This window comes from Capra hircus, chromosome 5, assembly GCF_001704415.2.
Source record: "Capra hircus breed San Clemente chromosome 5, ASM170441v1, whole genome shotgun sequence".
NCBI classification, from domain to species: domain Eukaryota; kingdom Metazoa; phylum Chordata; class Mammalia; order Artiodactyla; family Bovidae; genus Capra; species Capra hircus.
The window spans coordinates 30,555,241-30,616,068 of NC_030812.1; the positions used below are offsets into that span (position 1 = coordinate 30,555,241).

Here is a 60,828-nt window from a genome sequence, read left to right on the forward strand (position 1 = left end):
TGGTGGCAAGAGAAGGCAGGAAGCCCTACCTGCTGCAGTCTTAACCAGGGTCCTCTGCTCCAGGTGCCTGTTTCAGGAATGGTGGCTACACTCACTCTGGCCACACACTGCTCCTCTGTCCCCCACTCCCAGCCCACGACTCAGTCCAGACCAGGCAGAACAAGGTTTCCCCAGGACCACTGTCTTTACTGTGTCCCTATTCCCTTCCGCCCCGCCCCATCCTCAGCCATCTTTTCCCTCCTAATTCTTAGTCTAGTTCAGGTAGCTTTTGTTTCTTTCTCTTCCTGTATAGCCCTTTACACACACACACACACACACACACACACACACACACACACACACGCGCGCGCGCCGCGCGCGCGCATTCACTGGTCCTCTTTTTCCATCTCTTGCTTCCACACCGTCCCATTCCCTAGATCATTCCCTATATACTACCCACCTCTCAGCATCTTCTTATTTTAACCATAGCTCAATGCTACTTCCTCTAGGAAGTTTCCCAAGAAAATTCTCCTTTTTCCTTTTGTTTCTGCTTCTAATTGCTCACCAGACTCACACAACACTCAGCTCTCAGGAAGAGGAGCAGAAGAGCCCAAGAAAGAGAAAAGCTGCAGGAATAGACCTGGCCTTCACAGCTAATCTTTGGTTTTCTCCTACGGAATATAACGCTTTCACAGAATATCAACATCAAGCAAGACCACCCAATGACCGTAACAGATCAAGAACAAGACCTCGCTGTAGTCACATCCAAACACAGACAAAACAAGAAATTGTCCAAGCCATAAACATGAACAAACATCCCCCTGTGAGTGGCTGCTGCTCCTTTACCGATCACAGCATTAGTCTTGCTTCATTCTTATTTACTAAGGTACCACTGTGGATTAGAATGGAGAAGGTGGGGACTTCCCTGGCGGTCCAGAGGTTAAGACTCTGTGCTTCCACTGCAGGGGGTATGAGTTAGGTCCCTGGTTGGGGAACTAAGATCCTTCATGCCAGTGCGGCACAGCCAAAAAAAATAGAACCACCCCCCCCAAAAAAAAGGTACCCAATTGTAGAATCCTCCAGCTTCCTGACAACCTCTAACCCAGGGCAACCTTGCCTCCCTGCTGCTACTGCTGCTGCTGCTAAGTCGCTTCAGTCGTGTCCGACTCCATAGACGGCAGCCCACCAGGCTCCCCCGTCCCTGGGATTCTCCAGGCAAGAACACTGGAGTGGGTTGCCATTTCCTTCTCCAATGCATGAAAGTGAAAAGTGATAGTGAAGTCGCTCAGTAGTGTCCGACTCTTCGCGACCCCACGGACTGCAGCCCACCAGGCTCCTCCGTCCATTGGATTTTCCAGGCAAGAGTACTGGAGTGGGGTGCCATCACCTTCTCCGCTGCTTCCCTGACCTCTCCCCAAATCTGCAAATTTAAGTCCAAATCCTAAGCCTTTTCCTGGATGCCCCACAGTTGGTGTGTGTTGTTCTCCTTGATGAAATGAGTTCACAAACCCCATTTTGTTTGACTACAAGTGTCTGCTGGTAGTCTTTGGCTGGAGGGCATTGACAATCAAGAAAAAACATACAAGTACACTTGTGCGTATTTTTTAAAACTCTGAACTCCTACGTTTTGGTTTTTAAGTGTATTTTATGATATTTTAGTACCACATTCCCTTTCCTAATTATGTTCTCAGGCAAACTGCCCCACCCCCTGAATCATCTGCTTCAGCTGGTTACATGATTCTTCAGTCCTTGGGCGAGCTGAGCATTTTCCTGCATCTCTCCTCTCCAGTCTTTTTTTTTTTTAATAATGTTTGTCTGTTTATGTATTTGACTATCTTGGGTCTTAGTTGCAGCTCTCTGTAGCACTTGCTTCAATAGTAACAGCGCTCTGGTTTAATTGCTTCACAGCATATGGGTATGTTCATTTCCAGAGCAGGGATCGAACCCATGTCCCCTGCATGGTCAGGAGGATTCTTAACCACTGGACCAGGGAATTCTTGCCGTCTCCAATCTTGCATTAAAATTGAAGCCCAGGAGAAACCACTCTCTTAAATGAGGCTTCCAAGATCACCCAACCAGATCTGACCTCTCCCTTCTCGGCACTCCTACAGCACTTGTTTCAGTTACCCGCCAGGCTCTTGTTTTATCTCTTCCTCATAAGCTGTAAACTCCATGAAGATGGGGACTGAGTCTTAAAATCTTGTTTAGCACTCTAGTGACTGCTCCAGCTAAAAGGCCCCGTCAAAGGGTCAGGTGTTCCCATGGCTAGGAGCCAGGGATCCCTGAGATCATGAAAAGTTATGGTTTAGAACTGAGAAGTGGGGCGCCTGAGTCATATTAAGGAGGGGTGAGTGGGCCTTGCCTTCCAGACTCCTGGGGGACACAGGTGGCAGTGTCCCTGGGAGCTCTTTGTAAGGATCCCTGGGGCAGAGAAAGTCCTGGGTTTGTGTACTCTGTGCTAAGAGTCAGAGTGGATTTGAATTTGCTACCACCCTCAACATCTTGGTGTATTACGTCACTGTCCTAGATAAGGACCTTATCACAGTAATCAGAGTCAAAAAAGATAGGACAGCCCTGAGCTTTGAAGGTGTGGTACACACACACTCACACACACACACACACACAAACACATACACATACACTCATGCACATGATATCCAGGCTAGTGGCTTTTAAATTGTGTTCCCTGGAGTTTGTCCCCTAGGACAAACTGGGGGGCTGAGTGAGTCCCATCCCAAGTCCCTAATTCTGATTTAACCACAGAAGTTTTGCTTTTCATCTTTTTGTGTTTGGGAATACTGCATGAGCTGTAATTTGTAAAAGTGTTTAATACATGTTAACAACACCTTGGAGATGCAATCAGCAAAATCCAGAATATGGAAGACACTGTAGAATAAACAACGTGGTTTCTGCATCAGGTAAACTATAGGGAAGAAAAGGAAATGGAACCTATGAAATAAAAGATGCTTAAGAGCCATATCAGTGAAATTCAGCGAGTGGGCTTTGTTCAGATTCCAGTGATTTAGTTAACTAAATCAATGAATGACACAATTGGGGAAATTTTAGCACTGACTGACTATTTGGTGATTTTTAAGGAGTTATTTATTTTTGGTGGGGATAATGGGATTTTGATTATGCTAATGAAGAATCTTTTTATTTTTCAGATAAGTACTGAAACCTCTATGGATTAAATGATATGACATCCAAATTTGCCTTACAATTGTCCAGTGAGGAGGTGTACTGGGGGAGAAGCTGGGTGGGGGTATAGATGAAGTAGGATTGTGTGGATGATTGTTGAAGCTGGGTGATGGTTACAAATCGGTTCATTGTGTTTTTCTATTTCTTTAAATATTTGAACATCTCCACACAATAAGTTTTTTTTTTAAGAAAAAAAAAACAAGTTAAAGGAGATTGTAAAGAAAATTTGAAATTATAAACTTATTTATTTTTTAAGTAACCGCTTTGGACTTCCCTGGTGGCTCAGTGGTAAAGAATCTACCTGCCAATGCAGGAGGCATGCGTTCCATCCCCGGTCCGGGAAGATCCTGCATGCCGAGCAGCAGCTGAGCCCGTGACCACAACTACTGAGCCTGTGCTCTAGAGCCCGTGCTCCGAAATGAGGGAAGCCACTGCAAGAAGAAGCCTGCTCACCGCAACTAGAGAGTAGCCTGCACAGCAACAGAGACCCAGCCCCAAATAAATAAATAAATAAAATGTCAGGAAAAGTACCAGCTTTATCAAGATATAAGTCACATACCATACAACTCACCAATTTAAACAAGTCAGTGGTTTTCAGTATATTCACAGAGTTGTACAACCATCACCACAATCAAATTTAGAAGAGTTTGTCACCTCAAAAAGAAACCTCGCACCTATTAGCAGACATTCTACATTCCCCCACAACCCTTACAGCCCTAATCTCCTTTCTGTGTCTTTGGATTTGTTTTGGATGCTTCATACAAGTGAAATCATATAATATATGGCCTTTTGTGACTAGCTCCTTTTACCTTAGGATAATGTTTTCAAGTATAACCTAATTTTTCCTGGTCTTATAGGAGGGCTTCCTTGGTGGTTCAGTGGTAAAGAATCTGCCTGCCAATGCAGGAGACCTGGATTTGAGTCTTGGGTCAGGAAGATCCCCTGGAGAAGGGAATGGCAACCCACTCCAGTATTCTTGCCTGGAGAGTTCCACGGACAGAGGAGCCTGGCAGGCTACAGTCCACATGGTTGCAAAGAATCAGCCTCATAGGAAAATACAACCTTATACATTTATTACTCTGGTTTTGGATTTTTAAAGAAAGATACACGGAAGAGGTTTAAACAAACTTGGGGGAGGTAGTCTAACTGCTGAAAAAAAAAAAAAAAGGCTAAAAACCCCTTCGTTAGTCCAAACCCCTCACCTTATGTTCAAGGAACTAGGGGCCCAGAGAGACTAACCCAAACACACATAGCTTGTTAAGGACAGAGCTGGTCCAACATCCAGACCAGCTGAGTTTTGGTTCCATCTTCCTTTCATGTTGCCACACTGCCTTCTGAACACACCTCCCTCCCCACATTTCCCACCATAATTCATAAACACGTGACCCACAAAATATCTTCGGAGACACATCTTGACAAGGTGAAGGGACCTAGAGAAGAAGTCTGGAGAGCTCTCCCTTCTGCTCAACGTCAGTTTTACTTCAGTCCTGATCCCCAGGAGGCCCCATGATGGGGGCTGCTCTGTCTCACAGCTCAGGCTTTCTGCTTTCCTCCCCTGAAATGCAACCACTCAGGGAAGCAGTGTTAGCACCAGTTCCCAGAATTTCTATCTCAGTGGACCTCAGGAGTGGCAATCTTGTTAGAAGTTAGAGGAAGTTGTTTGCATAGCAAGAACAGTTTTTACTTATTTGAATACTATTTGGAGTGCCTCGGGAGGGGGTGCGTGTAGGGGGAGGCTGGGAGAGAACATGGGGAGAGAGGGCTAAAGCCTTTGGGGCTGCCATTGGAGGGAACCCAGTTAAGGGTTAAGAGGCTGTATGGGAACCACACTGGTGCTTCCAGAACTGAGTTCGGATGACATGGAGGGAGGGAGACATCGGGAAAAAGTCATGCTGAGGGAGAGGACTCCAGGCTGAGGCAGTCTGTGATCTTACAGCTGTTCCTGGAACACTCCCAAAACATGTTTATGGGGAGCTCAGAGAGGCTGTCAGGCTGCTGCAAAAGGGCAGAAAGAGGACAAATTCTATAGACAGAACATTATCTTAGGGCTGAGGATGAGACCTGGGGAATGGTAGGGGAAAGAAGCTTCCAGAGGGCCTGCCTGGGAGAGGAGGGTAACCAGCCAATGGTATCATCTGGTAACTGACTTTCTACCGTGGAGATTCCCTGAAGTGATCCCTGATCCCTGGAAGGGGGGCCTTAGGGCAGAGGACAGTGCAGGACTTAGTCCCAGGACCCTCAGCCAGGCAACTTGGATTAGACGCAGGAGACCTAGGTTTAATCCCTAGGTGGGGAAGATCCCCTGGAGAAGGGAATACTACCAACCCCAGTATTCTTACCTGGAGAATTCCATGGACAGAAGAGCCTGTCTGGCTACAGTCCGTGGAGTCCAGGAGGTCCCAGAGAGTTGGACACGACTGATTGACCAACACTGTTGGGGCTTCCCAGGTGGTACTAGTGATAAAGAACCTGCCTGCCAATGCAGGAGACATAAGAGATGCAGGTTCAATCCCTGGATCAGGAAGATCCCCTAGAGGAAGGCATGGCAGCCCACTCCAGTATTCTTGCCTGGAGAATGCTATGGACAGAGGAGTCTGGTGGGCTACAGTCCATAGTATTGCAGAGTCAGACACTGAAGACTGAAGCTACTTAGCATGCACGCACGTTGGTTAGGCCACATTCTCAAAATACTCTCCATTCTCCTGTCTATAGAGGGTGTTGGCAATCCTGTCCCTTTGGGACCAGGGAAGATTTTAAACATCCTATGTAACAGGGAACACACTGCCCTCCCCTGCCCCAGTGGGGCAGCAGTGATGGCAAGTCAGAGTAAAGCTCCAAGGGAATAGGGCTCAGGCTGTGCTCCAGAGGCGCTGGGCTTCCCAAGGTGAAGGGACCCAGAGAAGTCTGGAGTGCTCTGCTTTTGCCCAGGGTCAGTCTCACTTCAATCCCTGATCCCCCAGGAGGCCTCATCTAGACTGTTTTGGTTCTTGAATAATCAGTAGGTTATTCAAGCTGGTTCTGTCTAGTGGAGAGGCGGTAACATGAAGGGCTCTGAGGGCCAAGGGCTGGCAGCCAGTTACGCAGCTCATCTCAACCTCATTTTGCCCTTCAGCTTCCGAATCCCAAAGTCCCAGGCCCATTCTTCCAGTCTGGACTTCAACCAGCTGACACACGCAGTACAGCAGCGTCAGTAGGTGTCAACCTGAAACTGGACCTGTGCCTGATTCATCCAGGAAGCTGAACCCAAGAGGCAGAACAAACACCCCTAAAGCAGCTCCTGCCAGGCCTGGGGTGAGAGGTCATCTGGCCAAACAGACAGCAACTTTGTTTGTTTTGCCCTCTTCATGCCCCTCCCCACTTGCCAGACTCCCTCATTCCTTTCTCTGTGCCCATCTCTGGGTCAGAAGCTCTGTGGGTTTTTTCCAGATGACGAAAGAAGGTTGCTTAATTTATGTACTTTTTAGTGAAGGTGATTTCTGAGGAAGAGACTTGGGTGTTGAAAGGGGTCCAACCGAGTTAATAAGGGGGTCCAGCAGGAGATTCTGTGAAAAGAATCCAGAAGTGGGAAGTGATCCGAGTGGGGATTAGATGGAACGAGGGGGCCAGAGATTTCTGGGACCACCCCTTCCCCAAGGAAGCGCCACCAGGCTGCAATTTAGGCAAGCCCTGTTCTGGAAGAACTCCAGCTTGACTTCACTATCCACATTCTTGGCTAGCCTGTTGTTTTTGACACTAATTGGTGGACACTCAAGACCATTAAAGTTTGGTTCATTTTCCCCCACCCCAACCTCATACAAACGCAGAACAACGTGGGAATTCCCTTTCAGAGGAAGCAAGAAACGGTGCAGCTTTAAGAGAAAGGGAAGGGAAGAAGAGGGTTCTGACTCAGATCCTCCTGCCATTGGCTGCTAGAGGGGATCCCACTTCAGGGATTGGCTGTGACAGAGTCCGCCTTCTCTTGTGATTGGCTCAGCCATGGCAATATAAGGTGGCCGTACTGGCCTCTTTCTCAGTTGGAGAGAGGCAGGGAATCCGGCTGGGTAGTGTGCTGAGACGCACCTGGCGTAACCCTCTCCTTTCTGAATCCGAGTCCAGGTCCCGCGGAGGCTGCAGCCATGAAGGAGAGACGGGCCCCCCAGCCAGTCGTGGCCAGATGTAAGCTCGTTCTGGTGGGAGATGTGCAGTGTGGGAAGACAGCAATGTTACAGGTGTTGGCCAAGGACTGCTATCCCGAGGTGAGTTGCTAGCCTGCCCGCTGGCCACCTTTCCTCTTTGACCGCCTGCTGCTGCGGGTAGATTCCCACCTGCCCAGGGGAGCTGTTTCATCCCACCCCACCCCTCCCCATCCTCAGCCGCTTTCTGGCTGGAGGACCGCCCTGCCTTAGCTTCCCCTGAGACCTGTTCCACTTCTGCCGCCCAGCTGGCTCCTCCTCACCTCTTCACCCATAGGTCCCTGATCAAATCCCCTCCTACCTCTCTTCATCCTGGAGTCTGCTCTTGGGAGAGGGAACTGGAGGCATTTGAGAGTCAGGGGTTTCTTCTTGACGTAATACCTGCCGTCCCTTCACCCATTCTATGCGCTTGTCCCCAGGAGAGAAAAAGAGCTAGAATTGATTTGTGGCTCAGATTTGTAGACAGGCAAATCTGGGGACAAGAGGAATCCGTGTGTCTGTGTGTGTGTGTGTGTGTGTCTGTGGTGTCTCCCTGACCGTCTAGGATATGGGGAGATTGTCCCTGGCAGGAAGTCTTTTACATTTCTCACTTTGATGGAGCAAAGTGCCTGAGCCTCTACACTCCTCTCTCCTGTCCCACGTGGTCCCTCCTGCCCCAGGTATCCTCTCCTTTCCTGCCACGTTAGTGTCTCACTAGGGTGAGTGGCTTCTTGTGTAGCCAGCACTAACTGGAGGGTTCTGAAGGTTGGTACGTCCAAGGTGTGAACAGTTCCTCTCTTTTCACAGACGTATGTGCCCACTGTGTTTGAGAATTACACAGCCTGCTTGGAGACAGAGGAACAGAGAGTGGAGCTCAGTCTCTGGGACACTTCAGGTAAGACTGCTGGCCCCAAGTGCCCCTTTCCCACCCGCACTGGTCTGTTGCAGTCGCTGTCTCTTAGAAATTGTTTTTCTCTCTGACGGGGGGAAGGAGTATGGTGCTTGCCTGGAGACTGAAAGAGAGAGACCTGAAGATTCTTTGGGGGGTGGGGTGGGGCTTGGCTAACTCAGTTGGCTCATCCAGGGGTGGAGAATGGATGAACCCCAGAAGCTATCACTTCTCTTGGTCTGGCTCCATCCTTTGGAGAGCTGGAATGGGGAGGGGAATGGACCCCAGAAGACTACTGAAGGAGGCAGTTAGGGCTTCTGCATTTCCACATTCTGCCACCCAACACACGCACTCACAGCCTTTACTGCCTCAGAGCAAAGCCAAATAAAAGGCAGGAGGCAGTGGTGGCTGTGGCAGGGAGACAAGTCTGTTTTGGGGGAAATGTTGCTCCTGACTCAGTTTTCTCTTCTGCATTTCATCTCTGGCCACTGCTGCCTGCCTGCCTGCCGCAGCTCAGCCCCACTGTCATGCCTCTGCGGCTGAGGGATGAAGCGATGCATCGTCAGTGTTTTGGAGGGTGGGGGCTCAAATGGGTCATGGTCATGTTGTACATAGCAGGGGGCTGTTGGCTCTGACTAGGCTGAGGTAGAAGATGCTCTATCTTTCTGGAACGTGAAAAGCAATGTTTTAAGTCTCTCATCCCTAAATCTTCAGTGCTAGGCTATCCTTTGCTTTTCACTCTGACCCCCTTTCCATTATCTCTTTACCCCAGCCCTTTTAAAATAGACTGAGCTCAGAATCATAATTAAAGGCTGAAAGCCAGAAATATGAGAAAGAAAATAAAATCCATTTCTCTTCAAAAATGCTGAGTTTAAAGAGGAACTATAAATCACTAGGGGTTTCCTGTTACATATAAATATGCCATCCTACTCCTCCAAAGATCTATTATTCCCATCATCCAATTTTGAGGATTGGAAAGACTGGAGGTAGGATATGGGTAATCAGAAAATGAGACATCCCCCTTGCTCCCCACTCCCCAAAACAGGAAAGAAATTCCTCCACCTGGTGTGCTTCCCTCTGTTGCAGTTCCAGGGGTTGGGAGCCAGCATTCTGATTATCCGGACTGTGCTACGCTGGCTGGATTGAGCTGGAATGCAGCTCGGCTGCATGATATATGGGTTTTCATCTGCTGTACTCTGCCCACCTCTCAATCTTCCCAGAATCTTCCTGCAGCTCATCTCTTTTCACTACCACCGCCCCCGAAGAGCCCCTCCCCCTCCTCCCACAGTCAGAATGCAGTCCTGGAATCCCAATTCAGATAATGGAAGATCAGCAAGGTGGTCTCTTTTCCCTGTGCCGCATCCCCACCCCCCAAGTTCCCAAAGGATGCCGGCTGTCCGTCGGCCTCAAACTCCCTCTTTCAAATGAGATGCCCGTAAGGAAGGAGGAATGGCAGGGCTGTGTGGGATGGGGCTTCCCAGCACTGGGGCCATTATTCACTTGCTGGTCTTAGGGGAGGGGGATCGCTTAGAGCCAGAAAGGAGGCCTCCTCTCCTCCTCCTTCCCCAGGGCTGCAGTGTTCCCTTTGCTCAGTGATACTGTGATGAGACCCCACTTCATCCCTCAGAGAGGGATGGGGGCTGATTACTGAAGGAGCAGGCAGTTATCCCAACTCCCCTCTACTCCTTTTTTTGAACAACCAACCCCCTGCCTCAGCTTGGATTCCCCCCAGTTTCCATGGCGATTGCGGTTCAGGGAGAGGGGCTGCTTGCTATTCTGAGCACGGATTGTCTGGGTTCCAAAGCTGCTACTGTTCCTTCCCCAGGGTGGAGGGGGGCAGGTTCAAACTCCAGCCTTCTCCCACATTGGACCACCTGGGTCTGCACTGCCTACTCCCCTCCCAGCCATGGACCCTTATTCGAGAGCCTCTAAATCCCAGCTGTTGCTGTCTTTGAGAATGCTTCCCTGAGATCTTGGGACAGGGGGCTGCAGCTTTCCTTTTGCCCTTTCCAGTGTAAGCTTATTTGGGTGGGAGGAGCAGTGGGACCCTGAATTCCTGATGCTCTCCCTCCCCTGCCTGCCTCCTAGAGTTCTGACCCCATGGCAAAGAAGCAGGGCAGCCAGTTATATAACAGGCAGATGTGTTTCTTCACTGGGGAGACCCTGGAGCAGAAGCCAGGAGCAGAGGTTGGACATCAGGCAGATTCTAGAAAAGAGACCTTAAACAAGGCCTGGTCTCTCTGCAGGAGTAGGAAGCGCTTCCCCTGGGACTCAGAAACGTGGTGGACCTTCAATGAAGCCCACTGTAGGAGCTCCAGACAGGGCCCGATTATACTTCACCTCCCTTTTATTTTGCACCCTTTCCCTTTTTCAGGATTAAGGAAGATGACCTTCTTGCACTGTCTCTTGGCAGGTGGTCAGGTGCCAAGCTTCCCATTGCAGCATGTTCCCCTGGGAAATAGGTGGGCCCTCTCCCTCAAGGGACCAAGCATGGTGTTCCCAGTGCTCTTTGGGTTTAGGCCTCTAGGGGAGGGAAAGTGCCATGATTTACCATCAGCTCTCTCTCCCCGCTACCAGGATCTCCCTACTATGACAATGTCCGTCCACTCTGCTACAGTGACTCGGACGCAGTATTACTGTGCTTTGATATCAGCCGTCCAGAGACTGTGGACAGTGCACTCAAGAAGGTAAGGCTGAATGAATTCTACCATCTCTAGCTCAGCTGGAGAACAAAAAGGAATCTTGGGGACCTGGTCATCTAACCCTTCTTGTGTAGGAAGAAATTGAGGCCAGGGAAGGAAGAGATTTGCCCAAGGCCACACCATTAGCTACAGTTCTGGGACCAGAGGGGCTTCCCAGGTGGTTCAGTGGTAAAGAATCCGCCTACCAGTGCAGGGGCACGGGTTCAGTTCCTGGATCAGGAAGATTCCCTGGAGGAGGACATGGCAACCCACTCCAGTATTCTTGACTGGACAATCCCATTGACACAGGAGCCTGGCAGGCTACAGTCCATGGTGTTGCAAAGTGTTAGACACACTGAGCCACTAAACACTGGGGCTAAACCCAGATCTCCAGTCCCTTTTCATCCTGCCTTCGCCCCTATCCTGCACTGATCTGCCAGAGGCCCAGCAGGGGAGGGTGGTGTTGGAGACTCAGGAAGTGAGGGTTGAGAGCAGAGAACTTTCTGCTGATATGGTTTGAGAGTTGGAGAAGGGGCCTTTGGGTGGCAGCTTTACAGACCTTGATCCCAGGCCTTCTGGGACTTAGCCAGTCAGGCCTGAGCTGAACTGCTGGTAGGAAATGCCTCGGTCATGGTAGTAAGGTCTACCCATACTGAGGTGTCCCAGGAAACCTTGCGGAACTAGCCCAGTTTCCCAGAAGACTCCAGGGTTATCTCTTGGAAAGAGACTGGTCGGCTTCTTGGCTTTCTGGACTTGTGCAGCCCTTTGGGTTGAGGGGGTGGACCCGTGCCCCATATGCTTGGTGGAGAGTGAGAGATTTGTCCCTGTGCTCTCTTTGGAGACTGGGCCGTTAAATCTGGGGACAGACTCTTGGGTCAGCACTCCTGTGGCCCCAAAGGCCTCATGGGCAGGAAGATGATGTAATTAGTGCAGTGGCGATGCTGTGACTCACAGCGAGGGCTGGGGATAAGCGGAATGGTGTATGTGATGTTGCCAGCTGGGTTCCTCCGGGTGTCCGTCAGCCACTGACTCTCCTTCCTTCCTCCTTCCTATCTTCTTGCACGGCTCTTCAGTGGAGGACGGAAATCCTTGACTATTGTCCCAGCACCCGTGTCTTGCTTATTGGTTGTAAGACCGACCTGAGGACAGACCTGAGCACTCTGATGGAGCTGTCACACCAGAAGCAGGCGCCCATCTCTTATGAGCAGGTGTGTGTGTGTGCACGCCCATGTGTGGGCTGGGAGTTGAGCTGGGGAAGGCTACAGGAGAGGGCTTGGAAAATGGTTCTTGCTCACACTCTTTCACTATAGCAAGAGAGAACTGGTATTCTGGGGGGCCATCTATAATCAGCAAACTAGTTACCTGGATAGAGGTAGTGGATACCAATTTGCTCAGATTCATACTTCCCAGGTGGCGCTAGTGGCAAAGAACCTGTCTGCCAGTGCAGGAGACATAAGGGACAGGGGTTCCGTCCCTGAGTCAGGAAGATCCCCTGGAGGAGGGCAGGGCAACCCACTCCAATATTCTTGTCTGGTGAACCCTATGGACAGAGGAGCCTGGTGGGCTACAAACCATAGAGATGCACAGGGTTGGACACGTCTGAAGTGACTTAGCATGCGCTCAGGCACATACTACAGTTTTCCAGTGAGCCATTCCTGTGTGTGCCACTGTTTCTCAGGTGGTTTTTGTGTGTATGTGTGGACCACCTTCATTAGAATCACTAGAGGTGTTTGCTAGATTCCTGACTCCTTATCTGCAGAGTCATTCTGGGAGAAAAGTATGGGAGTTACATTATAAATTAAGTCCCTGTACAATTTCCTATGCACATGGGAAGGTAAGAATCATTTCTTTAAACCAGTCTTTCACATTACAATCATCTGAGGAGTTCTTAAAAATACTAATTCCTAGGCCTACCCCCAGAAATTCTGATTTACTTGTTCTGGCATCAATATGGTTTAAAAATGTTCCAGATGACTTTAAGGTGCAGTAAGGCTTCACTCTCAGAAAATAATCAGTAGAGGGTGGTGGTGGGAGCCAGACAGTTGGGTCCCTTGGAGCAGCCCTGGGGAGGACCGCTACCCTGAGAAAGCAGGGTTTCAGACCCATTTTAGATCACTGCATGGATGACCTCACTTCCCCTGCAGGGCTGTGCCATTGCCAAGCAGCTGGGTGCAGAAATATACCTGGAAGGCTCGGCTTTCACCTCAGAGAAGAGTATCCACAGCATCTTCCGGACAGCGTCCATGGTGTGTCTGAACAAACCCAGCCCGATGCCCCCGAAGAGCCCTGTCCGAAGCCTCTCCAAGCGACTGCTCCATCTCCCCAGCCGTTCTGAACTCATCTCTTCCACCTTCAAGAAGGAAAAGGCCAAAAGCTGTTCCATTATGTGAAGTGGGGGTTGGAGAGGGGAGACAACCTCCCACTTCCTCCCTTGGGTTGCAGGGGCACGGGGAGAGGGAGGAGGAGACAATTTAGGACTCTGGACATGAGATTTTCAGATGGCCGCGGTGAGGGCTCGGAAGGAGACAGGAGCGAGACAAGGAAAGAGCCAGGCCCGGCTTGAGGACCTGACACTGAGAAAGAACCATCACACCCCAAGCCAGGCACTAGGTGGTGGAGGGGGCGGCTGCCCCAGTGCCCTCTGCTCCAGTGACAGAAAAGGTGTGGGGGTTTGGGGGCATGCTGGCCTCACGGCTTTGGTTGGGGGCCTACAGGAGCCTCACTTCAGCATCATGCCTCTTCCACACAGCGTTTCCATGCAGGCCAGGGGATGGGAGGGGTCCCTGAACCCTTCTCTTCCCCTCTGAGGAGGCTGCAGAGGAGTGGAGGGTGGGGAAGCCAAGAGGCAGCTCCCTTGGGAGCTGAGCCCAGGTGCTTCATAACTGGTAACTGAAATCAGAAGGCAGGAGCTGGTCAGAGCCACCGAGAAGGAAACCTCATCTTTGCATAGCCCATGCCTCATGGAGAGGTGACATCATACATTCGCATGCTTCTCGCCTGAGTCCCCAGGGTCCAAGGGAGAAGCCCCAGACCCCCTTCTCTTGCAGTGTGGGGGTGGTGGTGCTGCAGGAGGCAGGGCTGGGTGGGGGTCACCAGACTTTTTCTGCCCTAGGGCAGTATAGCTGGCGTTTGTTTTATAGACTCTTGTCTTTGGAATCGGGGGGAGGGGGGAGTGTTTCAATCTGTTATATGTTCTGTGTTTAAAGAAGAAAACCTATTTATTAATTAAATATATAAGACATACAAAGAAGTTGACTCCGTTTTCTTAGTTTCTTTCTTGGTTTCCTTTGGTCTCCGATACTGAGGAGAAAGTGGTGCTGGGGTCCTTTCTGTGCATTGCAGAGGGGCTGCCTCCACTGTTCCCTGACACCTCCAGCAAGGATCTGCTCCCTCTCCCCACAGCCCTGCTTCATCCCCTTCCCCACCCATTTCCTGCTAATCTAGTGCGCCTCTCCTTACCTCTGGAGCAGGGTTTCTCAACGTGGGAACCAATGACACTTTGGAGTAGCTACTGCTTTGTGGTGGGGGCTCTCTTGTGCACAAGAGGACGTCTAACAACATCCCTGGCCTCTCCCTGCTAGGTGTGTATAGCACCCTGAGTTGTCTCAGCCAAAAATGTCCCCTGCATTGCAGGTAGATTCTTTACCATCTGAGCACCAGGGAAGCCCAAAATGTCTCCAGATGTTGCTAAATGTCTCTCAGGGCAGTCATTTGGGGTTGACAACCATTGCCCCAGAGAGTCTAGAGGAGAGAGACAAAATCCAGCGAAAGCATCAGATGGAGAGCCAACCCCACCCCTACAGAAAGTAGGCAGGCCGAAGCCAAGGCTGGGAGGTTCCAAGGGTTCAGGTCTCTGAATTCAACGTGAGGTGATGCCTTTTGCTTTCTTGACCTTCTAATTCCAAGGCCTGTTGATGGCAGCTCAGGGATCATCTCTTTAGCTGCCTATAGCTTCTTTTTTCTAAGTGTCATGCTGTACTGGAAATAAAAATTTACTGTGTATTGCGTACTTACTATGTGCTCAGCATTGTGCTGAGTGCTTTACCTTATCACATTTTTTTTTAAATTTACTATTTAAAAAATCCTATGGTAGTTTATTTACAGTGTTGTATTCTGGTATACAGCAAGGTGATTCAGTTACATATTATTTTTCTTGTCCATTATGGTTTATCACAGGATATTAAATATAGTTCCCTGTGCTTTACAATAGGGCCTTGTTGTTTATCCACCCTATGTATAATAGCTTATATATGCTGACCCCAAACTTCCAATCCTTCCCTCTACGTTATCACATTTCACCTCATAAATGAAAATAACTAACATTTATTAAATGTTTACTATCGGTCAGGTGTGCTTATAAGTTCTTTATGTTACTTATTCTTGTGATAACCCTATGATGTACTAACACCACTCTACAGAAAGGAATACTGAGGTTCAGAGAGATTAATGTGCTTAAGGTCACACAGCTAGAAAGTGGTAGAACCTGAATACAAATCCAGGCAACCTGGCTGTAGAACATGCACTTAAAAAAAAATGAACCATTTAATTTTTTTATTAAAAACAAAATTGAATGTCTTTAAATTCTATAGTGCTGTGCAATTTTTAAGTTTCACACACATGATTTCAAATATCCCATATTCTTCCCTTCACCCCTATATTGCCCCTTCACTCTCCCCACTGGTAACCAGTAGTTTGTTCTCTACAGAACATGCACTTTTTCCTAATCTGCTATCCTATGGTTGTAGTGGTGTCAGTTGCTCAGTTGTGTCTGACTCTTTGCAACCCCATGGACTATAGCCCGCCAGGCTTCCCTGTCCATGGGATTCTCCAGGCAAGAATACTGCAGTGGGTTGCCATTCCCTTCTCCAAGGGATCTTCCAAACCCAGGGATTGAACCTGGGTCTCCTGCATTGCAGGCAGATTCTTAACTATCTAAGCCACCAGGGAAGCCCATGCTATCCTATCCTGTGAGGCAAATGGCCTTATTATTCCTATTTTATAAATGAGTAAATAGAAAAGCCAGAGATGCCATATAACTTGCACAAGATTGTACTCTAGTAAATAGTGGAGTCAGGATTCAAACCCAGTCTCAGTGTTAACTAATTCCATGGGTCCTTTACTGCTAGCCATGTGGTACTGAAATAGGAGACTATACTTATGAACCCTAAGAGAATGTAGCCCCTTTGTCTCCATCTCCAAAGATGCATATTTGTGAAAGAGCTAGCAGGGTAGGACAAACCATGCAAGTATCCTTTAAAAAAAAAATTTTTTTTTTTTGACTGCTCTGCTAGGCATGTGGAGTCTTAATTTCCTGACCAGGAATAGAACCCCAACCCCTTGCATTGGATATGGAATCTTAACCACAGGACTGCCAGGGAAGTCCTGCAGGTATTCTTTAAACTCAATGTCTCACAAGTATCATGAGAAAGCTATGTGCAAGTACTAGGGAACTCTGCCTCTATGCACTTGGACAAGCTTAATCAATTTTCTGGGCCTCCATTTACTGATCTTTAAAGATGTTTGAGAATGGTAGCCTGAACATGGGGACAGCATCTATGCTGAAGTTAAATGAACTTGGAGTTGAATCCTGGCTTCATTCTTTGAACTATGTGGACTTCAAAGGTATAATTAATCTTTCTGGGCCACAAATCTTATCACTGAAATGGAGATAATGCCCATCTTAAAGTGTTAGAACCAGTGAAGTAAGTAATGTAATTAAGTGTCCAGCACAGAGTTGGGCAGTAGAAGATAACTTAGTTAAGAGCAGTCGCAGCTCTACCCCTTGGTCTGATTGTTAGTTCCAGTCTGTGAGTGGAGAGCCCTCCAGTGTTCACTGGGTGAATTACACCTAACTGATCTTGGACAACTTTTTCCTTCCCTTTTCTGAGGTCCAAGAGGGCAGATAAAAGCTTCAGAGTTCTAAGAGCAGAAGGATGCCTCTCCTGGGGTTACTGTTGGACTTTGTGCAGTGAGGTTCCGAGTTTTAGGTTATTTGGGCTTACTCCAGGCTCTACTTCAGCAGCACTGAACACATTCAGAGAGAAAAACCAGACCAAGAGCCGTGTGGGATTGAAACCCAAAAGCTTGTGATAGGAAAAAAGGAAAGGAAGGAGACGTTAGTTACTTTCTGGTCCGTGGTGCTGCAAAGAGTCGGACACGATTGAAGCGACTTAGCATGAAGGCATCTATCTAAACCATCCTAGAAGTTGTCAAGATTTTTGTTTTGGGGAGGAAGGGAGGTAGAATTATTAACCACAAGACCAAAGAGAAACAAAATGAAAGTACAGTTTTTTTGGGGAAAAAGCTCATTGGAGGACTGAAGAGAGAGAAAGAATAAAAAGTATTAAGGTAACCCAAACAACTGGCCAGATTCCAAAGAGCGAGAAAGTGAAAAGGGCAGGTCCTATCTGGGATGTTTAGAAAACCAGGTGCCACAGCCCGGAAGATACTATCTTTCCAAGAGGTGCAATCCACTGTGTGAGCTCATTTCAAAATGTTCAAAATGTTGTAACAGTAACTACGGTGTTACCGCGGGGGCCAGGGTTGTTAATGTGTTCTCCCAAAGCTGGGATAGTCTCACACAATGAACTGTCCCACCCTCACTGGTAAATACTAGGCTGCTCCTGTAACTTAAATTTTCATTTGTCCATCTGTAAATAATCTATCTCAAAGATTTTTTTTAAACCCACTTTTCCACAAATGGTAAAGTATTTATTGCTGTTAGTACAGTTGCTAGTTATAACTACGTGCTATTGATGTGTAAGTTCAGTTCAGTCGCTCAGTCGTATTCGACTATTTGCGACCCCATGAATTGCAGCACGCCAGGCGAGTTCATATGTAAGGAAAGCCTTAAATTATTCCGTTGTAAGCCACGGGCCATGATGTCGTTAACTACAGTTTTCAGGAAAACCAGCATATTCAAGGAGGGCTGCGCCCGCAGAGAGAAAAACCTTCTGATGAAAGTCCACCTATGAAAAACTCTTCCTCCCACAGACTCAAATGTTTGGCGAACCACATTGCCCAGCGGCCCCCGCGTCCCGGGACCGGCGCTCGCGCCGTGCATTCGGGGATTGGTAGTTCTCGGCCCCGCGTTGTTGGCCTGCGCTGCCCGGGACCAGGAACTCGCCTTCCCGGCTTGCCGCGCGGCCGAGGGAGCAGCCCGGCGACCAGGAAACGGGAAAGATGGCGACTACTCGGCGACGTTGAGGCCGCGTTGGGCGGTTTGGGCTCAAGAGTGGTGAGTCTCGGGCGATGGAAGCGGTTTCCACGAGCCTGCAGAGAAGGCGAGAATGAGGGCACAGCGGTCGACCCTGTCTCTGGGACGAGGAGAGGAAGAACGCCATAGGGAAAGGGCACGAGCTTGAAAAGATCTATCCGGCAGGAGCGAAGGGGCGCGGGCCCCAGTGGGAGTGTTGGCTCCGGCGGGGATAGGGCAGGTCCCTGGACGATGTTACGGGTCAGACCTTTGCCCATGCGCACAGCACCCGTGATATCCTCAGTCCGATCTTATTCTTTCATGTTTGGAGTAGCCCTTGCTCCAGCCAAACTGAAACTCTGGCTTTTCTCCCATAACTAGTCATGCTTTCCCGCCTCTGCGCCTCCTGTATTATTTCTTTTGCCGGGAATGACTTATTTCCGGAACCCTCAATTACACATCTTCAAATTCTACCTATATTTTAATACTCAAGAGTCATTTCCTCTACACTCTTTCCAGATTTCCTTTTTCAAGTGAAAGGAAACTTCTTTGAACTCGTGCAGCAATTCATCTGAGCCTGCATCTTGGTATGTGTCTCATATCCTCTATTGTTTTGTAAGCTTCCTGTGGACAGGATCTTGCTGATTTCCTTTTGTAACTCACACTGTGCCTAGCACTGTGCCTTGCATATGGTGGTTGGTTGATAAATGCATACTTCATTGAATGAAATGAAGTTCATTCAGTGAAGTTCCTCAGTGCTGTCCTGCAAGCGCTGAGGAACTCAAAGATCCGGAGGTTTGTGATGAGTAGAACCTACAATAAAAGTTGCCTGTGTTTACTGTTTGCTTATTGCACTTCTCATTTTTTTCTAAACTCATTGCACTCAGGCTTTTACTCCCACCATGCCATTAAAACAGCTCTTGTCATCTCTGTTTTTACAAAGGCGAGAGTGACTCCTTTATCTTCCAGTCTTTCTCCTCTTGACACAGATCAGCATTCCCTCCTTGAAACACATTTTTGGCTTCTGTGATGGCATACTTTACTATCTTTTCTTGTTTTTCACTGGCTATTGTTTCTTTCCAGTTTTCTTCTCTGGCTTCTATGCCTGACTTCTAAACGTTACAGTGTTTCAGAGCTCAATCCTGGGTCCTGTTTTTAGAACAAATATTTATGACTATGAGTTGGGTCTTAATTGCAGTTCCGGTAGTGAGGGGGTGGCGGCGCTGTGGTGTAGGTTTTTTCCTGCCAGCGCTTGGGCTCTCTAGTTGGGGCAGGTGGGCTTAGTTGCTCTGCAGCATGTGAGATCTTACTTTCTTGACCAGGGATCCAACCTGTGTGCCCTGCATTGAAAGGTGGGTTCTTAACCACTGGGCCACCAGGGAAGTCCCTGGGTCCTCCTCTGTTTTCTTCCTAACTAGAATGCCTACTTAGATAATAATCATTTAGTGTCCTATGGTTTTAAAAGCCATCTGTATATTGACAACTCACATTACTGTCTCCAACTCTCTCCTAAGTTCCAGAATTGCATTTTCAGCTGCCTTCCTGGAATCGCCACTTGGTTTTCTTACTGACATCTTACATTCACTGGGATCAAAATGAAACATTTAATTTCTTCCTCCATCTTCTCCTTCCCCAGTCTTCTGCAGTCACTAATGGTGCTGTGAGCCATTTAAGTTGGTCAGGCCATATAGGAGTTTGAGTGTCTCCTGTTTGCTTCCTCCCTTCATCAGTAAGTCCTGTTAGCTCTGTCTTCAGAATCTGCCTTGAGGCTCTCTTCTTTCCGTCTCCACTCTCACTTTCCTAGAACAAACCATTGTTACCTTTTTAAAAATATTTATTTATTTATTTGGCTGTACCGGGTCTTAGTTGGACACAAGGAATTGTTTAGTTGTGGCATACAAACTCTTAGTTGTGGCATGTGGAATCTAGCTCCCTGACCAAGGATCAGGCCTGGGCCCCTTGCATTGGGAGTGCAGTCTTGGCCACTGAACCACCAGAGAGGTCCCCACTGTTATCTTCTGTCTGGACTACCATAATAGCATTCTCAGTAGTTCCATGTCCATTTTTGCCTTTTGCAAGTCACCGAAGTGATTCTTTAAAAATGTAAAATAAGACCATATTACTTCTGGTTTAACACCTTTCTAAGGTTCCCACTGCAGTTAAACTAAAAGCCAAGTTCTTCTAGCCTGCCCTAAAACAGGTTTCCGTGATCTGACTCCTGCCTACCTCCTTGAACGCATCTTGAGCCAGTTTTCCTCTTGGTCTCTGCCACTCCTGACCGCATGAGTATTTTTTTTTGGCAGTGCTGCATAGCTTGCAGGATATTAGTTTCCTGACCAAGGATTGAACCTGGCTCTGGCATTGTGAGGGCCTAACTATTGGACCACCAGGGAATTCCACACGTGCCTATTTTTAGTTAGCAAACATGCTAAGCTAGCTCTTGCCTCAGTGTCTTGCTGTTCCTTCTACACAATAAATTCTTTTCCTTGATTTTTATGGACTCTCTATTTCTCATCATTCAAGTCTCAGCTTACATGTCATTTAAAAAATTCTTTCCAGAGCCCTCTTGTTCATGCTGCTCCCCATCACACACCCTGCTTTGTTCTCTTCATTAGCACTTATACTGTTTGAAATTCTCTTATTTTCTGCCTAACTGCTGTCTGCTTCACTGGAATTTAAGCAGTATGAGTTCAGAGGCTTTGTTTTGCTTACTGCTGTATCTCTAGTACTGGAACAGTTTCTGGCGCCTCTCAGGTACTCAGTGAGTATTTGTCGAAATAATGGTGATGTCCAGGATTGCCTTTCCTCTGATTGTTTTCTTAGGGCTATAAGTGAAAGAGACATAAGTGTAATGTCCATGGTCTATGCATGATGTACTGGCAATTCTGAGGTAAAATAGGTCGTCTCCAACTTTTTCAAAGTGCTACTTGTTCATTTTTCTTTTCTTTACCCTCTCCCTTCTTAAAGATACATGACAGGAATTACATGGGAAAGGGGGATTGTAAGCTGTAGGTTAGGGAACTGTTATTGCATGGGAACCATTTGGAGATAAAGTAAGTTTTGAGAAATATGTCCTGAGGCTTAGGAATGATGATGGAGATGGTAGAATAGAGGCAGATTCAGACTTGCTGTCTGAATTTAGCACCTCGCTGAAATAGATTTTGTAGTCTAAAGGGCAGTTGACAGTATGGTATGATGTTCAGTATCCCCCAGGCAGGATGGGGACAGAACAATTCCTGCTCAAACTTTTTGTGGGACTGGATCATAATCAAGGCTGTGAAAATCTGAGTACGGAATGTCAGAACGTCTGTGACCTCTAGTTTTTGGTACACTTCTTCCTCCCTTCCTCCCTCCTTGCTCTACTCCATCCCTTCCTCCCTTATTTTTAATTCTAAAATAATCATAGATTCACAGTTCAGTTCAGTCGCTCAGTCGTGTCCGACTCTTTGTGACCCCATGGACTGCAGCACGCCAGGCTTCCCTGTCCATCACCAACTCCCAGAGCTTGCTCAAACTAATGTCCATTGAGTCGGTGATGCCATCCAACTATCTCATCCTCTGTCATCCCCTTCTCTGCCCGCCTTCTATCTTTCCCAGCATCAGGGTCTTTTCAGATGAGTCAGTTCGAATCAGGTGGCCAAAGTATTGGAGTTTCAGCTTCAGCATCAGTCCTTCCAATGAATATTCAGGACTGATTTCCTTTAGGATGGATTGGTTTGATCTTGTAGTCTAAGGGGCCCTCAGGAGTCTTCTCCAACACCACGGCTCAAAAGGATCAATTCTTCAGTGCTCAGCTTTCTTTATAATTCAACTCTCACATCCATACGTGACTACTGGAAAAACCATAGCTTTGACTAGATGGACCTTTGTTGGCAAAGTAATGTCTCTGCTTTTTAATATGCTGTCTAGGTTTATCATAGCTTTTCTTCCAAGGAGCAAGCATCTTTTAATTTCATGGCTGCAGTCACCATCTGCAGTGATTTTGGAGCCCAAAAAATAAAGTCTCTCACTGTTTCCATAAGACATAGATTCACAGGAAATTTTAAAACAAAAGTGCATGGAGGTCCTATGTACCTGTCACCCAAGTTTTTGCCATTGCATAACTAGAAGTACATTTCTTTTAATCTGTGTGAAAGTGAGTTTCTCTTCTATTTGAACTTAGGTTTTCCTTGAGGTGCTGATCATAATCCCACATCTCAAAATTAAACTCCTTTTTTCTCTTGTGAGTTTTCTTTTTTTTTTCTTTTGAGTTTTCTTTATGTGCCCAAGATAACTTATCTCCCTTAGATGTAGTTTATTGATCCGGTGGGCTGGCAGATATAGTAGATTCCAAAGATGAGCAATACAAGATATTTCTAGAGACAGCTAGTATCCTATTCATTTGGTAACTTTCTTTTAATACTCTTGCAGTTTAATTATAAAAATTAGGTATGCTTATTGTACACTTTTGGAAATGAATATATACAAAAAGGAATCCCAGAGAGAGAGTATTAATAAATAAGAATGGGCCTCTGGAGCCAGACTGCCTGAAACTCTGACACTTAACACCCAGGTATCCTTAGGCAAGTTACTTCATATATCTGAGCTTCAGTTTCTTTATCCATAAAGCAGGCACACCACTGTATCTACTTCAGAGGATTGTTTCGAGATTAAGTAAATTGTTTGTAAAAAGTTCAGAAAAGAAAAAAAAAGTTCAGAAAAGTACCCAGTACATAATAAATACTCGTCTTATGCACGATAGATGGCAGGAGAGCTGGCTGATAAGAAGGACCGTGATGCATCACCTTCCAAGGAGGAGAGGAAGCGATCTCGGACTCCTGACAGAGACCGCGATAGAGACCGAGACCGAAAGTCTTCCCCATCTAAAGACAGGAAACGGCATCGTTCAAGGGATCGGCGTAGAGGAGTCAGCCGTTCTCGCTCCCGTTCCCGATCCAAGTCTACAGAAAGGTGAAGTAACTTGCTGTGTGTTCCCTGGAAAGGGAGCGTACATTTCAGACTCCTTTATCCTTGGTTCCTCTGATGCCTCCAAAATGGGACATGAGTCTGTCGTAGGTTTCGCTACACCTGGGGACCCAGTAGCTCTTACAGGTAAAGAGGAAGCTTGTAAGATGAAGTTCCCAGTGATTGAGGAAGATAGTTCATCTGTTCACACAGTCCATGGCCTATCATCGTCATTAGTACTTAGCGGTGCAGCTTGGAGTTCTAAGACCTTATTAATAGAATTCTCTCATAATTTCTTGGGAAACACATTTTCTAATCTGTAAAATATTACTTTGGGAAGAAAAGAGCATGGGAACCTTCTTAGGGCTGCAGTGCAGGTCCACAGGAAATATCACATGATTTCTTAATTGCTCTGTCTTCAGAGATCGCCGGCACAAAGAGCGAGAGCGAGACAAGGAACGAGATCGGAATAAGAAGGACCGAGACCGGGATAAGGATGGGCACCGAAGGGACAAGGACCGCAAGCGATCCAGGTGCCTGACTGGTTGGAGTGGGCTTTAGGGCAACGCCCTCACTGCTTCCTCTCTGCATCTCAGCTTGCCCAGCTTCACGGGAAAGTGAATTTTCCACAGTGAATCCTGTTGGTAGTTATTGCAGAGCTGTCTTTTAGAAGGCACACATCTTCTTTAGAATGTATAACCAGTTAGTGAAGTCGCAGCCCCTTGAGGGTCCGCTTGTTCTTAGAATTTTGAAATTAGTTTGAAAAGGTTACCAGCCAACAGAACATTCCTATAGCTCCATCAGACCATTCAGTTTCCTACCCAGAATATACAACATGTACTTGTTGGGTTAGCTTAATGTGCCAATATCTTGATCTCTTTGTTCTGGAAACTTTCTATACAAAGTTTTTATTAGGCCCTGAATATGTAGGTTAGAATTCAGGGCGAAAGATAGAATCCTTATAACAAACACTGTGGTTATTTGAGATCTCTTGTATATTATGCTTATAGCAGATATGGGGAAAAGATTGCTGGGACTGATGGGAAGGAGAAGTGAGCAAAGGAATATATAGCAGTATCTGGGAAGGGTGTGGGTGGTGGCCATGTTGGCTGAATTCATTGTGCATTACAAAGTAAGGGCAGGGTCTTTTTTTTTTTTTTTCCTTCTGATGTGCATTTGCTATTTGGAGGAATTTTTTTTTAATTGAAATATAGTTGATTTATAATATTGGGTTAGTTTCAGGTGTACAGTGAAGTGATTTCAGTTACACATATATTTTTTTCCAATTCTTTTCCATTATAGGTTACTATGAAATATTGAATGTAGTTCCCTGTGCTACAAAGTAAATCCTGTTGTTTATTTTATATATAGTAGTGTGTATCTACTAATCCCATACTCCTAATTTAGCCCTCCCTGCCCACTTTCCCCTTTGGTAACCATAAGTTTGCTTTCTGTGTCTGTGAGTCTGTTTCTGTTTTGTAAATAATTCATTTGATTATTTTTGCAATTCCATGTATAAGTGATATTATCTAATATTTGTCTTTCTCTGTCTGACTTACTATACTCGGTATGATAATCTGTGTCCATCCATGTTGCTACAAATGGTGATATTTGATTGTTTCTTGTCACTAATGTTTGGAGGAAATATTTTTGATATCAGTAGTTAAGACCCACTTCCCAGAGGAGATTAGTCTCTGAAAAGGAGGTTCAGGTATCATGGGGCCAAGATAGGGCCATCATTGGTTTCAGAGCAGGCAGAGTGACCAGGCCTGCCAAAGGAACTTCAGGACTTGTTGGATGACCATGGGCCAGTCTTGTTGAGTCATGGGAAAACTGCCATTGTCTTTTGGGGGCTCAGTCTGAAGCTCATCCAGGGGCTAGAGTAACAGTGATATGGGGAGTTCTCTGGTGGTCCAGTGGTTAAGACTCCTCACTTCCACTGCAGTGGATCCCTGGTTGGGGAACTGAGATCTCACATGCTTCACAGCGTAGCCAAAAAAAAGTGATGTGGACTGTTCCCCTGTTCATTTGCCTTAAAGTTTATCTCCTGGCCGAGGAAAAGATTTTAAATCTCGGAAAGATAGAGACTCTAGAAAGGATGAAGAGGATGAACATGGTGATAAGAAGCCTAAGGTAAAGAGGAAGAATTTTTTTTCCCCTTACTGTCCTCTTCAGTTTAAGCCTCACTTTGTTGTTCTTCAGAGGGAGAGAGCCTCTATGGACTGAAGTCCTGTGTTTTATCTTCAGGCCCAGCCATTATCCCTGGAGGAACTTCTGGCCAAGAAAAAGGCTGAGGAGGAAGCCGAGGCCAAGGTAAGAGCTTGAGGGTCTGTATTAGTTGCCTAGGATTGCCACGACAGAACCGGACTGAGTGACTTAAAGAACAGAAATGTACCTTCTTCCAGTTCTGGACGTTAGAAATGCAAGATCAAATGGGGTGGTTTCTTCTGAGGCTTCCCTCCCTGACTTTTAGGTGGGTGGGTTTTCCATCTTCACAGGCCCTTCCCTCTGTGTACAGGCCCCTGGTGTCTCTGTGTGTCCAAGTGTTCTTATAAAGATACAGTTAGATCTGTGTAGGGCCTATCTTTGGAGCCTCATTTTACCTTAATCACCTCTCTAAAGGCTCTGTCTCTAAATACAGTCTACTCAGAGGGATGGGAGTTAAGGGCTTCAACATCCAGATTTTGAGGGAGACATAGTTTAGCCTTTAACAAGGTCCCAGGCCTGTTTGTATTTTCCTTACACATTTAATGCCTGAACAGGTATTTCTGGGCCCTTTGCCATCTCACCATCAGTGATGCGAGTCTACCCTGTCCCCAGACCCTTGTTAACAGTTGTAATCTATTTTGTAGCCCAAGTTCCTCTCCAAAGCAGAACGAGAGGCTGAAGCCCTGAAGCGACGACAGCAGGAGGTGGAGGAACGGCAGAGGATGCTTGAAGAAGAGAGGAAGAAAAGGAAGCAGTTCCAGGACTTGGGCAGGAAAATGTTGGGTTCGTTTTCTTACCCCATGGCCCTCGATGGGGGTAGGAAAGGGTGGGACAGGATTGTGATGTCACTCAGAAGGGCTTGAGACCTGTTTGAGTTTGGAGGAGGGTGGCTGGGGCACATTCATGAGAAACATTTCTTTCTGTTAGGTCTTCATTCCCCTTGTATCATAAATGTCCCCCCTTCCTTTTTACTCGTTTGGTGTCTGTCGTTTGGATGATCTCCATGCCCTCTTTTTTCTTCCACTGAGTTCTTCTGCAGCTTTGTTCTCTTTGGTCTGCAGAAGACCCTCAGGAACGGGAACGTCGGGAGCGCAGGGAGAGGATGGAGAGGGAGACCAATGGGAATGAGGATGAGGAGGGGCGGCAGAAGATCCGGGAGGAGAAGGATAAGAGCAAGGAGCTGCACGCCATTAAGGTTTGGGCCCCACCCTCCACACACACAAATGAGGTTTAGCTGTGTGGCTGTTCTGATCTCTGTATGTGAGGTTTGGGCCTCCTGCTTGAAGGGCTTTGTGTTTTGTCCCTGGGCAGGAGCGTTACCTCGGTGGCATCAAAAAGCGGCGCCGGACAAGGCATCTCAACGACCGCAAGTTTGTCTTTGAGTGGGATGCGTCTGAGGACACTTCCATTGACTACAACCCCTTGTGAGTGGTTTCATGCCTCAGTGCTAGGTCTTTTAAACTAGGCAGTTGCTAGAGAGAATCAGTGACTACAGAGATAGGAGTGAGATAGGCTGGGATGGGGAGATGGGTAAAACAATAGTCAATAGCCCTCTGGGTGGGAAAAGACTCTGACCGAAAGGGGAACTGGTACACCTTCAGCCTTGTGCTTAGCAGCTTCTTCTCTTTTCCCCTTTCTCTGTCTCAATCCCAGGTACAAAGAACGGCACCAGGTACAGTTGTTGGGGCGAGGCTTCATTGCAGGCATTGACCTGAAGCAGCAGAAACGAGAGCAGTCGCGTTTCTATGGAGACCTAATGGAGAAGAGGCGGACACTGGAAGAAAAGGAGCAAGAGGAGTGAGTGGTCAGGGCTATGGGTTCGGGGGCACAGCCGAGTCTACAGGAAGGAGATGGAGGATATGGACCCCATTTATTCCCCGTGTCCTGCTCCAGGGCGAGACTCCGCAAACTTCGAAAGAAGGAAGCCAAGCAACGCTGGGATGATCGGCATTGGTCCCAGAAAAAGCTGGATGAGATGACGGACAGGGACTGGCGGATCTTTCGCGAGGACTATAGCATCACCACCAAAGGCGGCAAGATCCCCAACCCCGTCCGGTCCTGGAAAGACTCCTCTCTGCCGCCGCACATCTTGGAGGTCATCGACAAGTGTGGCTACAAGGTGAGACGCGCAGACTGCCCGAGGTCCGACACGCTGCCAGATTCCAGGGGCACATGCTTAATTTGCGAACAGAAGACTTTGTTCCTTGACTGTTTGGTGCCTCCTCTGCCGGTGGGCACCAAGGTGATGTTGTTGTCAGTTTCTGAAGTATTGTTTGTTGATTGTGTTTCTTCTCGGGTCCCATACCTTTTCACTGTGCTTGGTTTCTTCCCATTGTGCCCACCCTGGCAGCAGTAGTCCAGGTAGCATAATTCTGTACTCGTTGTCTGTACCCACTGCTATCTCTGGGTCACTGCAGGAGCCGACACCTATCCAGCGCCAGGCAATCCCCATTGGGCTACAGAATCGTGACATCATTGGCGTGGCTGAGACTGGCAGCGGCAAGACAGCAGCCTTCCTCATCCCATTGCTGGTCTGGATTACCACTCTCCCCAAAATTGACAGGTGAGAGCAGCCAGCATTGGCTCCTCTGGGCGGGAAGGGTGAAAATGGCAAATGAGCATTTGGTCTTCTTTTTAAGTCTGTAATCAGAAGGGCCCTTCTTTAGTTAGCCTGGGTCAGATATTCGGGAATAATTGGATCATGATATCAAAGAAGCATATGGTTATTTTATTGCTGGTACAGATCACTCCTTGGAGTGCTTGGCTGTCCTGGAGTCTGATTTTTAAGAGCACTTGTTGCGTTCTTTTCCCACCACCCTCCCCATTCTCATAGCTGCCCTTAAGAGTGACTTTATCTTGCTCCTGTTTGTGGTTGGATGAGAACCAAAGCTCATGAAACTGCGGGCTGCCCCATTTACCACAGGATCGAAGAGTCCGACCAGGGCCCTTACGCTATCATCCTGGCCCCCACTCGTGAGCTGGCTCAGCAGATTGAGGAAGAGACCATCAAGTTTGGGAAGCCGCTGGGCATCCGCACTGTGGCTGTTATTGGTGGCATCTCCAGAGAAGACCAGGGCTTCAGGCTGCGCATGGGCTGTGAGGTTGGTTCACGTAGCCAGCAGCAAGCCCGCCGTTTGGGATGGAAGTGTTTCTAGTTCTGCCATAGATGTACAGTAAATGAAAAAGGGGCTGGCTTATAGATATGTGCTGTTATTTATGGAGGACTTGGGCACCAGGGATTGTACTTTGCACATCATTGTCACAACCACCTTAGGAGAATGGATAATGGTACTTCCATTTTACAGATGAAGCTGAGGATCAAGTTAATAACTTGCTCAGAGTCACAGCTGGTGATGGGCAGAACTGAGATTCATGTCTGAAGGCTGTGCTCTTAATCACTCTGCCAGACTGCGTCATTGATTTTGCTTTGCATTCTTCTCAGGGTAGAAGGAGAGCTTTTTACAAGAGGTCTGCTGGAGGAATTGAGTCTTCTGCAGGCTTCCTAATCCTACTATCCAACCCCCTCCACCATATCACTTAGTCTCTCTTCCATCTAAGAAAGTTCCTGTTGATGTTGCCTCTTCCGTCTAACCCCTGGACCTTACCCAGAGACCCCATTCACTCCTGAGAAAAAAAAATCCAAGTGATTTCATGCCAGTTCTCTGGAATTTTCACTCCCAAACCTAAATAGAGTTTGGGGGCCAAGTTTCTTAGCACTGGGGATCTGTTGCCCAAGTAGGTGGATAGTTGACAGGAGGGGAAGGAAAGGGTATCTGCTGGGCCACACGTGACTCCCCTGTGCCCCCCAGATAGTGATCGCTACCCCGGGACGTCTGATCGACGTGCTAGAGAACCGCTACTTGGTGCTGAGCCGCTGCACCTATGTGGTTCTGGACGAGGCAGACAGAATGATTGACATGGGCTTTGAGCCAGACGTCCAGAAGATCCTGGAGCACATGCCTGTCAGCAATCAGAAGCCGGACACAGATGAGGCCGAGGACCCTGAGAAGATGCTGGCCAACTTTGAGTCAGGAAAACACAAGTACCGCCAAGTAAGGCTGCTTCCCCAGGCCGGGAGAAGTTGGGCAAGTTGCCAGACCTGCTCCAGGGCCCTTCTTGCCCTTGGTGGGCCAGAGTACCTGTTTCCAGAATGGTGAGGCATGGCCACGTACGGCCCTCTCACAGTGCTAGCAGTGTAGTCTCTTAGCCTGGAAAGATGATTCTGGAGAGTCACGCTGCTGCCGCCGCGGGTTCTGGCAGATGACTCAGCCCTTCCTTCTATCATAAGGTAGAAAGTACTCTGCTGAGTAGCCACTGAGGAAAGAAGTGGGAAGGCAAGGGGCAGTTTTCTAAAACACTGTGTCCTGTCCAGGCTCATTTTCTGTTCTTTAGTTTGGGGTGTGCTGCTTGTGCTGATGGTGGCGTGTGTGGTGTGTCTGCCTGCGCTCAGGGCTAGACCTCTTGTTTTCACAGACAGTCATGTTCACGGCCACCATGCCCCCAGCGGTAGAGCGTCTGGCCCGGAGCTATCTTCGGCGACCTGCTGTGGTGTACATTGGTTCTGCAGGCAAGCCCCATGAACGTGTGGAACAGAAAGTCTTCCTCATGTCAGAGTCCGAAAAGAGGTATGGGGGCACCTGAGTCAGGAAACAGAAGGGAGAAGGGACTCTTTAGTGCCAGTGGTGGCTGGAGGGTGGTTGTTCTATCATGTTGAAGAGTTTCTGTTTTTTTGTTCAGAATTCCATGGGCACTGGAGATTCTGGAATTGGTGTTTGTAGATCAGGGTTGGGCATTTCACTTGGAGTGGAGGGGTAGTATGTGTGTAATTTTTCTCATCCTTTTCTCTCCAGGAAAAAGCTGCTGGCAATCTTGGAGCAAGGCTTTGATCCACCCATCATCATTTTTGTCAACCAGAAGAAGGGCTGTGATGTTTTGGCCAAATCCCTGGAGAAGATGGGGGTGTGTCTGGCAGGGGAGGGCAATGCCTCGTCTCTTTGGTGCTGCTTTCTGAAGCTAGTCGGGCCCCCTGGGCTCCTGCTTTCAATGCCGACCCATTCTTGAACCTTTACAGTATTTAACAAGTCAGGGTCAGAGGGAGAGGGGTGGTAGATGGGGATAAAGGGGACTCGGTCAGTTGCTGTGACTCCCTGTCCATGCCAGCAGTGCCAGCCACAGCTGCCTCGGCTTTTCCTCCAGGTGGGCTGGGGCCCGGGAGACACATATCCTGGCAGGATCTGAGCGTGTGGAGTGGAGTGGGTTGGAGTGTTCTGTTACCAAGTATTTTGAGGAGGGGATGGCGTGGTCAGGAGGCAGATGTTAGTGATCAGCGTCCTTTACTCCTGAATCTGGTGTTTGAGGGGAAGGGTGTGTCCTCTCCACTCAACACTGAAACGGCCTTGAATTTCTTGGTCCCTGCTTTCCATCCTCATCTTGCCCTCATTCTCTCTTCCACTACTTGTCATCCGTTTTGACTCCACATCTCACCCCGATTGCCCTACCCTTAACCTGTCCTGTCTGTCTGCCGCACCCCCGTCTCCCATCCCTTTCCTCAGCTCATCTGCTCCCTTCAGACTTCGCTTGCCCTTGTCCTCCCGCCTCCTTCCCCTTCCTTCTCCCTCTCCTCTCTGCAACCCTCCCTCCCTGTCTACCCCCTCCTGCTTTCTGTGTCTCTGTGATCCCATTACTCTTTCTTCACCTCACCATTCTTCCAACAGTACAACGCTTGTACGCTGCACGGTGGAAAAGGCCAGGAGCAGCGAGAGTTTGCACTGTCCAACCTCAAGGCTGGGGCCAAGGATATTTTGGTGGCTACAGATGTGGCAGGTCGTGGTATCGACATCCAAGATGTATCTATGGTCGTCAACTATGACATGGCCAAGAACATTGAGGGTGAGTGCAGGGGAAAGCAGCTTCACTCCAGGTAAAGGGTGATTCCCTGCCTGGTTCTTCTCGAATATCTCCACCGAGGGGGCCGCTGCTCTCAGCTCTCTCAGCCTCGAGCTTGGAGTTGCTTCTTCCTGTGAGAAGAGCTCCTGTCCCTCAGCACCTGGGACAGCACTCTGTCCTCTGGGTCTGAAGAGTGGAGCTGGGCCACACTGTCCGAGTGTGATAGGGTGACCTCCATCAGCAGTGCTGCTGGGGAGAGCACCGTGGGCCCTGCAGGTTCAGGCAGCACAAGCTGCGTTTACTGCCCTTGGAAGTGTGGCAGGGAAGAGGGTGCCTTTAGAAGTGGAGGCTTCAGACACTGCCCACCAGGGCATCTGGCCTGGTGCCCTGACATTTCTCCCCCTCCCCAGATTACATCCACCGCATTGGCCGCACGGGACGAGCAGGCAAGAGTGGTGTGGCCATCACCTTCCTCACCAAAGAGGACTCTGCTGTGTTCTATGAGCTGAAGCAAGCCATTCTGGAGAGCCCAGTGTCCTCCTGCCCCCCAGAGCTAGCCAACCACCCTGACGCCCAGCACAAACCAGGCACCATCCTCACCAAGAAGCGCCGGGAAGAGACCATCTTTGCCTGACACAGCACTCGCCCCAGGGTTCAAGGCCACGCTCTGGAGCCTGTTCCTCAGGAGCCTCACATCTCTCCCAGGCCCTCACTCCTCCAGGGGCTTAGGAAGCAGTCAGACTCCCTGGCCCAGGCCCTCAGGGCTGAAGGCCTGAGTGCAGGTCTGTCAAAGGGGAGGAAGCTGCTCTAGGAGGCAGGCAGAACAAACTACCAGGGATTTGGCCCAGCTCTGCCCCTCAGGCGGGCTTTGGGATTGCATCGGGCCATCAGCTCTTGCCAGTTAAAGGGGGAGCCAATTGGCATCGCCTCCCAGACTGAACAAAAACCTGGCTGCTGGGCTGGGACTTCTTTGGCACAGACTTGACTGCCTAAGCCACGGCACCATCGTTGCCCTAGATGACCCAGGGAATTGGGTACTGAGGATTATGGACCTTGGACTCTTTATCGTCATTTTGACAGCTGTTTGCCCTTTTGGATTATAAAACAAGTCGAGAGCCTTGTTTAAGAGTTGTGCACGGCCCCTGTGCCAAGGGGTGTTGTGTACTTAAGGCGTCCCTCACCCCGGGAATTTTTGTAGTAGATGAGGGGACAGGGTGAGCTGGCTGAGTCCATCTTGAAGTCAGTGAAATTTCTGTTTTCTATTCTCTGAGAAGATGAGTTTGTATGTTCTGAGAATAAATACATGAATATGAAGGCTGTGTCTAGTTCTGGCTAAACTCCTCTCTCAGGCCTTCCCTAGTACCACAGGAGACGGAAGGACAGCACTGGGCACGATGGGTTGACTTGGGAAATGAAGGAAAATCACATCCGAAAAAGATCCTTGGGTCTAGGCTGTTAGCCTTAAGTCTCTAGGAACCACTTGAGGGGAGATGGGAAAGGCAGTGATGGTGGGACTGTCATGCATCTTCCCTCCTCAGCTCTGGCTTCACAGAAGTTGTAGCTCTGGCCTGGACAGCCTTCTGGGGTCTTCACACAAGGGTGAGGAAGGAAAGCAGCTGTGAAACTCTGGCAGGAGCAGCACAGCCAGAACTGTTCTCCCACCCTGGAACAGCGTGCTTGACCCCGAGTCTTCAGGACCACTGCTTGTGGCTCCCAGATTGCTGCTCTGGAGGGTGAGGAGACAGGCACCAGAGACAGCAAGGAGAGATGAGCTGGGCCCGGCTGAGTTTCTGTGTGGGGAGGGGGCTGCAAGGCCTGGGTCCTCCCCCAGTACTCTTATTCACATGCTCTTCCTTACCCCTCAAAGAGTTGGGCAAGGACATGGAGTTCAAGTTGCAGCTACTTCAGGGCCTTTCTGGCCTGAGGCTGGGACAGTGTGAGGCTGTGACTCAGCCTCTTCTCCACCTCCCCAAACAAGTCCCTTCTGTGCTGCTGACAGTCTCCCTCCAGGACCTGGGCATGAGCGGCTGGGTGAAGGGGTGCCCGGGAGTCTAGTGCCTCCTCCAGCTCTGTCCTTTCCCCTCCCACTCGGTCTTTTTTTGAGAGAGCACATCGAGGATACGTCTTCAACTCCTCCAGACTTGGGCCATGCAGTAAGGACCTTGGCTACCTGAGCCAGCAGACAGAACAGGAGCCCAAGGGTCTGCGCATGGTGTTTATTAGTGATGACAGTGAGGTGGGGCAGGGTCTTGTGGAGCATGCTCTGTAGGTCACACACTAGAGCCTTAAGACAAGGGTAGCCAGGCTGACAGGGCCTCTGGGGGCTGTCCGCTGGGTCCTATCTCCCCCTCTAATCCTAACTTACGAGCAGCAGCTATGGATCAGGGAATAAAGTCTGAGGCCCATATCCCATGGGCGTGGGAGGCATGAAGGCCAAGAACAGAAAAGATAGGATGCAAGAGCGAAAGAATGAGTGGGGCAAGGAGGTGCCCGGAGCAAGCCGTCCATATATTCTCTGCTACACTTGCCCTCCCTCCCCCAGCCCCCAGCCCACAATGTTCCTAGTCCCTGGTCCCTTCAGATGTTAAGATGCTTCCTGGCAGGTGGGCAGAGCCCTTCCCTGCTGGAGCTTCAGCTGGCCCTGGCCCAGCTGCCCGTGCTCCAGCCTTTGTGTGGATGCCCCACCCCAGCTGATGCCAGGAGTGCCACCCTGCTGGGCTTCAACTGTCTCATCTCTCACGTGTGGCAGTGAGGTGAGTAGAGGCCCTCGGACCCCAAAGCACGACCCCTGAGTCCCTCAGGTTAGGACAGGACTGCACCTGCTCAGGGACCTTGTTTCTCCCTCATGCCATGCTGCCCATGCCCCACCCTCTTGTCTCTTTGGGTGGCATTCCTTCCCTGAGTCTGGTGGGAAGGCCCCTGCTAAGGGGGTCCTGGCCTGAGGGCACTGCCCAGTGGGGCAGTTTCTTGTGCGGGAGGAAGGAAAGGTGCCAGGGTGCAGCACACACAGCTATTTCCTGGAATGGCAGCCTAGGGGGGGGTCACTGTGCCCAGGAGGTGAGGGGGCCCCCTGCTCTTCTCCCAGAACCTCGGGACTGCAGGCAGGCCTGGAGCTGGGGCTGGGCGGGGGGGTTCGGGGGCTGAGCCTAGTGCCAGCCTCATGCCAGTCTAACTCCGACCTGCCTGGAACAGGGGCCCCAGCCAGCCTATGCCTGTGCCTGCCGGGGCAGGGTGGCAGGAGGCTGTGTCAGTAGCTATCCTTGGGCCAGGGCCGGTTGCGTTGCCAGTTCCGCTCATTGTGGTTGTGCTCCGAGTCCTGGGCCAGGAGGCGGTCTTGGGGGTCGTGCCCGTTGGCACTAGGCAGCCCCGAGGTGTGCTGGCGGTGAGGCTGGTACAGGTCATGATAGGCATCCGCATAGTCCTCCTCCAGGTGGCGGGAGCTGCGCTGTGAAGAGCCCGTCCAGGCTTGGCGGGAGCTCTCGCTGGCCTCATCTGAGGGCATCAGGCTGTCCCGCTCCAGGGGCGAGTGCTCCTCGCCACGCTCCCCTAGCAGCTGCTGGTTCTGGGGACAAGATGGCAGCTCTATGTGAGGCCATGCGGACCTTGCCTCAGTCTCCCTCCCCACTCTGGCAGCGTGAGGATTCCTGCCCTCAACTCTCGGTCCCTGGGTACAGGAAATGATGCAGAAGGAGAAGCACCCCGGAGCATTCCTCTACTTCAGACAAGGAAAACTGGAGCTTTTGACTCCAGCCAAATCCAGGCTCTGCCTTCAAGACAGATGAGGAGAAGAGTTTGCAGAGTGTGTTTCTTTGGAATCCCAGGAAAAGTGGCCTCTGATTACCTGTCTCATTGCTTTCTTCCCTCATCAGGGAGTGCTTTCACCCACACACCCTTGCTCTGCTCTCTGATCCTTTGGCCTTCAAACTGGAGGTCAGGAATGATCCGCTGGGTGGGGAGGGGACCTTGCTTTGGCTAGCTCAGCCTGAGCATCAGTGCCCTTGGAAATGGTTACCTGAAGTCCGGGGATGGCACTGGGAGGGCCCAGAAGCCCAGGGCCGGGGGCTGGGTGGTGGGTTGCCCTCCAGTAAACCTCCAGGTACTCAGCTAGGTGCTCACAGGCGTCTTCCAGCTGGTTTTCATCCAGAATCACATCAAATGACTCCTGGAAGGGAAAGGGGGAATGTTCCGTCTCTATCAGCCCACCCCAGCCCTGGAAAAGCAAGAGTGGGCACAGGAGTGGTGCCCAGCCACTTACAGGTGGGCACTGGACCAGTTTATCATATGCCATCATCTGCACAGTAAGGTGCTTCATCTGCGACTTCCCCCGGGAGCGGATGAGACGCTGGAGTACCTGAAGGGCAAGGACAGAGCTGGGCCCAGGAAGCACTGGGCATGTCCCTGACTCATGGCATGAGGAGCAGGCGAGGAGGACTCGGAGCAGTGTTAAGCAGCAGCAGGAAAAGGGGACTGAGGAGCCCCTGGGCAGGGACCAAGCAGAGTTGTACCGCATTCTAAGAGGGCAGCCCTGTAGGACACCTCCATCGCCACAGCTGTCTTACCTTCGGTGAGGACACTTTGACAAAGACGATGATGGGGGCCAGTGAGGTCTTGGCCAGCTGTGCCGGGTGGTTGATGGTGTCGGCGTCCAACACTACTAGCTGCAGGGATTTGGCCAGCTCGAATATGCGCTCAATCTCACTCTGTACTTCAGCTATGAAGGGAGGGAGGGGTGGGGGGAGCCGCAATGCTCACTGGTGGCTCCACCCCCATCTGACTCCAACAGGGCTTTGGGGTCTCCCAAATGGTGGATGGGAAGGAATGGTGGAGGGAGAGGATGTTCATCAAGGCCTGGGCAGGCAGAGGCACGGGGAATTGAGACTGGGGTGGGTTCTTGCCAATCCTGGGGAAGGTGGAGAAGGGGTTGGGCAGGAATGCAAGTTGTCAGGAAAGAGAAAGGTATGAGGAAGGTTTTCACTAATGCATGAGTGGGCAGAGAAGCAGGACTGGGGACTTCTCACCAATGCTGGAGCGGGCAGAAGAGCGCTCGATGATGGTCCTCTTGCCAGGATTGTTGAGCACGGATCGCTTTGCCAGTGAGAGGTCTGCGGTGACTCGGGTGATGGAGATCCTGGGGTGGGCAGGGAGCAGCACAGCCCACCTCTAAATTTCAAGCCTAGGGCCCTCCCTACCCAGGTCCCACCAGTTTTCACTTTGGAGGACACCGGGCTACAGCATCTGGAAGGAGGCAAGGACTTCTCCCTGGTTCCCATGCCTCCCCAGGCCAGAGTAGCTTACCTGCCATCAAACCTATGTTTGAGGAAGTCGAAGAGCGCCTTCTGCATCATGTCTGTGACCTGGGTTGGGGGGGTGGGTGAGGGGAGAGGCGTGGAATTGGCTGGGAGCCTTCTTGGAGATGGGCAGCCTCCCCAGGTACGGCCATGGAGCTCAGCCTCTCCACACGCAGACCTTGATGGATGGGCAGTGGGGAACACCCCCTCCCACTGTTTCTGTGGCAAGTTTGGTAGAGGCAACTCTGGGGTCAGGGACCTCTCACCTCATAACCTTTCAGAGAGGGTCCCACCAGCACCACAGGCCGCATGGAGGGTACCACGTCATATGGAGGAATATGTTCCGCCTGCAGAATTGACCTGAGGTCAGGCAAAGTCATGGCCTTGTGGCCTGCCCTTCGCCTGAGTGGGGTGGGGCAGATGCAGACATCTGGGCCCCCTCCCCTCTGTGTTTTCTTGCCCCTTCAACAATGACTGCCCAGAAGCCTGTCCCCAAGGCCAGACGCCAGGAGCCCCCCAAGCCCCAGTCCCTTCCTTGACTCACCTGCTTTTGCTTCTGCTTGGCTTTTTGGAAAAGGAAATAAAAGATTAAAGTTGGTGAAGAGGGAAAGACCCCGAGGGCATGGTGTTCCCATCCCCAGGGGAAACCCTGGGCTTCTCCCAGCTCCAACCCCTTCCCACACTGTTCACTGGGAGAATCTCCCTTCCCCCTGTGTCTGAGTGGCCCACCTACCCAAGACAGGTGGGTGGAGGGGAGGCTACCTAGAGATGGAGGAGGGGAGCGTCGGCTGCCAATGTCACTCAGGCTGGATGGGTTCCCAGATCTCCTGAGAGCAGAGAGGGAGGTCAATGAGAGTCTTTGTGTGTCTGCTCTACACAGTACTCAATAGCTGTATACATCTTATGTTTCTGCTAGTGAGAGAAGTGCATGTGACGTGAGCCTTTGTGTGTGAGCTTCAATACGTGTGCATTTGTACCTGTGCATTGTGAATGTACACGTTAGGTCTGAGTGTGCACACTGCATATTGCGGGGGGCGGGGTATCATGCCTGTGTGGTGATGTGGACCGTGGGTAAAGAGCACACGTCAGGAGGTATTTACTGAGTCTCAGCCCTGCTCTCACCTGGCCTTCTGCTCCTGCTTGAGCCGGATGCTCTCGAGGCGCTGGGGGCTGGGGATGAAGGCGATGTCTCCGCCCTCTTTCACTAGCCGCCCGATCCACCAGTCATTGCTGTATTTCTAGGGGTGGGGTGGGGTGGAAGGGGTGGTGAGAGGAGGCGGTCCAGGCCTCCGCGCTGGCTCTTCAAAGAAAAGGGAGGCGTGGGAGAGCTGGTCTGAGCCAGGCAGTGCAAGGGAAGAGGGTCAGGAGAAGGTGCCAGAGGGGAGGGCAGCCATGTCTGAGACCCCCAAGATTTCCGTGTGAGGCCTCACACTGGTCACTGGGAGCCTTAGAGGCAACTAAGCTAACTGCTCACTTGTACAGATGGGAGCTGAGTCCCAGGTCTCAGGAGGACAGAGACCCTGAGGACTAGGTCTCGGGTATGAGGGGTGTGTGTATGTACAGGGGTGTGTTAAGGATGAGTTTCGGAGTTTCAGGACTTGTTTATTAAAGAGGACTGAAGCAAGAGGCCTGGGAACTCGGGTAAGAGCAGAGAAACCAAGTGGCTTCTGTCCGGAGAGGGTCAGTTACCTCTTTAATGTGCAGAAAGTCTTTGGCCTCAAAGTTGACTCCAGAGCCCTGGACTGGACACTCCTCATCCAGTACGCCACAGTAGCTGACATTGGTCCTCACAGCAAATGCCACAGGTTTGTGCTGGGGAACGCAACCATCGGCGCAAATGAGGGGAACCTCAGAGCACCCCTTCCAGGTTCAGGGCCCAACCATCCACCCAACCACACACATACTCATTCGCACATCCTGCCCGTTGACCCCTCGAGACTTAGGACCTGGCACGAGTTTCCACCCAGCCTGGCCCACTGTGCCGCAGCCGGCAAGAGGATACCTTGGCCCTTTCCAGCTGCTGCTGAGCCTGGCTCTCCACTTCACGCCGGGCACTCTCCCGGTCCTCCTCCAGGGAGACGTCTGAGTCCAGAGATGGGCGGCTGGTATAGGAGTCGGCTGAACCCTGGTGTGGGGAGAGGCTGTGACCTGTGGGCTCAGGAGTGCTGGGCACTAGAGAGGCACCTCCAAACCCCACGAACCTCAGCCTCTCCAGTTCCATGGGGGTGGCTGGCCCTGTCAGTCCCTCCTGTTTCCCCAGGAAAGGCACCAGTGCTTCTGGGGCTGCAGGAAAGCCAGTCCAACCCATATGTGCTGAGATCTGGGCTCTTCCTCCCAAACCTATTAATACTGCAGCCGTGAATAGAGCCTTCATTTCCCTCCTTCCTCCCTTTTCTCCCCTTGACCATGTCCTGTGAGGCAGAGGGAAGTGAGATGTACTGAAGATGACATACTGGGGATGATTCGGAATCTTTGGAATCCAGAAGACCCAACCCTCTTGTTCACATCAGCCTGCAAAGCAGCCTGGAAACTATTTCCTTAAAATGCCTGGCAGGAGTATAGCCAGCCAGGAACAGTCAAGAGACACTGGTTGGCATGCTGCTGGTCCTGAGTGTCAGGATATAGCTGTCTACCCTCTTAGATCCTCTCTCTCATCCAGGGTGAAGGGGAGGACACCGGGCTCCCAACTCCTGGCAGTTACTCCCTTCCTGCTCTCTTTACCCCCTCTTTCTTTCCTCTCACCCCTGCTGGGACAACTGGCCAGGTGTGGGCAGCACAGACTGAAGAGGCAACATAAAGCTACCTCCTTGAGCCCAGGTGAGCCCTGGCCACGCCTACCAGCTGGCCTACATCTCTCCGCCCCTTGCCCAGGGGGATATCAGCCCTGGAGGAAGGCAGTGCTGGTGCTCGGCAACCCTGGGGATGGAGGGAGGGGGTCTCTGGTAACCTGAGCCAGGAGGGTGTGAGTCCTGCTCAGAGGTTGGGCCTCTGGGCAATGAGGGGCCTTAGGAGGGTGGCAGAGCTCACCTTCAAGGCCATGAGGTTGATGAACAAGGGAAGCTGGACCTCAGGGCAGGAGGGAAGAAGTCAGAATGTCTGGGTTTCCCCGCCCAGTCTAGGGAGAAGGGAGTCTTTGGTTTCCTGCTTCAGTTTCCCCTCTTTATGAGCAGAAGCCTAAAGTGATACATGCATCAGTTCTGAGGTCCAGGGGGCAGAGATCAGGCAGGAGCCTAGATAAAGGGACCGTGTAGGGATGTACACGTGTGTGCGTGTGTAGTAGAATGTTCTCAGGCTGAGGAACATTCCTTCAGACCCACTGTGCATGACCACCACAGAAGGCAGCGGAGGCCTGATTCTGGGTGAGGAAGACAAACTCACACAGCTTGCCCAGCCCACCGTGGGCAAGAGGGCTGGTCAGCCTGCGGGCAGCCCAGGTCCTAGTGTGGAAGCTAACGACAATGTCCGTGCTAGACCCAAGGCATGAAGACAGCACGAGGAGGGAAGGGCCTCCATTTCACAGAGCACGTTCCCATCTCCCTTGAGAACTAAATAAGGCCGGCTTGGCAGCAGGATAAAGAGCAGCTGAGCCCCGGGAAGAACCTTAGCTATATCAGCTGAGTTGGGGATCTCATCCCAGGGGCCTGGGGCACAGGAGATGCCTCTGTGGGAAACAGCTGTCTGAAGTGAACAGGGGCCAGCAGGCGAGGGGGCAGGTGAGGCAGGATGACCACCTGCGTTGGTAAGTACATGCCAGATGCTTCCTAGATGGGAGAGGAGTCTGACCCTTCCTCTGTTCTCCAGGCTCTCAGCCTGAGTCATTGTTGTGTTCCTGCCTGGGGCACCTGGGTTACCTGACCTCTTAGCCTAAGATGGGAACGACAGGGTCTCTTCCTAATGTTCCGTGAGTCATGCTCAGAATGCAATCCCTCTCCATCTCTCCCAGGTCCTCAGAGCTCACCCATGACTCAGGGAGGCCAGGGCTGCCCCACCAAGCAGACCCTGGGGTCTTGCCTCCCCCACCCCCTGTTATGCCAGAACAGCCAGAGGCTCAGTGCTTTGGAGCTGCCAGGAGTTGGCACTGTGCCCTGGTGGTGCCCCCCTCGCCTGGTGAGTGTGTGGGCAGGCTGCAGCTCTACTCTTGCCTGGCACGGGGGAAGGAGAGGAGGGAGATGAGCCGTTGGATTTATTTAGAGCCTGATTTCCCTCCTACTGCTTCAGAGGGGGCCTCAGGGAGAGCAAGGAGCCAGGCAAGAGAAAGGAAAGTGGGGGAGGGTAACCCAGGAACCAGAGAGGGGTGGGGAGCCAGCAATGGGTTAGCAGGCTGCCCCAAACACCATCCCTAAGTCAGGCTTTACCTTGTAACAGTCCAAGCCTTCTCAACCAGGGGTGGGAAGAACCTTCTAGGGCCCTCCAGCCCCACAGAGGGAGGTTCATTCTCCAGCTCACCTTGGCACCCTGGGCCGTGGCCAGCTGTCCCTTCAACTGTCAGGAAGAGGTGTTCACCAGAGCCTTGAAAATCATCTGCTCTAGCTGCAATGTAATTAGCCTCAGAGGCCCAGTGGGGAATTGGGCCCAGCAGGGGCCCAGTCCCCGAAAAGGACTGATAGATAGGTGCCTTTCCTGAGCCCCAGAACTCATCTATCCTGGACATGGCAGCAGGAGACGGGAGAAGACGCCAACAGTCCCCTTTGACCCTGGCACACTCTACCCTCCTTATCAGATCAGAGACCCCTCTCAAGCCATCCAGCTGCTTTCATAAGGAGGACTTCTTGTCGGATGCCGGAGAGAAGGGACTGAGACAGTGCTGCCCATCCTTGCCGCATCTTTCCAGGCACTCTCCCTGCTCTCTTGAGCTCCGGGAATCACTGCCTAATGAGCTGATTTGTCTCAGTGGGTCAGGAGATAAAAGCAAAGAGGAGAATTAAATATTTATCAGTTGCCTGGTTCTCTGAGCAAAGAGCTTCCTCTCCATCCCCAGGCCCTGGGCTCCTCTGGCTTCATCTCCTGGCCTCCCTGCTGAGCAGGTGCTCAGGAGGCCCCCCTGCTTGGGGGTGCCTCAGCAGGAGGAGTGGGATGGCTGGGGGCACAGTCAGCCAGCCCACCCATGTGCTGGACACCCAGTTTCCAGCCTGGGAGAGAAGCTGGGCTGAGGGGTGAGGAGGTAAGGCAGTGCCCGGGGATGGCCAGCTGAAGGCGATAATGGAGGTCCTCAAGTTTTATGATCCTTCTGTCTGAAGGGGCTGGTATGGGATTCTCTGCTCTTCTCCAGGCTCCCTAATCTGTCCTTTACTAAGGCACAGGAGGGCTGGATTGTCCCCCTCTGTAAGAGTCCCCGCATCGCATCTTCTGTGTCTGCTGTTCAGACCCCAGAAACCCTCCCTGGGGAACTCCAGACGCTGCTCGAGGGCCTCTCTAATGCCTCCGGGCCCTCAGTCTCCAGCCCCGCCTCCCTCTACCCTTCTGTCCTGGTCTGTGGAGCCACCTGCTCTGAGCCTCCCCCCACCCGAGCCCCTCTCGGCACACACCGGATGCGCCCTGCTCTAGGACGGGGCCACCGGGAAGCCTCCGGCGTGAACATCCATCGCTCCACTTTGCCGGAGCGCCACCGCCCCCCGCCCCCCGCCCCCCACGACATTCCCTGCCCGCCACAGAGGCGTTCCTCAAAGTCCTGAACTGGGGGAAGGGTCCGAGGGACAGGAGGTGTCACCCCAGCTCCCCCACCCCCACCCTCCCCGTGGGCACTCACCGCCTCCGAGTCCTCAAACCCGGGCACGTAGGAGTCGTCATACATGGGGGAGTCCGGGTGGGGGGGAAGCGAGCGGCGCCGGGGCGGGAGCGGCCCGGAGGCAGGGGCGATGACAGCGGGCCGCGCCCGGGAGATGCCACCGAGCCCCGCAGCCCTGCGGGCGGCGGCGGAGAGCGAGAGCGCGAAGGAGGGAGCGAGCCGCGAAGAGCAGCTGCTCCGAGCGCAAATCACCGCTCCCCCCACCCCACCCCCCCAAAACCCCGCCGGTCCCACCCCGAGCGCGGCTGAGGAAATCTGGCGCCGGCTCCTACAATAGCGCCCGCCCACCTGACCCCCCTCCCCGGGAGCGGGCGAGGGGGCGGCGGCAGGGGGCGCCGGCCGCCGGGGGAGCCCGAGGCCCGGCCGCCGGAGGGTGGCCGACGCCAGCGGGGTAGAAGGTGGGTCCCCGAGCACCTACGGGGCAGAGGGGCGGCGGGGAGGAAGGGGAGGAGAGACTGCGGGCGGGGCGGATCCCGGCGTGCAGGAGGCGGGCCGAGGAGGGACGCGGAGACCGAGGCGCTCGGCAACCCAGGAAATGCTCCGCCGGGAAACAAAGGGCTGGCGCGGGGGAGGGGCGGGGCGGGGAGGCCGCGGAGCCGGGACCCCGCGAGCGAGCCGCGGGCGCAGCTTAAGGGGAGGCGGGAGAGAGGGGGAGGCAGCGCAGGGGCAGAGGCCGAGAGAGGAAGAGCGGAGGCCGGGTAGCTGGAGACCGGAGACAGAGGAGGCGGGGCGGGGGCGGGCGGCAGGTGAGACGGCGGCGTGTCTGCGCCCCGGCGGCCCGGGAGACTCCAAGAGCAAACCCCGCAGGGGTCCCGGGGAGGAGTGGCTTCAGCGACCCCCGGCCAAATGCCGAAAAGTAGCTCCCGTCCCCCGCCTCCCCAACCCCCCCACGCCAGGCGCTCGGGCCCGTTAGTGCTGGGACTCGCTCGCAGCCAAGGGCCTCAGTGGTTGCCCAACCCGGGAGGATTGGGGCCCGGCCGCCTTACTACACCTGTTGCGCGGGCAGATTTCATCCTAGTCTGGCCAGGATGGGGGTTCCCTTCCTCATTTCCTTGCCAAGGACTGTGCCAGGCATTGCCAAGGCATCGTGGGAACTGGCGTAGGGAGGGGCTGCTTTAGGCGAACCTAAAGGGAGGGGGAAAGAAGCCAGAGAGTGGAGGCAGGGGGTGGTTGTGGCTGGGACTGAAGGAGGGAGCCTGGCCACGCCGGGGTTGGCGAGGGGGAGCAATTCTCCTCAGAGTCACTAGTCTAAGGCCAGATACCCTCCTTAGCAAAAGGGTGAGGGTGGTCCGGGTGGCCAGTGTGTGGGTTGGAAGCACATGTACCACTCTTCCAGTCAGTCTTCTTCAAAGGGGCACTAAGGTTTGAGGTTAGAGACCCGAGCAGCATCCCTTGTCTTGAGGAAACTTCCTCAAAGATCCACCCATTTGAACTCCACAGCAAAATTATTCCTTTGAATTTTGATTCCCTCCCTACCCTTTCCTCCCCTCTCTGCCTCCTCCCAGAGATTGGGGCGGGTGGCGCGGATGGGGAACGTGAGATAGAGGGGTGCCCTTGGACAGCTTCTGGTCTCAGTCCTTCTCCCCTCCCAGAGTCTCACACCCAGGAGGGTGAATCTGATATTTACTCATCCCTTTTCTTCCTGGGCTACAGGGGAGTTGGAAAACCGAAACTCTGACAGGGTTGGGTGAGATCTGTGGTAGGAAGCACTGTGCCTGGGAGAGAGAGGAAAACCACCCAAACCAACTGGCTTCCCACTTAGGTCACTTGTTCGTGTTCCATAACAAGAAAAAGAGAAGGGGGTCTCATCTTAAGACTGTCTTGGTCTGCCTTTAGTCCCTCACCCCCCTGTGAATGGTGCAGTCCAGCCCTGCCCAGCATTTACCTCCCGCAGGGATTTGGCGTACAACTTTCTTGGAGCCCCTATGGCCCACTATTGGGGGAGGCAGTGTACTTTCACAGTTCCGTCTCCCGAGGCTAGCACCATTTGGGGCTTGGTTATATGTTGGATTCTTCTGTATCGGAAGTTCCCAGATACTGTCTTCTCACTTTGTGCCCTCCCGCAGTTCCTCAGTATTTCTCATAGCTTCCTTTATTCTCTGTCTCTCTGTCCTTCCACAGGGGCAGAAAGGGGGCATTAAATGTGACGCAATAAGACCTTAAGGTGCTCTCTCCTGGGAGATGATTCTAATGAAGGCGACAGCTACCAGGGCATCTGCTTCTCTCTCCGTCCCTGAATTTACTCTCATGGCCCCTCCTTTTGGGACTCTATCCACCACGGGAGTGTCCAGGGGACTGTAGGTAGCAGTGGATCTGCTATCAACCTCACTCCTGTTTTACACACCTTGTCTTCATCCCCATCTGGGACAGTGGTGTCTTAAGTCTGCTTATGAAGCATGAATTGCCATGCCAACCACCCCCAGGAGATGTATTCAAGTTCCGCATACCTGGGCCATCTCCTGGGTCCTGCGGGAGCTTCAGAGCCTCTCCCTGGTTCCCTTCTCTCCGAGTTTCTACTCACTGCCCTCTTCCATTTCTCACCTCACCCACAACTGCCTGCTCTGGTTCTCATGCCAGCCTAGTGCTTCCTGTCCTATATCAAGACATGTGCCTTTCACTGTCCATGTGGTCCCTAATCCATTTTCTTTTCCCTGGCTAAGCATAAGGAGAGTGAGCTGGGGGTTGGGGTGGGAGGAGGATTCAGGGACAGGATTCCTCCTGCCTTCCTCTTTCTAGGAGAGCGTCATTAGACTGGCAGCTGGCAGATACCCAAGGCATGGAAGCAGGACATGGGATCGGGGCTGGGGGGAAGCCTGAATAACCAGGTTTGGGAGTTGGAATTCTTGGGAATCTCCAGAATACATTCTAGCTTCTCCTATAAGTGCACCAGGAAACTGGGTGGATCCCAGTCACGGAGTGTTGAAGGGAGGAAACTGAGGCAGAAGCTAGGACCTCTAGGGAGTCCTCCCCAGCAGTATTTAAAATCTGGAGAAAGCCAAAGCCTCTAGCATTCTAGCTGCTGGTCTGCTCCCAGGGAATGCAGGGAGGAGCACCAGGGGAGCTTTGCAGAGTCCTCCCCTCAGTCCTAACATCTAGACCCCTTTTTGGCCCCCACACAGTTCCCCGCCCCCATTCCAGTCCCAGTGCTTAGAGGCTGCCAGCACTGGCGCTCCCTCCTTTCCTACCTGCCACCTCTACCCTTAGCCTCACCTACTCTGCCTCCCTCCCCATCACTGCAGTCTTCCCCCAAATGCCAGCCCTCTCCCTAGCTCGGAGTGGGCTCTCCTCCCACCCACTGGGAGGGGGCCCTCGAGTTTACCTCATTCAGCAGGAAGGTTGCACTGGAGTCAGAAAAAGACATAGACCGGGCTGGCGGCCTTTCTCCTTCCTCCGGGGCAGGGGCTCCGAGGCGGGAGCAGGACCGGGCAGCTGCTCTGCACACTGGCTCCCACCTGCACGCCTGGCCTCGCCCCACGCCCGGCTTCCACGGCGCTCCCTTCCCTCTCTCCGGGTTCCCTCCTCCCTTCCCTCCTCCCTCCCCTCCTCCCTCCCCTCCTCCCTCCCTCCCTCTCTCCCTCTCTCTCTCTTCCTTTCTCGCCGCCTCTGTCACTCTCTCCCCCCCTTTTCGCTTTTCAGCCCAGCTTTCTCCATTTCCGTCTCTTCCCCCCTCTACGATCCCTGTTCTCTGTTTATCTGGGGGCCTGCCACTGTCCTTCCATCCACATATCTCGCCATTCTTCCTTGACCGCCGCCCCACACCACCTTCTCCTCCTTAACCCTCTCCCCAGAAAAGGTAGGGGCTCCGGAGCTCCCACTGCCGCAGGCAGAAGGGCAGGAGTAGCCGAAGGGCTGCCCGGACTCCGGAGCTTTAGGCGGAAGGCTCCGCTCCCTTCCGACACCTGCTCGGTGCGCCCGGAAAGAAAGGCGCCGCGGTCCCAGAGACGACTTCGACATGTCCTCAGCAGAGGGAAAGATCGGAAAGGAAGAATGCTTGTGTACGGCTCGGTAGCCCCAGTGTCCAGCGCTCCCTCTGGGTTCCGGGGAAGCTCCGTCCATCCACCCGTCCCAGGCCCAGACCCGGTGGCTCCTATGGGATCCAACTGGCGACACCCCAGCGGGGATGCGCCCGGCACCCGGGGCGTCTCTACTGTCACTCTTCTCTCCCGGGTTCCGGGAGCTGCGGGACTCAGCTCGCACAGGCGGAGAGCGAGGCGAGGCGGCTCCTCCAGGCCGGCTGCAGCGCCCCCTGGGCTTTCTCGCCCCGCGGTCGCGGTCGCACACGCCCTCCAGGTGGTGGCACCCGGGGTCCGCCTGTCGGCCGGCAGGGCTCTGGCCCTGCCAGCAGGAGGCGCTGCCCTGGCTAGACCAGAGGCACCGCGTTTCGGAGCCAGACCCTCGCCCGCCAGAAGCCTAACAGGGCCCCCTCATCCGCTCTTCTTTCCAGGAACTGCGATCCCACCTCCAGACCCCTTTGGGATCTGCACTCTATCCCCTCCCCTAAGGGGCTTCTTTGAGGTCTTTGGCCCTTCTGGGTCCCTACGCTGCTCCTACCTCCATCCTGCTCTCCGGGGGCTCTCCTGCTGAGCCCGGCAGCGTCCTGGCCCGGCCTGGGTAGCAGGGAGTACGGAGTCGTGGGACCAGTCTTCGGGTCAGTACCCGCTCCCTCCCGCTTAGGCGGGCACGTCAAATAGGACAAGCCCAAGTTCTGGCGGGGGAAGGGGGGAGCAAGGGAAGGGGGGAGCAGGGGTATAGCCCCAGCCAGCTCTCTCCCTGCACCCTTGTGAGCGGATCAGCTTCTCATTGGTCCTTCCAAACCCCCAGTATCCCCAGGCTGGACTCTGCTCCATACCAAAGACCTCGGATGGAGGGAGGGGGCGGCCGACAGAGACAGATACACCCTGAAGACCAGTGACCCGGCGTCTCCAACTTTCCCCTCGGCATCAACTAGAACTCTTTCCTTTGGATCCAGGGTTTTCCACTCTCATTCTTGGCTCTTCTTCTGGCTGCTTTCCTTTGGGGAGTTCCCGATTCCCCCATCCTCCTATCCTCTGGGGATCTTGGAAGACTTCTCCCTGCTTCCCCGTTCAGCTTACCCTGTCCTTGCCCCCATTCCGGAGGGAGCTAAACTGAGGGAGAATCAACTTTCCTCTTTCTACCCCCAGCCCCTCCTTATGCTTAACCTGCAAAGTCCTTTGGGGGAGCACCTCCTCTCTCTCTGTGATCTAGTCCCTGCATCCCCTCCCACCCACCTACCCCTCAGTTATTCAGCTTCAACTATTCAGAGGAGATAAAGAGGTTGCATGTGTGCTTTAAAATTGTGCATGCAAGTTTTTATGGGTTTTGTTTTGTTTTGGCTCTAACAGAGGGAGCAGAAGCTTTGCTATCATTTGGCAATAAGACCTAGAGGGAGAGAGGCCCCTCCCTACACCCCTGCTGACCACAGCTAATGGACTAGCTCCTCTGGGCCTTGGGGCAGCTTAAGTTTCCATAGGAGAAGGGGAAGGAGTGGGGGGTGCTGGCCAAGGCAAGCAATTGTCCCTAGCTTCCCCCTCCCTCCCTCCTCTTCAAGAACCTACAGCCTCTCCATCCCTTACTTTAAAATAGAAATATCAGTGACTTCTCTCTGAGCCTATCAGAGGGAATCTAGGTGCACAGGGACAGCTGAGCACCCTTCACTTGTTCTCATTTCCACTCTAGCTGCTGGAGCACACCCCCCTCTCTCTTCTGCTACTGAGAAAAGGTAGGACCCTCAGAACTGGAGCTGGGAGCCCAGCCTCCAGGTCCACAGAACAGTCCTCTTCCAGCCCCCTCCATGTGAGATGACTGCTTAGAGGACCCACAGTCTTCCTCCTCGCTTTACCTCCCTTAGCGGCCCCATCTCTGGCCCTGACCTCACGGTGTCTGACACCCTGCTCAGAGGGGCCTCAAAGCCTGGATGCACTCCTGTGAGCCATGTTTTAGGTTAGCCCCTTCCGGCCCCTAGCTCCAGCATCTGCTTCCCACCCCTCTGCCCTCCAAGAGGCCTTCCCAGACAGCCTTCATCCCTTCTCCCTGGTGTCACCTCCTCTCTGACCTCCCAGGTTGTCAGGCCCTGAGATATTTGACAGGACTCTGGTAGCCCTTTTGGCTAGCCTTTGTGCAGACACCACCCTGCACAGGGTGTTGCTCTACTGACCTAGAGCTAGATTTCGATCCCCACTTGCCTCCTCAGCAAGGCATAACTCACATAACTGTACTTAGTGGCCCTAACATCTGAAAACCCCTGCACCACAAAGACAGAGAACAGAGATCACCACGTCCGTCCATTTATGTCTGCTCTACTGGGAGCTTCTGAGAAATCTCTGTGGGGGTAGTTTCCACAGGGAATCCCTGTTGCCAACTCCAGATATTACTCTGGGGAAGTTCCTCTACCATCAAACCTCAATCCCTCTTGCTGCAATCTCTGTTTTCTTTTTCTGGGCTCTGCCTCTAGACTCGTGGTGATATTTGATGCTTCTGGGCACTTTCAGCCTCCATCCCCTGATGCAGCATTTGCTATAAATATGTCTGAAGAGTTTCTTGCTGACAGTGCTCAGCAAGACTGCACCTTCCTTCCCACACAAGGCCTCTCTAGAGGGACTGGGCTCTCAGCTATGTCTCCCAGACCCAACTCTTGCTGGTTCTGAGGCAAGTGGTGTGGATGCTCTGTGGATTTGGGGGTTCCTTTTCATCCCTGGGAAGAGGGGAAGGTGAGAAGGCTGAGATGCTTAGCTCTCATTCTCTTTCTCCCTGGAGTTTGGCTCAGAGTAGGTGGCACATAGTAGGTGTTTGAAATATGTCTATTTTAGTCTTAGATCTTAGTTTCCGTTGAATGTGACTGGTGATTCCAGTTCCGCAAAATGGATTGGAGAGAGGAGCAAGGCTGGGCACAGGAGCGGAACGCTAGTGCTGCCCTGGGTGGAGGAAGGGGTATGAGAGGCAGGCTCCCTAGGGTGGCCTGGGGAAGGGGGTGCTGACCTAGGCTTTACCTCCTTCTCTCCTTTGCTCTTGCCAAACTCTTAACACCAGACACTGAATTACAGCACCACCCAAGGGATCAGGTCAAGTCCTTCCTCCACTCTCACATATTTATCAGCTTTGTAAACATCAGAGGTTGGGTGGGGAAGCTGGGGTTGAAAAGAGATGCGATGGAGGTGGGGAACCCCTGGGAGGAGTGCTGAGGCCTAAGTGGGGGCAGGATTCCCTAAGTGGAGGCAGTGGAAGCATCCCAGGCCTTCCAAAAGCTGGGACAGAGTGGACTTGGGCATCCTTTAGAAAAGTGGGGCTGCTGATGAGAGGTTGAGGTGGCCTCAAGAAGGCTCAGGGCAATGGTAATAAGGCAGGCCCTGATGTACATACAGCTGGAATGAGATAGCTGAGACTTGGGTCCTTTCTTTCTGCACTCTTGGGCCTACTGCAGGTCCTCGGCTCCTTTATCTCTCACAGGACGCCTGACCTCCACCCAGATCAGTCCCCTTCTCTAAAATAAGAATTAGTGGGAGAGGTGTCTGTGGTGGGGCTGGAGGCTGGGTACTCTTCTACTTGCTTACTCTAGCTCTCTCACCCACCTGTGACTCCCATCACTGTCAATTCAGGGTCTGAGCTGTGGTAGCCATCTCCAGCTCAGAATGAGGACCTGGAGCCCTCAGCCTCCCCGGGAATGAATTATTGAAGAGAACAGAGTGCTAGCTGCTTGGGCGGCTGCCCCCTGGGGCCTGCCATTGCTTCTCACTCCACTTCTCATGGCTCCTTCACCAGCTGTGAGGAAGATGAGGTCTGGCTGCCTGGGATGGGACAGGCCTTAGGAGATATTAAGGAGAGGCTAGAACTTTGTAGGGATGGGGAAGTGCTGACTCAGGCCTTGAGGAGAAGCCTTCTGGGGAGGAGGGCAGAGGACTGGTGAAGAGTTGTGGCCCCTCATCGTGGATGATGACAGGGTGCTCACCCTAGAGCTGGGTTGGGGAAATGAGCCTGGAAGACCCTTGACCTGAGGGGCTGCATTGTCAAGGGGTGGACTCCTATATGCCTATCTGAGTAACATAGAGCCAGGAGTCTGGATCCTTCTTTGAGTCAGCATCAGGTCACTAGGGGTGCTCTGCACAGAGCTCTCTGTTCCCCCCATCCTCCCCAACCCTGGAAATAAGGCCCTACCAAGACTGCAGGAGAACACAGAGCCGCTGGAAGCGGGTGCTGGTTTACGGTTGACAGGGAGGAGGGCAACAGTCGAGGGTCAAGGTTCTAGGTAGGCCATTGGTGGAAAGAACACAGGATGTGGAGTCCGGAAACCAGCAGGCAAATCGTAATTCGATCACTCACTAGTTCAAGTGAGCCACTTGGAAACAGTTTTCTTACTTTTAACAGGGGCAAGAGCAGTGCTTGCTCAAGAGGTTCTGTGAGAATTCAGCAGGAATATTTGTGTTTCATAAAATGTAAATTCCATGGAAGAGTTAGCTGTTGTTATAAACAGGGAAGCAGCGCATAGTGGAGAGAACCTGTCCGGAGTCATGATCTGGGTTATCACCTGTGCCCTGTGACTGACCCCTCGTCTTTCCGCTTCTGTGGTTACAGGACTTTTCAAAAGGCCACACTCAGTGCTTGGCTCTGGATTTAGACCTAGATCTCCAGATTCTATCTCCTGGGTTCTTTCCATTACACCATGTGGGCTGGACACTCTGGTCCACTCTGACCTTCCACCCGTGCTCAGCACAGGGGACTTGCCCGAAAAGTCCCCCACACCCTGATGCCGCAGCGATGAGTACTTCATTCCTTTGTCTCATGTGTGGCCACACCCCTCTCTCCATCAGGAATAACACTGCAAATACATTTCTTAGCTTTCCCCTGAGGCAGCATAAATGATATTATCAAGCATGTGGAATGTAGTTTAAAAATAACTTTTTATCATTACAGAAGTAGGGATTATGTATTGGAGAAAGGAAATACAGACAAGCAACAAGATGAGACAAGTCAAAACACAGTATTCTCACCACCCTGTTATTTCCACCATTAATGCTTTTGGTGTAATCCTTCTGGGTATTTTTTCCTTAAAAAAATTGGGATATAACTTAGTTGTATATAGCGTACTGATTTAAATGTACAATTGGGTAAATTTTTTGCATATACGTACCGATACATCAATGTCTGTGTAACCACATCCATGTCAAGGTCTGTGACATCCTCACTCAAGAGCTGTCCTTGTACCCCTTCATGGTCAGGATCCAGAGTCTTGTGGTGATGGCGCCTTAGGCTCTTATCACCATAGATTAGGTTTGCCTGTTCTTGAACTTCATATAAAAAGGATTGTGCAGTGTGTACTCCCTCATATCTGGTGTCTCTCCCACAATATTACATTTTTGAGATTCATCTCTGTTGCATTTATCAACAACTTAAAAGAAATGTCATGTGGTATTCTATTGTTAGAATACACTATAATTTATTTTTCCATTCTCCTCTTGATGAACACTTAGGATGTTTCCAATTTTGTTGTATACTGAATAAAATTACTATGAACGTTCTTGAACATGTGTCTTTTGGTTAGACACATGAACTCATTCCTCTTGGAGGTATACAGCAAGAAATGGAATTGCTGAGTTATAGGTTAGGCTGTATCTTTTTTTTTTTTTATGTACACACACATGCACACATATACACAGAGTGAAATGAATGCTTTTTTAACCTGCTTATTTTCATCCAATGTTCTCCGCGGTTTCATTTCATTAATTTTCTTTTTATCTAATCCCAGTCAATATTCAGATCTCCCAATTGGCCCCCAAATGTCTCCTATAGCTGATGTGCCTTAATCAGTATCCCATCAAGAATTCACACACTGCATCCTGCAACATCTCACTGTGGGTCCTTGCTGGTTGGTGGCTGGAGACGAGTTCCTTGTCACATGGACCTCTATGCAGGACTGCGTACACATGGCAGCTGCTGAGAGAGGGAGGGAGGGAGGGAGAGGGAGAGGGAGAGAGAGAGAGAGAGAGAGAGAGAGAGAGAGGTGTGGTCTTTTTGGAACCTAATTTGGGGAGTGACTTGTCATCTTTCTTGCTGCATTTTATTCCTTAAAAGCAAGTGACTAGATCCAACCCACACTCAGAGGGTGGCAATTAAACAAGGACTTGGATACCAGAAAGTAGGGATCATGGGGAGCCATTTCAGAGCTGATGGGAAGATATATAATAATTTAAAGGGAACTTTAATGTATACATAAGGACTTCTTCCCTGATAGCTCAGTTGGTAAAGAATCCACCTGCAATGCAGGAGACCCTGGTTCAATTCCTGGGTCGGGAAGATCTGCTGGAGAAGGGATAGGCTACCCACTCCAGTGGCTCGTGGCTCAGCTGGTAAGGGATCCGCCTGCAATGTGGGAGACCTGGGTTTGATTCCTGGGTTGGGAAGATCCCCTGGAGAAGGGAAAGGCTACCCACTCTAGTATTCTGGCCTACAGAAATTCCGTAGACTGTATAGTCCATGGGGTCGCAATGAGTTGGACATGACTGAGCGATTTTCACTTAATGTATATAGGATACACACACACGCACATATATATAGACCAATACTTCTATTTACATTTTATGAGTGAGAAGGCAGCCTCCTTTTTCATTCTATTTAAAGTAGGTCCCTCCGCTCATAGACTTAGAGAACAAACTTACAGTCACCAGGGAGGAAGATGGGAAAAATGAGGCGGGGAGGGATAGTTAGGGAGTTTGGCATCAACACGTTCACGCTGCTATATTTTAAATGGATAAGCAACAAGGGCCTCCTGTATAGCGCAGGGAACTCTGCTCAGTGTTGGATGGGAGGGGCGTTTGAGGGAGAATGGATACATGTGTGTGCATGGCTGTCCACCTGAAACTATCACGGCGCTGTTAATCAGCTATGTGTGTCTGTGGCCTGTTGCTCAGTCATGTTTGGCTCTTTGCCACCCCATGGACTATAGCCCATCAGGCTCCTCTGTCCATGGGATTTTCTCAGCAAGAATACTGGAGTGAGTTGCCATTTCCTCCTCCAGGGGATCTTCCTGATACTCCAATATAAAATAAAAATTAAAAAAAGAAGTAGGTCCCTCCAGTTACCTTTTATTATAACTACCTTTTATGGTAAGTTCTCACAACACCCTTAAAAAATAGACTATTTTTAGAGCAGTTTTAAGTTCACAGAAAAATTGAGGGGAAAGTAAGTTTCCCATTAATACCCTCCCCCACACATGCACTGCCTCTCCCATTCTTAATATCCCCCAGCAGAGCAGTACAGTATGGTTTTGTTAAAATCAATAGAGGGTGATTTTGACACATCCTTGTTACCCAAGAATCCCTAGTTTACATCAGGGTTCACTCTTGGTGTTGTACATTTTATGGTTTTTTTAAAAAAATTATTTATTCTTTAATTGAAGGATAATTGCTTTATAGAATTTTGTTGGTTTCTACAAACATGAATAAGCATCAGCATGATGCTTATTGATGTTGGTGAATAATATGAATAACAGCAACATGAATAAGCCATATATTCTATGGGTTTTGACATGTATAATGGAATATGCTCACTATATGGGAATACCAGACCATCTGACCTGCCTCTTGAGAAACCTATATGCAGGTCAGGAAGCAACAGTTAGAACTGGACATGGAACAATAGACTGGTTCCAAATAGGAAAAGAAGTACATCAAGGCTGTATATTGTCACCCTGCTTATTTAACTTCTATGCAGAGTACATCATGAGAAACGCTGGGCTGGAAGAAGCACAAGCTGGAATCAAGATTGCTGGGAGAAATATCAATAACCTCAGATATGCAGATGACACCACCCTTATGGCAGAAAGTGAAGAGGAACCAAAAAGCCTCTTGATGAAAGTGAAAGTGGAGAGTGAAAAAGTTGGCTTAAAGCTCAACATTCAGAAAATGAAGATCACGGCATCTGGTCCCATCATTTCATGGGAAATAGATGAGGAAACGGTGGAAACAGTGTCAAGACTATTTTTCTGGGCTCCAAAATCACTGCAGATGGTGATTGCAGCCATGAAATTAAAAGACACTTACTCCTTGGAAGGAAAGTTATGACCAACCTAGAAACCATATTAAAAAGCAGAGACATTACTTTGTCAACAAAGGTCTGTCTGGTCAAGGCTGTGGTTTTTCCTGTGGTCATGTATGGATGTGAGAGTTGGTCTATGAAGAAAGCTGAGCGCCGAAGAATTGATGCTTTTGAACTGTGGTGTTGGATAAGACTCTTGAGAGTCCCTTGGACTGCAAGGAGATCCAACCAGTCCATCCTAAAGGAGACCAGTCCTGAGTGTTCATTGGAAGGACTGACGCTGAAGCTGAAACTCCAATACTTTGGCCACCTCATGCGAAGAGGTGACTCATTGAAAAAGACTCTGATGCTGGGAGGGATTGGGGGCAGGAGGAGAAGGGGACGACAGAGGATGAGATGGCTGGATGGCATCACGGACTCGATGGACATGAGTTTGGGTAAACTCCAGGAGTTGGTGATGTACAGGGAGGCCTGGCTTGCTGTGATTCATGGGGACGCAAAAAGTTGGACATGACTGAGCAACTGAACTGAACTGAAACTATTTTAGTAGGATGCTTTTAGTTCAGTTCAGTCGCTCAGTCATGTCCGACTCTTTGCGTCCCCATGAATCATAGCAAGCCAGGCCTCCTTGTCCATCACCAACTCCTGGAGTCCACCCAAACCCGTGTCCATCGAGTCGGTGATACCATCCAACCATCTCATCCTCCCTCGTCCTGTTTTCCTCCTGCCACAATCTTTCCCAGCATCGGGGTCTTTTCCAATGAGTCACCTCTTCGCATCAGGTGGCCAAGGTATTGGAGCTTCAGCTTCAACATAAGTCCATCCAATGAACACCTAGGACTGATCTTTAGGATGGACTGGTTTGATCTCCTTGCAGTCCAAGGGACTCTCAAGAGTCTTTTCCAACACCACAGTTCAAAAGAATCAGTTCTTTGGCAATCAGCTTTGTAGTCCAACTCTCACATCCATACATGACCACAGGAACCACAGGAAAAACCACAGCCTTGACTAGACAGACCTTTGTTGACAAAGTAATGTCTCTGCTTTTTAGTATGCTGTCTAGGTTGGTCATAACTTTCCTTCCAAGGAGTAAGCGTCTTTTAATTTCATGGCTGCAATCACCATCTGCAGTGATTTTGGAGCCCAGAAAAATAAAGTCTGACACTGTTTCCACTGTTTCCCCACCTACTTGCCATGAAGTGATGGGACCGGATGCCATGATCATAGTTTTCTGAATGTTGAGCTTTATGACAACTTTTTCACTCTCCTCTTTCAGTTTCATCAAGAGGTTCTTCACTGCCCTTAAAATCCTCTATGGTCTGCCTGTTTATTCCTCTCTCCCTGCAAACCTGATCTTTTTACAGTTTCCATAGTTTTACCTTTGCTGGAAGCTCGTATAGTATTTGTTTTGTTGTTAGCAACTATAGTGCCGTTGATAAGTTGTGTCCCCATGGACTACAGCATGCCAGGCTTCCCTGTCCTTCACCATCTCCTGGAGTTTGCTCAGACTCATGTCCATTTAGCCGGTGATGCTATCCAACCGTCTCATCCTCTGCCAGCTCCTTTCTCTTCCTACGCTCAGCCTTTCTCATCTCATTTGGCCTTTTCCAGTGAGTCAGCTCCTCAAGTCAAGTGGCCCAAGAATTGGAGTTTCACCTTCGGTGTCTGTCCTTCTAGTGAATATTTAGTGTTGATTTCCTTTAGGATGGACTGGTTTGATCTCATTGCTGTCCAAGGGACTCTCAAGAGTCTTCTCCAGCACCATAGTTCAAAAGCACCAATACTTTGGCATCCAGTCTTCTTTACGGTCCAACTCTCATACCCATACATGACTACTAGAAAACCATAGCTTTGACTATATGGACCTTTGTCAGCAGAGTGATGTCTCTGCTTTTTAATATGCTATCTAGGTTTGTCATAGCTTTCTTTCCAAAGAATAAGCATCTTTTGATTTCATGGCTACAGTCACTGTCTGCAGTGATTTTGGAGCCCAAGAAAAAAATCTGTCACTGCTTCCACTTTTCCCCCTTCTATTTGCCATGAAGCGATGGGACTGGATGCCATGCTCTTAGTTTTTTGAATGTTGAGTTTTAAGCCAGCTTTTTCACTCTCCTCTTTCACCTTCATCAAGAGGCTCTTTAGTTCCTCTTTGCTTTCTGCCATTAGAGTGGTATTATCTGAGTGTCTAAGCTTGTTGATATTTTTCCTGGCAATCTTGATTCCAGCTTCTGATTCATCCAGCCTGGCATTTTGCATGCTGTACTCTGCATATAAGTGAAATAAGCAAGGTGACAATATACAACCTTGATGTACTCCTTTCCCAATTTGGAACCAGTTCATTTTTCCGTGTCTAATTATAACTGTTGCTTCTTGACCTGCACACAGGTTTCTCAGGAGACAAGTAAGATGGTCTAGTATTTCCATCTCTGTAAGAATTTTCCAGTTTGTTGTGATCCGCACAAAGGCTTTAACATAGTCAATGAAGCAAAAGTAGATGTTTTTATGGAATTCCTTTGCTTTCTCTATGATCCAATGAACGTTGGCAATTTGATCTCTGGTTCCTCTGCCTTTTCTAAATCCAGTTTGTACATCTGGAAGTTCTCAGTTCGAGCATTACCTTGCTAGCATGTGAAATGAGAGTGGTTTTTCAATAGTTTGAACATACTTTGGCATTGTCCTTCTTTGGGATTGAAATGAAAACTGACTTTTCCAGTCCTGTGGCCACTGCTGAGTTTTCCAAATTTGCTGACATATTGAGTGCAGCACTTTGACAGCATCATCTTTTAGGATTTTAAATAACTCAGCTGTAATTCCATCACTTCTACTAGCTTTCTTTGTAATAGCACTTCCTAGGGCCCACTTGACTTCACCCTCCAGGATGTCTTGCTCTGGGTGAGTGACCACATCATCATGGCTACCCAGGTTATTAAGACATTTTATGTATAGTTCTTCTGTGTACTCTTGCCACTGTTTCTTAATCTCTTCTGCTTCTCTTAGGCTCTTACCGTTTCTGTCCTTTATCGTGCCCATCCTTGCATAAAATGTTCCCTTGATAGCTGTCATTTTCTTGAAGAGATCGCTAGTCTTTCCCATTCTATTGTTTTCCTCTATTGCTTTGCACTGTTCACTTAAGAATATTTTTTTCCATCTCTCCTTGCTCTTCTCTGGAACCTTGTATTCAGTTGGGTATATGTTTCCCTTTCCCCCTTGGCTTTTGCTTCTCTTCTTTTCTCAGCTATTTGCAAAGCTTCCTCAGAAAACCACTTTGCCCTCTTGCATTTCTTTTTTCTTTGGGATAGATTTGGTCACCACCTCCTGTACAGTGTTACAAACTTCCTTCCATGGTTCTTCAAGCACTCTGTCCACCAGATCTAATCCTTTGAATCTATTAATCACTTCTACTGTATAATTATAAGGGATTTGACTTAGGTCATACCCAAATGGCCTAGTGGTTTTCCCAACTTTCTTCAATATAAGTCTGAATTTTGCAATAAGGAGCTTATGATCTGCGCCACAGTCAGCTCCTGGTCTTGTTTTTGCTGACTGTATAGAGCTTCTCCATCTTCAGCTGCAAAGAATATAATGAATCTGATTTCAGTATTGACCATCTGGTGATGTCCATGTGTAGAGTCATCTCTTGTGTTGTTGGAAGAGGGTGTTTGCTGTGACCAGTGTGTTCTCTAGGCAACTCTGTTAGCCTTTGCCCTGTTTCATTTTGTACTCCAAGGCTAAACTTCCTGTTATTCCAGGTATGTCTTGACTTCCTATTTTTTAAAAAAAGAGGTCGTAGTTTTTTTTTTTTTTTAATATTTATTTATTTGGCCCTGGGTCTTAGTTGCGGCCTGTGGGATTCAGGTCCCTGACCAAAGATAGAACCCAGGCTTGGGAGCATGGAGTCCTAGCCACTGGTCCACCAGGGGACTCCCTGACCTCCTACTTTTGCATTCCAGTTCCCTATGATGGAAAGGACTTCTCCTTTTGGTGTTAGTTCTAAAACGTCTTGTACGTTTTCATGGAACTGTTCAACATCAGCTACTTCAGCATTTGCGGTCAGGGCATAGACTTGGATTACTGTGATGTTGAATGCTTTGGAATGCCTTGGAAACCATCAGAGATCATTCTCTTGTTTTTGAGATTGTACCCAAGTACTGCATTTCAGACTCTTTCATTGTCTATGAGGGCTGCTCCACTCTTCTAAGGTATTCTTGTCCATAGCAGTAGATATAACGGTCATCTGAATTAAACTCGCCCATTCCTGTTCATTTTAGCTCGCTGATTCCTAAGATATCGATGTTCCATCTTGCATCTCCTGCTTGACCACATCCAATTTACCTTGATTCATGGACCTAACATTCCAGGTTCCTATGCAATACTGTTTTTTACAGCATCGGACTTTACTTTCACCACCAGATATATCCACAACTGAGCACTGTCTCTGCTTTGGCCCAGCCACTTCACTCTTTCTGGAGCTCCTAGTAATTGGCTTCCACTCTTCCTCAGTAGCATATTGGATGCCTTCTGACCTGGGAGACTCATCTTCTAGTGTCATGTCTTTTTGCCTTTTCATACCGTTCATGGGGTTCTCGAGGCAAGAATACTGGAGTGGTTTGCCTTTCTCCTCTCCAGTTCTATAGTATGTTCACACAATATGTAGCTAGATTATGCAATATACTTTTCATGATATATATATTTTCTCTTTCATTTGTCTGTTTGTTTATTATCTGCATCCCTGGACTAGAATGTAAGTAGTATGAGGCCATGAACCTTGTCAACCTTTTTTACTTCCCATTATATCCCAGTACCTAGAATTGTGCCTGCTACCTAGTAGCATCTCACATGCTAACAGAGTAATGCTCAAAATTCTCCAAGCAAGGCTTCACCAGTACATGAACTGAGAACTTCCAGATGTTCAATCTAGATTTAGAAAAGGCAGAGGAATCAGAGATCAAATTGCCAACATCTGCTGGATCATCGAAGAAGCAAGAGAGTTCCAGAAAAACATCTACTTCTGCTGTATTGACTATACCAAAGCCTTTGACTGTGTGGATCACAACAAACTGGAAAATTCTTCAAGAGATGGGAATACCAGACCACCTGACCTGCTTCCTGAGAAATCTGTTTGCAGTTCAAGAAGCAACCGCTAGAACCAGAAGTGGAACAATGGACTGGTTCCAAACTGGGAAAGAAGTACGTCAAGGCTGTATATTGTCACCCTGCTTATTTAACTTCTATGCAGAGTACATCATGAGAAACGCTGGGCTGGAAGAAGCACAAGCTGGAATCAAGATTGCTGGGAGAAATATCAATAACCTCAGATATGCAGATGACACCACCCTTATGGCAGAAAGTGAAGAGGAACCAAAAAGCCTCTTGATGAAAGTGAAAGAGGAGAGTGAAAAAGTTGGTTTAAAGCTCAGCATTCAGAAAACTAAGATCATGGCATCTGGTCCCATCACTTCATGGCGAATAGATGGGGAAACAATGGAAACAGTAACAGACTTCATTTTCTTGAACTCCAAAATCACTGCAGATGGTGACTGCAGCCATGAACTAAAAGATGCTCGCTCCTTGGAAGAAAAGCTATGACAGATCGAGACAGCATATTTAAAAGCAGAGACATTACTTTGCCAACAAAGGTCCATCTAGTCAAAGTGATGGGTTTTTCCAGTGGTCATGTGTGGATGTGAGAGTTGGACCATCAAATAAACTGAGCACCAAAGAATTGATGCTTTTGAACTGTGGTGTTGGAGAAGACTCTTGAGAGTCCTTTGAGCCTCAAGGAGATCAAACCAGTCAATTCCAAAGGAAATCAGTCCTGAATATTCATTGGAAGAACCGATACTGAAGCTGAAGCTCCAATACTTCGGCCACCTGATGAGAAGAACTGACTCATTGGAAAAAACTCTGATGCTGGAAAGGTTGAAGGCAGGAGGAGAAAGGGATGAGATGGTTGGATGGCATCACCAACTCAATGGACATGAGTTTGAGCAAGCTCTGGGAGTTGGTGATGGACAGGGAAGCCTGGCGTGCTGCAGTCCAAGGGGTCACAAAGAGTCAGACACGACTGAGCAACTAAACTGAACTGAACCTAGTAGGCAATTAATGAATGTTTGCTGAAAGGATGAATATCTTTTACAGTTTGTCCAAGTTACATTCTGATTGGAATTCAGGTCTTCCTGACTTCACAGCCCAGACGGATGGGTGTTCATTACATCACATGCGTGCATGCTCAGTCACGTCCGACTCTTTGTGACCCTGTGGACTGTAGCCCGCCAGGCTCCTCTGTCCCTAGGATTCTCCAGGCAAGAATACTGAAGTAGCCATTTCCTTCTCCAGGGGATCTTCCCAACACAGAAATTGAACCTGCATCTCCTGCAGTGCCTGCTTTGGTAGGCAGATTCTTTACCACTGGGAAGGGAAAAAGATGATGGGAGAGAGGAGATGGGCAGAAGGAATGAAGACAGGAAAGGAAGAGGATAGGAGGCAAATAGCTTTTCTTTAGCCAAGGGAGAAGCTCTGGAAGGCTCTCCTTTCCCTTGAGAGCCCTGCCCCAGCAAGAAAGTTAAGAGTTCACCTGCC

At 50.3% G+C, this 60,828-nt stretch overlaps 3 protein-coding genes across 6 annotated transcripts; 2 read left to right on the top strand and 1 right to left on the bottom strand.

Moving 5' to 3' along the window:
• Positions 7,189 to 14,148, top strand: RND1 (Rho family GTPase 1). Its single transcript, XM_005680013.2, has 5 exons — positions 7,189 to 7,412; positions 8,136 to 8,223; positions 10,795 to 10,904; positions 11,972 to 12,106; positions 13,043 to 14,148. Exons 1-5 carry the CDS (start codon positions 7,293 to 7,295, stop codon positions 13,286 to 13,288), a joined length of 699 nt encoding a protein of 232 aa, XP_005680070.1. The 5' UTR covers positions 7,189 to 7,292; the 3' UTR covers positions 13,289 to 14,148.
• Positions 18,037 to 32,445, top strand: DDX23 (DEAD-box helicase 23). 2 transcript variants are annotated; one of them, XM_018047852.1, is made up of 18 exons: positions 18,050 to 18,135; positions 18,613 to 18,680; positions 22,835 to 23,043; positions 23,460 to 23,570; positions 25,077 to 25,170; positions 25,285 to 25,350; positions 25,890 to 26,028; positions 26,307 to 26,440; positions 26,557 to 26,669; positions 26,899 to 27,042; positions 27,139 to 27,364; positions 27,663 to 27,808; positions 28,169 to 28,346; positions 29,055 to 29,297; positions 29,719 to 29,870; positions 30,096 to 30,204; positions 30,960 to 31,134; positions 31,542 to 32,445. In XM_018047852.1, exons 3-18 carry the CDS (start codon positions 22,835 to 22,837, stop codon positions 31,763 to 31,765), a joined length of 2,463 nt encoding a protein of 820 aa, XP_017903341.1. In that variant the 5' UTR covers positions 18,050 to 18,135; positions 18,613 to 18,680; the 3' UTR covers positions 31,766 to 32,445. The 2 variants fall into 2 exon arrangements, with proteins under 2 accessions (XP_005680071.1, XP_017903341.1); XM_005680014.3 differs by lacking the exon at positions 18,613 to 18,680 and having other exon boundaries at positions 18,037 to 18,135.
• On the bottom strand, positions 33,333 to 45,698 carry CACNB3 (calcium voltage-gated channel auxiliary subunit beta 3). Of its 3 annotated transcripts, none has more exons than XM_018047854.1 (13): positions 45,524 to 45,698; positions 38,422 to 38,544; positions 38,109 to 38,231; positions 37,542 to 37,657; positions 37,182 to 37,246; positions 36,964 to 36,983; positions 36,686 to 36,766; positions 36,427 to 36,485; positions 36,150 to 36,259; positions 35,691 to 35,842; positions 35,387 to 35,482; positions 35,144 to 35,293; positions 33,333 to 34,693 (listed from the first exon to the last, which is right to left on the bottom strand). In XM_018047854.1, the coding sequence occupies exons 1-13, from the start codon at positions 45,563 to 45,565 to the stop codon at positions 34,379 to 34,381; spliced, it is 1,452 nt and encodes a 483-aa protein (XP_017903343.1). In that variant the 5' UTR covers positions 45,566 to 45,698; the 3' UTR covers positions 33,333 to 34,378. The 3 variants fall into 3 exon arrangements, with proteins under 3 accessions (XP_017903343.1, XP_017903342.1, XP_017903344.1); XM_018047853.1 differs by lacking the exon at positions 45,524 to 45,698 and adding an exon at positions 42,166 to 42,430; XM_018047855.1 differs by lacking the exon at positions 45,524 to 45,698 and adding an exon at positions 39,447 to 40,841.

Coding starts and splice junctions, on each gene's coding strand:
- RND1 (XM_005680013.2), top strand. CDS start 7,293: ATGAAGGAGAGACGGGCCCCCCAGCCAGTCGTGGCCAGATGTAAGCTC. Junction 8,224..10,794: donor CAGTCTCTGGGACACTTCAG/GTAAGACTGCTG, acceptor CCCCGCTACCAG/GATCTCCCTACTATGACAAT. Junction 10,905..11,971: donor TGGACAGTGCACTCAAGAAG/GTAAGGCTGAAT, acceptor ACGGCTCTTCAG/TGGAGGACGGAAATCCTTGA.
- DDX23 (XM_005680014.3), top strand. CDS start 22,835: ATGGCAGGAGAGCTGGCTGATAAGAAGGACCGTGATGCATCACCTTCC. Junction 27,043..27,138: donor GAAGAAAAGGAGCAAGAGGA/GTGAGTGGTCAG, acceptor GTCCTGCTCCAG/GGCGAGACTCCGCAAACTTC. Junction 27,809..28,168: donor ACTCTCCCCAAAATTGACAG/GTGAGAGCAGCC, acceptor CATTTACCACAG/GATCGAAGAGTCCGACCAGG.
- CACNB3 (XM_018047853.1), bottom strand. CDS start 42,210: ATGTATGACGACTCCTACGTGCCCGGGTTTGAGGACTCGGAGGCG. Junction 36,486..36,685: donor CCTCTCTGAAAGGTTATGAG/GTGAGAGGTCCC, acceptor CCCCCAACCCAG/GTCACAGACATGATGCAGAA. Junction 34,694..35,143: donor GTGCCATCCCCGGACTTCAG/GTAACCATTTCC, acceptor TCTTGTCCCCAG/AACCAGCAGCTGCTAGGGGA.